Below are 72,089 nucleotides of genomic sequence, written 5' to 3'. Positions count from 1 at the left end.
ACAAAGAATCATTTCCTACTTTGCTGTGTGTCCATCTTGGGTCAGCAGGTGGTTTCTGCTCATTTAAGTCAGTTAGAAACATAATTTAATGGTGCTACAGCATTTTGAATGTTGCCAGGCACTATACTAGAGAAAAAATAAAACGTTCTCATGAAGTATCCATTGTCTCTTAAGACTGCCTACAAATGACTCATCAATGTTGTTCATATTTCATGGGTAAAAGCAAATTACATGACCACATCTGAAATCAAGGGACAGAGAAATGCCATGTTGTCATGTACCCACAATGTGAAAGAACACTGGTAGTTTTATTAACAGTCCCAATACCCTTTTCCATTATACTGTAATAATTCCAAATTCTTTATCTTCCTTTCTTTTTTCAGCCTACTGACAAAAGAAAGATTTGGAAAATTACTAATTCTTATATGGAACATTTTGTGGACACTAAAAATGATGGGAAAGATAATTGAAAGGAATGAAATCGCATTTTTCCTTCCTCAGTTCCACAAATATATCTATATGTTCATTCCTAAAACCAACATTGAGCCTCTAAATGTGTTGGGCATTCACTAGAACACTTGTCATTCTCTTTTTGTAAGTCAGTGAAGATATTATCCATTGTATCACCCAGGTAGAAAAAAAGATGAAAACTGCAATCCAATTCCCAGTGAAACACTGGCAGAAAAACAAACAACAACAACAAAATCCCAAAACATAAAAGCAAAAAGTGGTTATGCTTAGCCAGCCCAAATGATGTGAAATGAAATAAAAAAAAAAAAAAGAAAGAAAAAATCTCTCACTGTTGTCTAAGCTGTTCAACATTTGAAAATGGATACATCCTTGTCAGGCTACCTAACAATAAAACAGAGTTTGTAAGTAGAATCTTACTGAAAACTCTGCAACTAAGAACTAATTAGAGTGTTGGCAAAACTGTCCTCTAAGACTTTTTTTTTCTATCAGTGGAAAATGAATGGCGGTAGATTTTAGAGATATATGAATACAATTTGGTGTCACACATACTCCTATAAATATCCTTTATCTCACACCTTTGAGAAACTAATAAAAGTTGTTGCTTTAATTTGCCACTTATACTTGATAAATGGAGATAAAATGTGCTCATATAAAATAATTCATTCTTTTATTTAAATATATAATATACACCTAGTTACAGCAACTAGTATAAGAATGTACATAAAATATGAAATCTATTCAGACCACACAGGCTGTGCTTGATTACTGTACCTCAAAGGACTTAAATAGAAGATATAAATTCTTGATTGGCAAATGTGTTGAAAATGAGGAAGAGAAGATGAAGCATGAGGGGCTGACAGTTAATAGCAGAGATTTTCTCTTGCTGGCTGAATGTTTTAGGTTCCAGCACACAATCACTAACAAATGCAGAAAGGCCCTGCGGATACAACTAAGACCACTCTCAACTGTCCTTCTAACCACGAGAAATTATTCAGTGATGACAGCTAGCCTTTCACTTTAGATATATTTTTAATCGTTCCAAAAATTCTATGAAATATTAATATCCCAAGTATAAGGGAGAAGAACCTTACTCAGAGAAGTTAAGCAACTTATTCAAGATGTGAAATGAGTAGCAATTTGAATTTGAGTTCTCACATTATGTTACCTTACATGACAAAAAGGATTTTACGCATGTGATTAGGCTAAGGATCTTGAGATGGAAGGTTATTATCCTGGTAGGCATAATGTAGGACACAAGTGTCCTTATAAGAGTAAAGGGAAAAGGTCGGAGAGAAGGGAGGGTGTGGCAATAGAAGCAGAGATTGTAATGATAAGCTTTGAAAATCATGGAAAGGGTCTTGAGATATGAATTGCAGTTGACCCCTGGAAGCTGGAAACAGATTCTCTTCTGAGTTCCCATAGAAGGAACTCAACTTTTCTGACACCTAGATTTTAGCCCTTACTTTGCCCTCCATATATGATAATACCTTGGTTTTGTTTTAAGCCACTAGGCTTGTTGTAATTTATTATATTAATAATAGGAAACAGGTTCGGACCTTCAAGATGGTGGAGGAGTGAGACTTGGAGATCACCTTCCTCCCCACAAATACATCAGAAATACATCTACATGTGGAACAACTCCTACAGAACACCTACTGAACGCTGGCAGAAGACCTCAGACCTCCCAAAAGGCAAGAAACTCCCCACGTACCTGGGTAGGGCAAAAGAAAAAAGAAATAACAGAGACTAAAGAATAGGGACGGGACCTGCACCAGTGGGAGGGAGCTGTGAAGGAGGAAAGGTTTCCACACACTAGGAAGCCCCTTCGCGGGCAGAGACTGCGGTTGGCGGAGGGGGGAAGCTTCGGAGCCGCGGAGGAGAGCGCAGCCACAGGGGTGCGGAGGGCAAAGCGGAGAGACTCCCGCACGGAGGATCGGGGCCGAGCAGCACTCACCAGCCCGAGAGGCTTGTCTGCTCACCCGCTGGGGCGGGCGGGGGACTGTTATTTTTGTTCCTTTGTACAAAATGTGTATTTTTCTCTGGCTATTTTTATGACTTTCTCTTTGTTATTGGCATTTTGATTATTCTGCGCCTTAATGTGCCAGGGTTTATTGAGCTTCTTTAATATGTGATTTATAGTGTTCATCAAATTTGGAAAAATTCAGGCATTCTTCTTCAAATAATTTTCTGACGCACCCACTCTCCTTTATGAAATATAATTACGCATATATTCAGACATTTAAAGTTATCTCAATAATCAGTAATACCTTTTTCATTTTTTCATTCCTTTTTCTCTGTATATTTTATTATAAATAGTTTCTGTTGCTGGGTTTTCAAGTTCACTTTATTTCTTCTGCAATGCCTAACTGCTGTTATGTAAAGTATTTGTCACAAGACAGGTGCTATGTAACTGCTAGGTAATATTATTTCTATCTCAGACACTGTAGTTTTCAACTCTAAAATTTCAACTTGGGTCTCTTTTATACCATCTGTGTCTCCAGGTAGCTTTCTGAACATATGGAATGCAAGTATAATAACTGCTTTAATGCCCTTTTCTGCTAATTTTAATACCTGTGTTTGGGTTTCCATCTACTGATTTATCTCTTCAGTAAGCATTGTATTTTCCTGCTTCTTTTCATGCCTGGAAATGTTGTATATGTTACCAGACTTTGAGAATTTCACCTTGTTGAGTACTGGGTGTTTTTGAAGTCCTACAAACATTTTGAACTTTGTTTTGCAATGCATTTAAATTGTTTAGAAACTTTTGATCCTTCAGGGCTTGCTTTTAATCTTTGTTATACAAAGACAGAGCAGCATTTAGTCTAGGTATAATTTGTCCCACTATTGAGGTAAAACCATTCTGATTATTCTGCATAATGTTCCTTTGTCAATTAAGAAGTTTTCCATTCTGCCTGTTTTAACCAGCCATCTCACATACTGTGAGAATTCAGAAGATTGTTCGCTCTAAACCTTTCCATTGTTTACTCAGGGTTTGGCGTATTTTTCCTCTCACAGATATGCTGACCAGTATACAAAGCTTAAGACATGAGGGATTTTCTCTGCTGTCTCTGAAGTTCTTCTTTCTCTGAAGAGTTCTTTCCTCTCTGGTACTCTACTCTGGAAACGCTAGCTCCTTGTCCTCCCTGAATAACAATTTTCTTCATCTCAGAGAAAGTGTTTAGTTCCCTAGGTCCCCCTCCCTGAGCCACAGACAGGAAACTCTCTCCAGCCAGAAAGCTGGGCACTCATAAAGCTCACCTCATTTGTTTCCCATCTCTTATGGATTACTGTCCTTTGTTGCCTGATAGCTGGTATCTTCAGTGTTTTGTTTTGTTTTGTTTCTTCTTAATATATTCTGTCCAGTTTTTTAGTTAGTTCGGGCATAAAGGTAAATCTGACCCCTATTATTCTATCTCTGCTGAAGCAACAGTTCCATTGGCTATAATTTTATCTTACTGCTCTTCTGGAAATTTCTTATATATATGATTTCCCACTGTATTACATTAGATAAGCAAAAAAATTAAGAGATGCATTGAAATTTCTATCCTCTACCCATAGACCTTGAAAAAATACAAAACCTATTTAATCAGAATTTGACAAGTTAAGAGCAAGTTTAATATTCTTAGAAATCCATCAGTATCTTCAGGCTATACTTTGTGGCTTAGTGGTTGGATCTTAGTGACCAAAGCCTTAAGTAAGGCTAAATAATAACAAGTAGGAATGAATAAAAGTTCTTGCTTATTTTTTGAAATATTTCCTATGTAGTAATGCTCACACAACAAGATACCTGAACTGTGATATCAAAATACATTTTAAAAAATATGAGTACTTTCTTATCAATAGGTTTTGAACATTTTCAAACTCCATGAAAATGGTCAACAAAAAATTCCACACTATACAACATAATAGTTTCTAGCCACATGTGACTACTGAGTACTTGAAAAGAGGCTAGTGGAACTAAGGAACTAGATTTTAAATTTTATTTTATATTTATTTTAATTTTAATTTTAAAACTAAAATATTTTAAAATATCATTGGAATCATTTGAGCTTGTTAATCTAATTGTTCATGTGTAAATTTTATTAACTCTGTATACACATTAATATTTTTGATAAAAATTTAGTCCAAATTGAGATGTACTATAAGGGTTAAATAGACACCATATTTTAAAGACTTTATAGGAAAAAAATACTAAAATTTTTCCTTAATAATTTTTCATATTGATTACAAGCATAAATAATAATCTTTTGAATATATTGGGTTAAGTAAATATATTATTATCATTATTTTTTATTTTTTTTTTTGCTTCTTTTTAATGTAGCTACTGGAAAATATAAAATTACATAGAAGCCTCATATTTCCATTGGATTAGTGCTCATTTAATGATTCTGTTTTGATATGTATATTAAATAATTTATTAAGAAATACTTTGAAAAGTCAGCATGATTCTGTACTTGACAATTACCTAAGAGAATTTAAACTATCACAGACTCTCCAATACAAGAGAAGTCCTACATACTAAAATTTTTACTAGAATTGCAGATCTGAAACCTGTCATTTAATTTGGCTACTTAGGCATGCATTTTTAAATGATGAATTAATCACCATAAATCAAAGAATTGAAAAAATGAGACAATCAGTCTGTCTTTTGGAAAACAGAGAGGAAGAATGGCCAAAGTGTCATCAAGGCTCTAGACATTGCTAACCAGCAGTTTAATGTTCAACTATTTATTCAGACTGTGAGTCCTTAGAGAATTAAACTAGGTGATAAACTCCTTTGTATGTTAATTTCATAAACATGAAAACAAATAAATCAACAAATATATATTGAGTACAACTATGTGAAGAACATATTAAAAATGTATGGTTAGGGAAGTATGATTTAAGCAAAACAGTTTGTGAACAAATGCATTAAATATGATAGAGATTCCTTGAAACATAATGAGATAGCCCTGAATTTGACTTTTGGGAAATGTGTTAAGGTAAAGGCTAAGCTACTTTATTTAACAAAGTAAAAGAATATGCAAGTTTATTTCCCTTTCAAGTACTGCCTGGTCTATTTAGTGGCCTAGGCTAATTCTATATTTCTGTATGATCCCCTAGGGTATTGATTTTGTCTTCATGGTTAAATTTAGATTGCTGCAGTATCCATATGCTGATTTACGGGAAGAAGAGGAAATAAATCCCGGGCAATCAATTTACTTTTAAACAAGTCATATGGAAGGTGTACATATTAGTTCTGCTCATATACCATGAGTGAGAATTTAGTGACATGGCCACACAAGTTACAAGTGAGGCTGGAAAATGTATTCCCAGGTGGACAGTTACATGTCCAGCTAAAATTCTTCTATTGTCCAATAGTGGGAATAATGAGGCCTATTAGAGATAGAGAACCCTGGTTCTGATCGATTATCTAAGAGTATAGACATATATGCTCTAGTGTATGTGCAATGTTGATAACAATATTATGTAAGAATGAAGAATGCCCACTGAGAGTAAATCATTGTCAAATATATGTATGTAACATGGCAACATTTTAATACCAAATGTAGATTTCCTAGTTGTGTAATCTCTGCTTGAATTGCTTAAGAAAGGTACAGTTTGTTGTGGGCAAAGTAATCTGAAGGGAAGGCCAGAATTTTCAAAAATTCTGATCCTATTCAATCTGCTTGCCTTATCATTTTTCATTATACTACAACTATAGAGGTCTTTGGAAAAATGGGAGAATGAGTTTTGAAGAACAATTTGAAAATTTTATTTCTACCTCCATTATTTCATAGTTGTTTGACTTTAAGTGAATTTCTTAGTTTCTCTGAGCCTCACTCTTTACCGTATGTAAAAATGTAAGAATAGAACATATTTCCAATAATTTTCTGAAGATTAAGTGAGAAAATACATATAGAACTACCATATTCTAATGTGGTTAGCATTTCGTATTTGTCAGGCAGATGAATAAATCAAGAAAAGTGAAGATCTCTAGTTGGGTTTATGTAGTGTACTATTACAACCATAGTATATTTTGTGTAAAGAACTTCAATAAGAAGTTTTTGGAAGAGATCATACCGTATGTCTTGCAGGCCATGATAAGGATTTTGGACTTTATCTTTGGAGCAATGAGAAGCCACTGAAGAGTTTAAAGGAGGGCAATGATAGGATTAAATTTTCATATTTTACAAAGATTATTTTACTGCTATGTGTAGAGAAATCAAAAGATATTTTGAGCTAAATTAAAATGAAAATAAAACTTGTTGAAATTTGTGGGATGTAGCAAAAAAAATAGTGCTTAAAGGGAAATTTATAGCAAAAATCATATATATTAGAAAAGATGAAATATCTAAAATCAATAATCTAAATTTCTACTACATGAAACTAGAAAAAGAAAAGCATATTAAATCCAAAAGAAGCAGAAGAAAGGAAATAATAAGTAGAGCAGAAATCAATGAAATTGAAAAAAGGAAACCAATAGAAAAAAAAAAAAAATCAGTGAAACCAAAACCTGGGTCTTTGAAAAGATCAATAGAATCTATAATTCTCTAGCCAAATTAACTAAGAAGAAAAGATAGCGGACAAAGATTACTAACACTGGAAATCAGAGAAAATAACTACAGATCCCATGGAAATTAAAAGGTTAATAAGGACATACTAAGAAAAACTCTATGCCCACGAAATTTGATGACCTAGATGAAATGGACCAATTACTAAAAGACACAATTTGCCAAAACTCACACTGGAAGAAATAGATGATATGAATAGGACTATATCTGTTAAAGGAATTGAATCAATAACTGACAACCTTCCAAAACAGAAAAGACCAAGCCCAGACAGGTTCACTGGTAAAGTCTACAAAACATTTAAAGAAGGAATTATATCAGTTCTCTAGAGTCTCTTATAGAGAAAGAAGGATGTATTTACTACCTTCGTAGGACTTCCTAATTCATTCTGTGAGGCCAGCATTACCTAATACCAAAATCACACACAGGCATTACAAGAAAAGAAACTTTAGACCAATATCTCTTATGAATATGAATATTGATGCAAAAATCCTCAACAAAATAGTAGCAAATCAAATCCAACAATGTATGAAGAGAATTTTACATGATAACAAAGTGGGATTTGTCCCAGGTAAGCAAGACTCATTTAACATTTGAAAATCAATTAATGCAATCCATCATCATCAATAGGCTATAAAGAAAAACTATATTATCAATAGGTGAAGAAAAAGCACCCATTCATAATAAAAACTCTAATAAACTTGGAATAGAGGGGAACTTCCTTAAGTTGATAATGAATATCTACAAAAAACCTATAGCTAACATCATATTTAATGGTGAAAAACTTGAAGCTTTCTCACTAAAATCAAGAACAAGGCAAGGATGTCGCCTCTCACCATTCCTTTTCAACATTTTGCTGGAAATTCTAGCTAATGTAACAAGACATGAAAAAGAAATAAAAGGTATACAGATTGGGAAAGAAGAAGTAAAACTGCCTTTTTAATATAGATGAAATAATCATCTATGCAGGAAATCTGAAAGTATTACCAAAAAAATCTCCTGGGACTAATAAGCGATTGTAGCAAGATTGCAGGATACAAGGTTAACATAGAAAAGCCAAATTGCTTTTCTATATACTAACAATAAACATGTAGAATTTGAAATTTAAAATAAAACAACATTTACATTATCACCCCCCAAAAATGAAATACTGTACTTGGGTAGAAAGCTAACAAAATATGTACAAGGTCTATATGAGGAAAACTACAAAACTCTGATGAATGAAATCAAAGAACTAAATAACTGGAGGAATATTTCATGTTCATGGATAGAAAGACAATATTGTCAAGATGTAATTTCTTCCCAAATTGATTTATTGATTCAATAAAATACTAATAATAATCCTAACAAGTTATTTTGTGAATACAGACAAACTGATTCTAAAATTTATTTGGAGGTGCAAAAGAACCAGAATAGCCAACACAACACAGAAAGAGAAGAACAAAGTTGGAGGACTTACACTACTCAACTTTAAGACTTACTATAAAGCTACAGTAATCAAGACAGTGTGGTACTGAGGAAAAAATAGATCAATGTAACTGAATAGAAAGCTCAGAAATAGACCAATATTCATTTAGTCATCAGATCTTTGACAAAGGAGCAAAGGCAATACAATGGAACAAAGATGAGATTCTCAACAAATTATTCGGGAACAACTGTATATCCACATGCAAAAAAAAAAATGAATCTAGACACAGACCTTACAATCTTCACCAAAAGTACTTCAAAATAGATCATAGACCTAAATGTAAAAGGCACAACTTTAGAACTCCTAGAAAATAACATAAAAGAAAATCTAGATGACCTTGACTGTGGCTATGACTTTTTAGATATAACAGTAAAGGCACAGTCCATGAGAGAACAAACTTGATAAGCTGAACTTCATTAAAATTAAAACCTCTGCTTTACAAAATACAATGTCAAGAGAATAAGAAGACAAGACACAGACTAGAAGAAAATATTGCAAAAGACACATCTGCTAAAGACTGTTATCCAAAAAGTACAAAGAACTTAATTATGAGAAAATCCAGTTAAGAAATAAGCCAAAGATCTTAACAGACATCTCACCAAGGAAGATCTACAGATAGCAAAAATGCATTTGAAAAGATGTTCCACATGATATGTCATCAGGGAAATGCAAATTAAAACAACACTGAGACACGACTGCATACATATTAGAATGGCCAAAATCTGGAACAGTGACATCAACTGCTGGTGAAGATGTGGAGCAATAGGAACCCACTTACATTGTTGGGGGAAATGCAAACTGGTACAGCCACTTTGGAAGACAGTTTCAGATTTCTTACAAAACTAAACACACTCTTACCAAATGATCTAGCAATCACACTCTTTGGTATTTACCCAAAGAAGCTGAAAACTTATGTCTACATGAAAAGCTGCACCTGGATGTTTATAAAATCTTTATTCATAATTGCCTAAACTTGGAACAACGAAGATGTCCTTCAGTACATGAATGAAAAATAAACTGTGTTACATCCAGACAATGGAAAATTATTCAGCACTCAAAAGAAATGAGCTATTAAGCCATGGAAAAACATGAAGAAAACTTAAATCCGTATTACTAAGTGAAAAAGCCAATCTGAAAAGACTACATAATGTATGATTTCAATTACATGATATGCTATAAAAGGCAAAACTGAGGAGACGGTAAAAAGATCTGTAGTTGCCAGGGGTTGGATGTCATTATAAATCTGTCTGTACCCATAGAAAGTACTACATCAAAAGTAAACTGCAAACTATGGACTCCAGGTGATGATGATGTGTTGATATAAGTTCATTAGCTGTAACACATGTACCACTCTGGTGGAGGATGTTGGAGAAGGCTATTCATATGTAAGTTCAGGATGTATATGGGAAATATCTGTACCTTCCTTTCAGTTTTACTATGCATCTAACTATACTCAAAAAAATTGTCTTAAAACACACATACGCACACACACACACACACACACACACACACAAGCCATATGATTGTATTTATATAGGGTTCAAAACTATTCCTTGGCATTACAGAATGATATTGGTTACCTTTAGTGCAGAGAACTGAGGCAGTGGTTGGGAAGGGCCAAGAGATATCTTCTTTAGTACAAGTCACATTGTATTTCTTGACCTTGCTGATAGTCTCCTGAGTTTGTTCATTTTGTGATGATTCATGGGGCTTTACTCCATGATATTTATACTTCAATTAAAAAAAAAAAAAGAAAAAATAAAGAAGTATGTAACCCAGAGTCCCTGTTCCTATTTTACTCTCTCCAAGCAGGAACTATTGTTTAACTCCTATTCTTGATTATAACCTAAAAATGTATGCTTTAAATTTAGAGTATGGCTAAACAGAGTAGAAAGTTGAGAGTGAGAGTTCCATGCTGAAATCAAGGTCACAGGATATGAAAGAATATAAATGAAATAAACGATTGTTATCTTGGGCCAAAATCCAATATATACATAGGAAAATGTACTTATTTTAATTTCCAGGGATTCTGGAAAATGTGGCATCATAGGCAGTTAAAAGTATACAGGATATTACTTATCACGGTTATATTCCCACTACAATAATTTTTATTGGGGAACATGGGTTTATATAATTTCTTTTGGAAAAAGAGTTCAGTAGTCATGAGAGAAAATAATGTTAGTATTCATTTGAATGTGTGAACATTTAATGTTGACCAGAATTTTCAGTGGGGATTTAAAATGTGATATATGAGGGAGTTTAAGTACAATACATTTAATAACATGAACGTTCGCTGTTTTACTAGCAAGAACTAAGTTTTCTTCATCTATACAACACACTTAGCAGTGTTAATGTTCTTTTCCTATGGCTACAAATAATCTTCAGAAAAACTTTGTAAAATTCCTCATCATAGTCAATCTAATGCTGACACTTATGTAGTTAAGTATGACTATGTGCCTTTTAATGACTCATTTCATGGGAAAATAATCATTGTCTTAAACTTCCTGGAGAAAGTACAAAATCTCTTCTGTGGGAGAGAGAAAGAAATCTATGCAAGACTTATTATGTTAAAGGAGGTGAATAAAAGGACCCTTGGCAATTTTCACCTCTGAAGAAGATGTCTGTTTATTGTTTGACATTTTCTTGACAGTCAGTTATTGAGATATAATGTGGAAACTTGGCAAAAGATGCATAGAATTTTTTTTCTAAATTGTTGTTTATTGAACTTCACGCTTTGTGTCAAACAGCTGGAGGCTAGGGGAAGGATATGAAACTTTAAAGAAGACTGGCTCTGATGTGACTTTGCCTTTGCCACTATCAAATAGCAAAACAATGAATTATTACGGGTAATAGAGGACAATAATGGTTATTGAAAGAAGGAAGATTCCTTTTACCCGGTCTACAAGAGCTTAGATTCTGAAAAGCCTTTGCCATGTACAGAAAGAAGTTCTATGGAAATTCAAATCACAGAACCTGATCACATTTGTTAAAATACAGTTCTAAGACATGTCTAAAGGGTCAAGCATAAATGGAGATTCTAAATATTTATTTAAGAATCTCTCATTTTCCCACAATTTCTCCTTGTTTATAATATGTCTAGGATGTTCTTAAAGCTCTCATTAGGGCCACGAGCAGTCAGCCACTATGATCAACTATAGACCATGTATGTATATAACCTGTGTAGCAGGAAATCAAAAGCATTTGTTGTTACTTAAGTCCCCTTTCCAACCTTTGCCATCATTTTAATTTTCTAACTTTATTTACTGTCGTGATTCTAAACTAGTGCATTGTATTTTCGTAGTTGTCTTTTTAAACAATGGGCAAAACTTATGCAAGCTGGATTTTAACTTGTAGGTAAGGAAACTGAAGATCATATGTCACATATTTGGATTATAAGTGATGCAGTTGGAGAAGAAATTATTTGAGTCAAAGTCCATCTGATTCCAGAGCTAATGTTTATCCAGTACTTCACTACTTGACTCCCACGCCATTCTCCTTCAGGAAATTTTTAAAAAGATTAAGAAACCAAAAAAACCTCTTACCGACTGCTAAAACTGCATATCAGTTATGTTCTTTTGTGACCACTGGCATCTAAATGTGACATGGCTAATCTTAGGAGTACCATCCAAGCTGTGGAATGGGTTAAACTAAGTGCTTTGGGTGATCACAAACTCATTATTAAGTTTATACACTAAAAACAAATAGATTGGCTGGACTTTGAGGACAGTGATACAAGATGGCAGCCCCTACCAGTTCGAGAACAGAAGCCCCTCATGTTGGAAGAATTCAAAGAATACCAGAAAGCAGTAGGAGATGGCACAGTTAGCTGGGGTCTAGAAGATGACACACATGACACAAAATGGACAGGGATGCTAATTCGGCCTCCAAGAAAAATTTATGAAAACTGAATATTCAGTATAAAATAGAATGTGGACCTAAATACTCAGAAGCACCTTCCCTTTGTGAGATTTATAACAATAATATGAATGGAGTTAATAGTTCTAATGGAGTGATGAACTCAAGAGCCATATCTGCTAGCAAAATGGCAGAATTCCTATAGCATCAAAGTTGTCCTATAAGAGGTTTGGCACCTAAGAGTCTTGAAAGAACATATGAAACTCCCTCAGCCACACAAGCACCCCTCCCCTTCTATTCTATTTAAACAGTTTTCATTTCACAGCAGTAAATCTTCTAGATATGTCTTGTAGACCTTAAAGTTGTAGAAAGGAAACTCCCATTCAAAGCAATTTATCTTAAGATCCTATAAGTGATACTAATTTTTTGTTCATTTGAAATATATAAATTGTGTTATAACAAGTAATCCTGTCAAGTGTAACCACTATCCATTTAGTTGAACTTTTGGATTAAGAAAATAGATTTAAATTGATTTCCATTACAACCAGTGGGTCATATCTAACTCAACTGAGAAAAGAGACATCACACAATCACTTTGCTGCTGATTATATGGCCTGGGGTCTCTGTGTTTTCTCCCATCACCTCCTCCTGCCTCCCCTGTCTCTTTCCTCTCTTTTCCTCTCCAGGTTGCGTGGTATTTTAGATGTTAAAGTTTCAGGTCACAACCTGTGGGACTATTGTTGGGTGTATGAAGGTTCTTCTCTGTACCCCTGGTTTCTTTTTTTTTTTTTTTTAAGTCTTAAACTATGCCTACCTTCCCAACTACAGTCTTTTCCCCACTGTCCTCCATTACCCTTGGTGGAAGTATATATTGTACTCCCTATGCTGCCCTCTGAAATTGGCCTTTGGTGAGGAATTCAGGAATTTTCCCATATCATCTCTCCCTCACCTTTAATAAGGAGTGCTACTTTTTTTCTTTCCTTCTCCTCAAGTTCCTTTTTGTACTGTCACCACCCAGAACTTTTCTTGATACTTCCTAGCTTTGACCAGAAGCCATCAGGTAAGGTTGGAAAGAGTCTCTGACCTCCCTCATTTAGTTTTGGAACCACATTTAATTACTTTTCATCAGCCCCTGGGAAATGAGTATTAGGTCCTTAGCCCTGCCACTCTCTGCTGCCATCATTAGCTGATACATTTTTTTTTTTTAGCTCAGGCTTTGATATAATGAAAAAAACGCATCACAGTGTTACTCAGATGTGCCAGCTCTTAAAGTCTTTGGTGGTTAAACTTGGATAAACCACATGAAGACACTTGTTAACACAAACAATCCCTCTGAATAAATTTTCTTTTCCTGTAATTGCTTTTGCTTTTGAAAATTGTAGAAATTTTACGTTTTTAAGTTTTAAATTCTTCTTAAATTATGAAGTTTTAAATAACAGGTCTCTCATTTGGTCATCTTTGCAATGCATTTGTATCTAGTTTGGAATCTGACAACCGGAATAAAAAGAACCTTGAATTCAGTGCATGTTCTGTTTGTCATTATTCTCAGCAGGGATTAAGAAAGAACCCAGTATGCATGACAGATTCCTGAAACTGGAGGGCTTGACTTCCTGGTAAATTGCTGCCACTCTCTTAGCCACTCCATGTGTTCACTAACCCAGAAGTCTCTGAACCCTGCCCTTTTGGCTTTTATGGAGCCTTCATTAACTTGGCATGATTGATTAAATCATTGGTATTTTGTTATTAAGTCAATCTCCAGCTCCTTTTCCCTGCGGGTAAGAGGGGCAGTGGGGTTTGAGCTGAAAGTTTCAACCCTCTAATCATATGGTTCCCCTGGCAGCCAGTCCAACATTTAAGGACTTTCCAAAAGTCACTTCTTTAATACAAAGTCAGGTGTGGTTGAAAGGGTCTTGTGAATAACAAAAGACACATTTATTGCTCTTATCACTTAGGAAATTCCAAAGGTTTTAGACGTTCTCAGTCAGGAACTGGGATAAAGATGAAATATAGATTTCTTTATCATAAATCAAAATATCATAACAATACTAGCTTTGTGCCAGGTTTATAATTTCTGTCAATCATTTATGATCAGATTCTTAAAATCAGAAATCCTCTACTTAGTGTTTAGTTTTATGAATACTTGAAAATGATTTTTTCATATAGGTGACTTTTGAACTTCTAGAAAACATACACTAGTTAAATAATTTGAAATGCAGGAATAGTTTGTTTGTTTTTTTTCCTCTCTTTTTGTATTTGGCATTCTAAATATACCAAAATAAAATAATCCAGGAGATATTCAAGATGACGGAGGAGTAGGTGGACGTGGAGTTCATCCCTCTCCACAGATGCATCAGGAATACATCTATAGATGCAACAGTTCTCACAGAACACTGGCTGAAAGCTAGCAGAAGACCTTGGACACCAGAAAGGACTATAAAGATCCCTTCATAACTGGAAGGGAAGCATTTGAGGCTGTCAGAAGAGGGTGAAGCAGCAGATCTGGGGCAGACGGGACAGAGTGAGAAATACACAGACGGTCTTCACCACAGCTCTACATGCCCCGGACTGGTACATGTGTTCACAGGCTACCCCTCCAAAAGCAGAGACAGTGAGTGGACGTGTGTGCACTGGTTCGCACGGGGAAGCAGTAGGGATGGAGCCCAGCACCACCTCCTGGTTCTCCCTCCAGGGAAACCAGGAAAACAAGAACTAGCAAGAGGTTGACAGACGTCTGGCTTTGAATTGGAAACCATTCACCTGCCTATTGCTTCATTTTGGAAATTTCATTGCAACTAAGAAAAAAAAATACCTGAAAGAAAGAAAACAAAGAACAAAATATCCCAGAATTCCTAAAGAACAGGTCCTGGTACTCTGGCCGGGTGTCAGGCCTGAGCCTCTGAGGTGGGAGAGCCAAGTTCAGGACACTGGTCCACCAGAGACCTCCCAGCCCCACGTAATATCAAATGACAAAATGACTCCCAGAGATCTCCATCTCAACGCTAAGACCCAGGTCCACTCAACGACCAGCAAGCTACAGTGCAGGACACCCTATGCCAAACAACTAGAAAGACAGGAACACAATCTCACCCATTAGCAGAGATCCTGCCTAAAATCATAATAAGTTCACAGACACGCCAAAACACACTACTGGATGTGGTCCTGCCCACCAGAAAGACAAGATCCAGCCTCATCCACCAGAACACAGACACTAGTCCCCTCCACCAGGAAGCCTACACAACCCACTGAACCAAGTTACCCACTGGGGGCAGACACCAAAAACAACGGGAACTATGAACCTGTAGCCTGCGAAACAGAGACCCAAAACACAGTAAGTTAAGCAAAATGAAAAGACAGAGAAATATACAGCAGATAAAGGAGCAAGGTAAAAACCCACCAGACTAAACAAATAAAGAGGAAATAGGCAGTCTACCTGAAAAAGAATTCAGAATAATGATAGTAAAGATGATCCAAAATCTTGGAAATAGAATAGAGAAAATAAAAGAAACGTTTAACAGGGACCTAGAAGAACTAAAGGACAAAGAGACAATGATGAACAACACAATAAATGAAATAAAAAATTCTCTAGAAGGAATCAGTAGCAGAATAACTGAGGCAGAAGAACGGATAAATGACCTGGAAGATAAATAGTGGAAATAAATACTACTATATTCGAATTATAGGGGTCCCAGAAGAGGAAGAGAAAAAAAGGGGACTGAGAAAATATTTGAAGACATTATAGTTGAAAACTTCCCTAATATGGGTAAAGAAATAGTCAAGTCCAGGAAGTTCAGAGAGTCCCATACAGGAAAAATCCAAGGAGAAACACACCAAGACACATATTAATCAAACTATCAAAAATTAAAATACACAGAAAAAATATTAAAAGGAGCAAGGGAAGAGCAACAAATAACATACAACGAAATCTCCATAAGGTTAACAGCTGATGTTTCAGCAGAAACTTGGTAAGCCAGAAAGAAGTGGCAGGGCATATTGAAAGTGATGAAAGGGAAAAACCTACAACGAAGATTACTCTATCCAGCAAGGATCTCATTCAGATTTGATGGAGAAATTAAAACCTTTACAGACAAGCAAAAGTTAAGAGAATTCAGCACCACCAAACCAGCTTTACACCAAATGTGAAAGGAACTTCTCTAGGCAGGAAACACAAGAGAAGGAAAAGACCTACAATAACAAACCCAAAACAATTAAGAAAATGGTATAGGAACATACATACTGATAACTACCTTAAGTGTAAATGGATTAAATGTTCCAACCAAATGACATAGACTGGCTGAATGGATACAAAAATAAGACCCATACATATGCTGTCTACAAGAGACCCACTTCAGACCTAGGGACACATACAGACTGAAAGTGAGGGGATGAAAAAAGATATTCCATGCAAATGGAAATCAAAAGAAAGCTGGAGTAGCAATTCTCATATCAGATAAAGTAGACTTTAAAATAAAGAATGTTACAAGAGACAAGGAAGGACACTACATAATGATCAAGGGATCAATCCAAGAAGAAGATATAAAAATTGTAAATATTTATGCACCCAACATAGGAGCACCTCAATACATAAGGCAAATGCTAACAGCCATAAAAGGGGAAATCGACAGTAACACAATCATAGTAGGGGTCTTTAACACCCCACTTTCACCAATGGACAGATCAACGAAAATGAAAATAAATAAGGAAACACAAGCTTTAAATGAGACATTAAACAAGATGGACTTACTCGATATTTATAGGACATTCCATCCCAAAACAGCAGATTACACTTTCTTCTCAAGTGCTCACGGAACATTCTCCAGGATAAATGATGTCTTGGGTCACAAATCAAGCCTTGGTAAATTTAAGAAAATGGAAATCATATCAAGTATCTTTTCTGACCACAATGCTATGAGACTAGATATCAATTACAGGAAAAAAATCTGTAAAAAGTACAAACACATGGAGGCTAAAACAATACACTACTAAATAACCAAGAGATCACTGAGGAAATCAAAGAGGAAATCAAAAAATACCTAGAAACAAATGACAATGAAAACACGATGACCCAAAACCTATGGGATTCAGCGAAAGCAGTTCTAAGAAGGAAGTTTATAGAAATACAACCCTACCTCAAGAAACAAGAAACATCTCAAATAAACAACCTAACCTTACACCTAAAGCAATTAGAGAAAGAAGAACCAAAAATCCCCAAAGTTAGCAGGAGGAAAGAAATCATAAAGATCAGATCAGAAATAAATGAAAAATAAATGAAGCAAATGATAGCAAAGATCCATAAAACTAAAAGCTGTTTCTCTGAGAAGATAAACAAACTTGGTAAATCATTAGCCAGACTCATCAAGAAAAAAAGGGAGAAGGCTCAACGCAATAGAATTGAAATGAAAAAGGAGAAGTAACAACTGACACTGCGGAAATAGAAAGGATCATGAGAGATTACTGCAAGCAACTAAATGCCAATAAAATGGAAAACCTGGAAGAAATGGACACATTCTTAGAAAAGCACAACCTTCTGAGACTGAGCCAGGAGGAAATAGAAAATATAAACAGACAAATGACAAGCACTGAAATTGAAACTGTGATTAAAAATCCTCCAACAAACAAAAGCCCAGAACCAGACGGCTTCACAGACAAATTCTATCAAACACTTAGAGAAGAGCTAACACCTATCCTTCTCAAACTCTTCCAAAATAGAGCAGAGGGAGGAACACTCCCAAACTCATCCTATGAGGCCACTCATCACCCTGATACCAAAACCAGACAAAGATGCCACAAAAAAAGGAAACTACAGGCCAATATCACTGATGAACATAGATGCAAAAATCCTCAACAAAATACTAGCAAACAGAATCCAACAGTGCATTAAAAGGATCATACACCATGATCCAGTGGGTTTTATCCCAGGAATGCAAGGATTCTTCAGTATACTCAAATCTGTCAATGTGATAAACCATATTAAGAAATTGAAGGAGAAAAACCATATGATCATCTCAATAGATGCAGAAAAAGCTTTTGACAAAATTCAACAAAATTCAATTTTTATCTTTATGATAAAAACCCTCCAGAAAGTAGGTATAGAGGGAACTTGCCTCAACATAGTAAAGGCCATATATGACAAACCCACAGCCCACATCATTCTCAATGGTGAAAAATTGAAACCCATTCCTCTAAGATCAGGAACAAGACAAGGTTGTCTGCTCTCACCGCTTTTATTCAACATAGTTTTGGAAGTTTTAGCCACAGCAATCAGTGAAGAAAAAGAAATAAAAGGAATCCAAATCAGAAAAGAAGTAAACCTGTCACTGTTTGCAGATGACATAATACTATACATAGAGAATCCTAAAGATGCTACCAGAAAACTACTAGAGCTAATCAATGAATTTGGTAATGTTGCAGGATACAAATTTAATGCACAGAAGTCTCTTGCATTTGTATACACTAATGATGAAAAATCTGAAAGAGAAATCAAGGAAACACTCTCATTTACCATTGCAACAAAAAGAAAAAAATACCTAGGGATAAACCTACCTAAGGAGACAAAAGACCTCTATACAGAAAACTGTAAGACACTGATGAATAAAATTAAAAAGGATACAAACAGATGGAGAGATATACCATGTTCTTGGATTGGAATAATCAAATTGTGAAAATGACTATACTACTACTCAAAGCAATCTACGAATTCAGTGCAATCCCTGTCAAACTACCAATGGCATTTTTCACAGAACTATAACAAAAAAGTTCATGATCTGTATGGAAACACAAAAGACCCTGAATAACCAAAGCAATCTTGAGAAAGAAAGACGGATCTGGAGGAATCAAGCTCCCAGACTTCAGACTATACTACAAAGCTATAGAAATCGAGACAGTATGGTACTGGCACAAAAGCAGAAATATAGATCAATGGAACAGGATAGAAAGCCCAGAGATAAACCCACACACATATGGTCACCTTATCTTTGATAAAAGAAGCAAGAATATACAATGGAGAAAAAACAGCCCCTTGAATAAGTGGTGCTGGGAAAACTGGACAGCTTTATGTAAAAGAATGAAATTAGAACACTTGCTAACACCCTACACAAACGTAAAGTCAAAATGGATTAAAGACCTAAATGAAAGGCCAGACACTATCAAACTCTTAGAGGAAAACATAGGCAGAACACTCCATGACATAAATCACAGCAAGATCCTTTTTGACCCACCTCCTAGAGAAATGGAAATAAAGACAAAAGTAAACCAATGGGACCTAATGAAACTTAAAAGCTTCTTCACAGCAAAGGAAACCATAAACAAGACGAAGACACAACCCTCAGAATAGGTGAAAATATTTGCAAATGAAGCAAGTGACAAAGGATTAATCTCCAAAATATACAAGCAGCTCGTGCAGCTCCATATCAAAATAACAAACAACCCAATCCAAAAATGGGCAGAAGACCTAAATAGACGTTTCTCCAAAGAAGATATACAGATTGCCAACAAACACATGAAAGGATGCTCAATATCACTAATCATTAGAGAAATGCAAATCAAAACTACAATGAGGTCTCACCTCACACCAGTCAGAATGACCATCATCAAAAAAATCTACAAACAATAAATGCTGGAAAAGGTGTGGACAAAAGGGAACCCTCTTGTGTTGTTGGTGGGAACGTAAATTGATACAGCCACTATGGAGAACAGTATGGAGGTTCCTCAAAAAACTAAAAATAGAACTATCATACTACCCAGCAATCCCAGTACTGAGCACACACCCTGAGAAAACCATAATACAAAAAGCGTCACGTACCACAATGTTCATTCCATCTCAATTTACAATAGGCAGGATATGGAAGTAACCTAAGTGTCCATCGACAGATGAATGGAATAAGAAGGTGTGGTACATATATACAATGGAATATTACTCAGCCATAAAAAGAAACGAAATTGAGTTATTTGTAGTGAGGTGGATGGACCTAGAGTCTGTCATACAGAGTGAAGTAAGTCAGAAAGAGAAAAACAAATGCAGTATGCTAACGCATATATATGGTATCAAAAACAAAGAAAAATATTTCTGAAGAACCTAGGGGCAGGACAGGAATAAAGATGCAGATGTAGAGAATGGACTTGAGGATGCGGGATGGGGGAGGTGTAAGCTGGGACGGAGTGAGAGAGTGGCAGGGACATATATACACTACCAAATGTAAAATAGACAGCTAGTGGGAAGCAGCCGCATAGCACAGGGAGATCAGCTCGGTGCTTTGTGACTACCTAGAGGGGTGGGATAGGGAGGGTGGGAGGGAGACGCAAGAGGGAGGAGACATGGGAGTGTATGTATATGTATAGCTGATTCACTTTGTTATACAGCAGAAACTAACACACCATTGTAAAGCTTTATACTCCAATAAAGATGTTAAAAACATAATAATCCATACATTTTACGCTAAATGATTTTTTCAAATGACAGAAATAATACAATTTAGTAATAATGTCCTTTATTCAAGGGAAAAGAATTCATGGGTTTGGGGAGTACAGCACCTCACAAGCAGTGGGTCACTTCCCAAGGAATTTGGGGCAAGAGTCAGTTTACAAATCTTTAGAAGAGGCAACTTGGAAATAGGGCCTGCTTGGCTAGGAGGTCTGGGAGTTCCTTATGAGGCTGGTAGGTCCTATTCTCTAGGGTAACATGAGCTAGCTAAAGTCAGCTTGGAGGACTGTGATTGGTTGTATGTAGTTTCCTTGCCAGTGCGGCACTCCTCGTAAGTGCAGGCAGACTTATTGTAGAGTTGTGACATGGACTGGGCCGCTGGGGCAGCCTCCTTTTTGCGGGTTCTGATACACAAATTACTTTCGTCAGTATTGCACTGTTGTAACAGGCCTCATGGAACCTCCAACACACCAGTGTATGCTGAAAGTGCTCAAATATGTGGTGGTTCCACATTGCCAGTTCTACTGCACGGTGGTCTTCAGAATGCCTAATGTGAATGGCAGGCCAAAATTTTCCAAGAGAGACTATAAGAGAAATAGAACGATTCTGGGGTTATTTCTAGAAAAGTTTTCTACTATCTTTCAACTGAGTTCCTGAGTAACTATATAACCAAAGAAGCTGTATGCTTATTTTACTTGCAGAGAGAAAGGCAGATCAGTGGTTTAGACAGGCTCATGTCAGATAATTCAGTATTTTTATTTTGTGGGTGTTGTAGAAAGGAAATAAACTAAGGCACAGATATGGTCAAGAACATTTTGAGGGTCCACATGGATAAAATGGTCTGTATTATGTATAAAATGTAGGGAAGAATAAAGTAGAAAGAAATATTAAGGGGTCCCCTTTGTTAGCTGACAAAAGCATAGAAATAAATTATGCAAAATATACTTTTGACCATGTCATAGATAAGTAGCTACAGCAAGGATAATCAAAATATATTATTAATATTAATTTATATTTGCATAAGCTTTTACTTATAGAGACTAAAATACTATGTTTAGCAATGAGACCTTTGATCATTTTAATAAAAAATAAGAACTTATAGCATAAGCAATCCAGCTTGTGAAAATAATGAATTACAGTATCTTCAAATATATCAACAAATATTCAACTGATTGTCCGAACCCAATATTTAATATTTCTGGAATTTCTACGGAAATTCTTGATACTTTAAACGAAAACAAAATTTAAGTCTTGAGCACAACTGAGATGCAAGAAAATTGCAATTTGGTGGTAGCGTTTCAAAAGATTCCTGAAGTTGTGGAAAACAGAAACAAAATGAGTTCTGGGAATATGCCCCAACTAGCTATAAATAAGTAATTGCATTTTTCACATTTTGATCTACAGAAGTTTTGTCGTCCTTCTTCTCAGCCAGAGCACACTTTATAGCTTCTTGTATTTTATACTGACTCTGAGTAGTTTATTCTGGTGAATTTACACTTAAAAAAATACATATGCTTTACTACTGGTTTCTCCAGACCAATTAATCAACAAAATTCAAGTCAGAGAGGGACTATTGGTCATCTAAATAAGGAGATACATTTTTAAACTTTGAAAAAAATTGTGCGTGCCTGAAGGTATTCTCCTTCAGAACATCTATCATTTCACAAATCTATTCAGATAGGAGACATTTAACGACACTGACAATCAGTCCTCCTCGAAGCCGACTATAGGGCTCTACTTTCTTGTCAGAACCAATCAACGGACTTTAGAACAAAAACTCAGCAGTAGTGAAACTGAGAAAAAGGAAAAGCGGCATTTTGTGGTCCAGGATGCATTTCAACAAGCTTAAACTCTAAGTGACAGATGAGGAATTTAAGCTGCTCCGTATAATTCTACAAATGAGGTGTGTGAGAGAAGTTTTCATTAAAATGAGTCTCACTTTACACAGGCTTATGAGTGTTCCTGATGGTGTTCTCTGACTCTCGTTAAAGGACCTGCAAAGTGTAAAGCTTCTCCAGCACAGTTTTTCACACTCACTCTCTATATGTTTATGTATATGTGATATATGAATTTCACCAGGAAAACATCTTGAAAGAGTATTTGAACTGAAAATTATATCCATAACATGAATTAAACAAGAGTTCTGTTTGATCTTTCCTTGAGAGACATGCATTTACATTTTCAAAGGTGATCATTTATTAAAGTGCCATAGTTTGTGTCAGACATGGCAGAAAAGATCATGCTTTCTAGCTGGGGTGCAGGCTTTGGCTACAGGTGAATGGATTTACAAATGAGTCTTGGGGTACATTTTTGTTATTCAGCGATTCTTTTAATTCCTTGTAAATGTTATAATTATTAGAATCATGCTTTTGATGAATATCTCTAGGGCTTATAATGAAATAAATGCAAATCAGTATTTAGAAAGTCTAGATTAATACTATCATCATGTTGCTTTAATTATTTTAAATGGGATAACCATAATCAAATTCCTCATTGTGGCTTTTTTTATTCTTACTATTTTCAACACATTTGTATTACTCTTTGTCAATAAGCACATATGTGTGCCTAAGCTATTTTTACAACAGGAAAATACATGTAATGTCTGGGTATTTAAATTTCATGAAAGATAAGAAGACTTATTAAGAGAAAACCTAAACCTAAAAGACTTAATAGTATCATTAGAAAATTGTTTTTTATTATGATAAATTAATAAAGTTTGTTGTTTCATCTTTACATTTGAAATAATTACTCTTGTATAGCTATTTTTATATAAATGAACTCTACATGCCTTTTTAAAATTCAATTTATATAACAGAAAACTAAATGACACTGAGATTGCCATGACTTACTTGGTGACTTCTACAAGCTGAAAGTTTTAGTCATATGATCTATGTTTAATAATTTAACACATTAATAATATTTTAGATGTGGATTGTTGAACATAAGCATGCAGATTATTTAAATGAATATTTAATTTTTATTCACCTTGCCAGAAGACAGAACATGCATTTAATTGCCTGATATGAAAAATGTAAGAAAGATCAGTAAAATAGTAATATAAAAAAAAGTTTAAAATAAAATATGTACATCTCTTACTTTTTTTTTTTTTTTTTTTTTCATCTCTTACTTTTTGGGCCACAAATAATAATAATTGGCTTGTCATTTGATATTATATAATAAAACATATTGGAAAATTTCACCTTATTTTTCAGTTGGAAAAGGTTGAGTCTATATGAGCCACATATTCAAAATGTACATTTTAATATGGATCTATTTTTTAATTCTGAATATGTTAAATAACATTATGAATATTTTACATAATGAGATAGGCACTGTGCCTAGAATGAACACCTAATGAATAAATACCTTTTTTGTGTTTTTCTTCTGTGTTGATTGCCAAATAAAACATTAGAGAAAACTACTGTTAAGGCAGGTTGGGACACTGACCCTACCAATAGGCAGTCAGGATGTGGCTGTGAGTAACACTCTGAATATTGCAGAAAAGAATATTTTAATATTAATATGTGAAGAAGGGTGAAATTTATGGTGGGGCTAGTCTAAAATACACAATCCAGATTTCCATATACTGGGTGTTCATGTTCTCTCACCCTATTTGGAGTAAATCAGCAACTTAGGGAACCGTGTATTACACTCACACTCACACACACACACACATACACACAGCTTTGCTCTAACTATATTCTAGAGACTCACTCAGGGTGAGTTATAATGATTTACTTTTGCAAACTAATATTCTTTGATTATGGTTCACATGCTGAATTCTGCTCTATAGCAAATACTGTTTAAGGACCCTCTGGTGTATTTAGAGCACTTAATGCAGCAGGCAGTGATTGGTGAGCGTTGATGCTAGCACAGCTACACCCGAGAATTTGCAAATCAAGCTGTAGCATTTCCCTTAATGTCTATTTTCAGTGCCCATTTTCACCCGCCTTCTCCTTTTTTTTTCCTTCATGCTTTTTTTCCACTCTCATCTTTTTAGCTTTAAGCACCCGAATTGTGGGTGAGGGCATAATCAAGACTAAAGAGTATTGCTGCCATTTGGACAATTTCCTTTCCCTGCCTGTCCCACACCTCACCACACCTAACTTGTCCTGTCCCACTTCCAACATCTTATGTACCTATGCCTTGATTTAATTTGTCCCAATTTTGAAGACACACTATAAATAAAGAAAACTCTGTCCTTCCACAGTAGGCTGTAATTTAAAGGAAGAGAGGAATACGCAATATAAAACCTTTATTGTATGTGTGGAAGTGGGGATAAATTCCTTCACATTACTGGGCTGAAATTATCCCTGTAACTTCATCTGCAATTTTCTCTGATTGGGGAGAATTATTTCTATCTTGTTCAGTTCAGCTACAGGCAAACAGGCAAATTTAATTTCAGGAACTGAAATTTGAGCACATTGGAACGTTTCAGGTACTAACCTCTACATTTTACTGTCTTGTGAATCAACAGTATATTTAAGTAAGTGAATAGAACCGATGACACTCATTAAAAAAAAAGGGAGTAAATGGCTATCTTTACATAGTTTAATTAACTCATACTAGGCATCCAGTTTTTTTTTTTTTTTCCCTAAAAATACACAATTTATTGCCCTTTCTTTTAAGAGTAAAAGCCCTGATTTCTTTTCTCTCTCAATAGTACACACATTTTTATGGAAGAAAACATAAAGAAAAACTCCACATAAAAGGTCTATAACCAGATGGACTGTTACAGAGTTTTTTCCCAAGTCCAATCCAAGTCTCACACACCCTTGAAGCTCTCACAACAATATGTCAGGTAACATTTGAGATAGCTCTTTGAGATACTTACTGCCTGGAAACTTCTCCACTTAGGATTTACACACAAGTACACCAGAGTAGTTCTCATTTTTAGGAACCTCATGAAAAATAAGAAACAGAAGTGTTTTTTGGTTAATATATATTTGTTTTAATTAAAGAGAGAAATCAGATGTCATGATGAGAGGTACTGTTGAGTGTTACAGTCAGATCGGTGGGTGATATTTTTATTTTAAACAAATACGCAAACTCTGAGTCAGAGAGCCAGAAGCTTCTGAGTTCTGATCCCAGAGCTGTCATTAGTTTCCTCTGCTATAATGGATATGTCATCTGAGCCCTGTCTGCCTCCGTCTTCTTATCAGTAATACCAGAATAAGACTGTAGTACTGACCTCAGAGGGATAAAATAACAAGTATTTTAGCTTAAGAAATATACATTTTAAGTGTCTGGGAAAATTGCCTGTATTTTAAATATATATACTAGAGAAATAGGTTGGGTATATTCATCATTTTTAAAGAAAGTTTTATTGTACTTACTGCAAAAGAAAAGGTATGCATTTTGTGAGCTAAAACAGAAGTTAAACATTTTATTTCTTTGAGTTTCTTGGCTTCCAACACAAAGACTTTGGAATGCAACCTGACTTCTACACTATTAGATGATTTCTGATATTTGTGAGGTTTTCATTCCGTAAAATAAATTGCTGCTATCCTTCTCAAAGGACTCCTTAAAATAGTAAGATTTTGTGCCTGAATTGAAGTGGGGGAGTGATAGTGTTAAAACATCTATTTAAATGCAGAACAAGTAAGTAATTTTGACAAAGTTAATATAACCAATAAGAAAGAAAACAGTAGACAACACTTCAAACTGTTAATGGCATAAGGGACCTCAAACTTCATTAGGCTATCCCACTTTCTCTTGTTAAATGGTATTGGTCCTTTAGAAATTTATCTTATCCGATATCTGCTACAATAACTCCTCTTAGGGATTATGAGAATTCAAGCCGTTTCTCCTGTGGCATTCACTCCTTTATAGCTTAGAACCAAAGTGAATTAATACTTCCCACACAAAGAAAATATCAAATTTCAAACAACACAAATTTAGTGTTTATATAGTCATATAAAACACTCTTTGAGTTAAAAGATATTTTCTGTGTTTAAATAATCTCTTGCTTAGATCAAACATTTAACCCTTAAACTGCCTTGTCTGAAACCTTAGGTCTATATTTGGTAAAGGAATATTTTAATACTTTTTTTCTTCATATAATTCGTGGAACTATGGATGAATCAAACACCTTTGCAATTTGAATTTGGTCTCTTAACTGCAGTGAACTAAGACTTGAAAGCTCCTTTATATATAAAGGAGAATAAACATAGCATATTGATTGAGTTGAATAAGGTTTTAAGGATTATCTGAATTTTCGTGGTTGTATAAATTCACTATTTTTGCGAGATGATATTAAATATACACACAAAATGTACATATTAGTATTTATGCATTTTAACATAAAGTGTGAGTTAACAACAGAAATTGTTAAAGGTAGGGAGATTGGCTTGTTGACTCATTTTAGTCTTAGCACCAGATATTTTATGGCATTATTAATTATCTATAATACTTTTGTTGAATGAATGATTAATTTTGGATTATGTGTATCAGTTAATACTGGAAGGTTTAAACTACATATGAATACAATATGTGTTCCATAAAACAGAAGACGAGCCACATTGATAATTCAAAAGCCTAAGATATATAAAAAAATTTATGTTCAGGAATAATTTCAACCTCCAAAAAATTAAACTTCTTCCATAGGGGAATGTAGTTGCTTTATTTATTTATTTCATTTATTTATTTATTTATTTTTTTAAACCTCTTTATTGGAGTATAATTGTTTTACAATGGTGTGTTAGTTTCTGCTCTATAAAAAAGTGAATCACCTATACATACACATATATCCCCATATCTCCTCCCTCTTGCGTCTCCCTCCCACCCTCCCTATCCCACCCCTCTAGGTGGTCACAAAGCACCGAGCTGATCTCCCTGTGCTATGTGACTGCTTCCCACTAGCTATCTAGTTTACATTTGGTAGTGTATATATGTCCATGCCACTCTCTCACTTTGTCCCAGCTTACCCTTCCCCCTCCCCATGTCCTCAAGTCCAATCTCTACATTTGCATCTTGATTCCTGTCCTGCCCCTAGGTTCTTCATAACTTTTTTTTTTTTTTTTTTTAGTTTCCATATATATGTGTTAGCATACGGTATTTGTTTTTCTTTTTCTGACTTACTTCACTCTGTATGACAGACTCTAGGTCCATCCACCTCATTACAAATAACTCAGTTTCATTCTTTTTTATGGCTGAGTAATATTCCATTGTATATATGTGCCAGAATTTTATCCATTCATCTGTCGATGGACACTTAGGTTGCTTCCATGTCCTGACTATTGTAAATGGAGCTGCAATGAACATTGTGGTACATGACTATTTTTGAGTTATGGTTTTCTCCGGGTATATGCCCAGTAGTGGGATCGCTGGGTCATATGGTAGTTCTATTTTTAGTGTTTTAAGGAACCTCCATACTGTTCTCCATAGTGGCTGTATCAATTTACATTCCCACCAACAATGCAAGAGGGTTCCCTTTTCTCCATACCCTCTCCAGCATTTATTGTTTGTAGATTTTTTGATGATGACCATCCTGACTGGTGTGAGGTGATACCTCATTGTAGTTTTGATTTACATTTCTCTAATGATTAGTGATGTTGAGCATCCTTTCATGTGTTTGTTGGCTATCTGTATATCTTCTTTGGAGAAATGTCTATTTAAGTCTTCTGCCCATTTTTGGATTGGGTTGTTTGTTTTTTTGATATTGAGCTGCCTGAGCTGCTTGTAAATTTTGGAGCTTAATCCTTTGTCAGTTGCTTCATTTGCAAATATTTTCTCCGATTCTGAGGGTTGTCTTTTCATAAGTGGTGCTGGGAAAACTGGACAGCTACATGTAAAAGAATCAAATTAGAACCCTCCCTAACACCATACACAAAAATAAACTCAAAATGGATTAAAGACCTAAATGTAAGGCCAGACACTATAAAACTCTTAGAAGAAAACACAGACATTACACTCTATGACATACATCACAGCAAGATACTTTTTGACCCACCTCTTAGAGAAATGGAAATAAAAACAAAAATAAACAAATGGGACCTAATGAAACTTAAAAGCTTTTGCACAGCAAAGGAAAGATATTGGCTGTTTAACAGAGCAAAGCAAAGTGCAAAATATGTAGGGTCAGAAACCTTTAAATCTTAATCTCTACTTTGTTACTTACTTCTACTTACTGTGTGGCCTCAGGCAAGGCACTAAACCTTTCATTTTTTTCAGTTTTGGGATAATATTACTTACTTTATATAGCTATTGTTTGTATTCAGTAAACAATGATTGCAAAGCTCTTTGAAGACTATAAGATATACTATAAATACTGAGCTAAATTCTTTCATTCAGTATCTTCCATTGGGTTATAGACACAGAGAATTCCATACATATGGTGAAAACTGCGTAAAGAATAACTGATAATGAGACTTTGGGAGAATTTTTGGTGGGCAGAATGTTATTATGCAGTTAAGAAGGTATTGTTTGGCCTGTTTATCAGAGGTAATTCTTCTCAATTGCTGAGGCAAGTCATGGGACTTCTGAAAATCAACAAATGGGTACAAAATCCAGTTTAAATATTGTATTTTATAATAAAGAACTATATTCCATATATATTGTAGAATGAATTGAAAATATATTTAACAATTATATTCATCAGATGGCTGATAAATTAGGATTAGATTCAGTTGTGAGTTACTGATAAACCCAAATTCGAGTATCTTAAATAAAATAAATTACCTAATGATTACCTGTAGGTTATGAGTCCCGGGCTGGTATGGACCACCGTAGTGTCAAATGCAGTTCTTCTCTTTTATTGTTTGCCCATCTTCAACATGTGGCTTCCAGAGCATAGTCAGAAATGATTTTTCCAGTTCCAATCACCATCTTCCCTTTCCAGAGAGGAAGAAAAAGAAAAGGATAGCGAAGAACAAAGGACATATACCAGCATAATCTTTCAGAAATCTTACAGACACTACTGTATGACTCCCATTGAACAGTGCTTGGTCACATAACTGTACTTAGCTACACAGGAAGCTGGAAATATATTTTTTCTAAATGCCACGTGTCAAACTACAAATTCTATTGTTCTGAAAGGAGAAAATAGATATTGTGGTACAACAAACAACCCTGTGGTACAGCCTTTATTAACAGACAGTTTCAGATTGTTGAAACACATAGCCATATCTCAAGATGTAAATAGCCACAGAATATCTATAAAAGGAAAGAAATTACAGAGAGAGATTTTTTAGTATAGGGCTAAATGTGTCTCACCTGTTCTATCAAATACACACACTATTAATTAATTAATTATATGTAATTAAATAATGAAACTGGTTTGTTGAGTCTTACTGAGTCACTTGCCCAAAAGAGAACTATGTATGTTCATAGAGACATGAAGATAGGAGTCTAGGTCAGATAATTACTAAAAGAGGAATCATAATTTAAATCCACTGGAATGATTATAATTGGATAGTTTAGTTGAGCAGGATTTGAGGTTCCTGAGGATAAAGTATATGTGTAATTCTTACATCAGGAAACTAGCTGAGATAGGTTGCATGGATCTGGATCACACTCTAGACTTTAGCATCTTGCCTTGGAAATACGCTGTTTAGTGTGTTAAGGAGATTAATTGATTAGAGACAGTTCATGGGACAATGAAAAGTTTATTGCCTCCTCTGGGAAAAGAGCCCAAAAAAGAGCTCTTACTGAAGTTAAGAAAATCTAGGACTAGAGAAAAAGAGTAATATGTTGTTTAACTACTACATTTCATACGTGCTGGGCACCTCTTCATGTGTTGCTCATTTATTCATGACAACACATTGTGAGACAGCATAATATTTTTCAGCTAAATATTTGGAAATACAGAAAGTTTAAATTATTTGATTAAAATCTGACAACATGTCAAATCACAAGCCCAGCATTAAAAGCCAGATACACTGGACTCTCAAGTAAGTGTTCCTTCTATTACCATGAAACATCCCCAAAGAGATCCAGTAGTGTCATTTTTTATTTGAAGACACCTTGTAGATGTCAATAAATAGAATACATATTTTACAGATTGAAATAAAAATATTCCAAGTTCATGCTTATAATTAATTACCCATATATCACTAGTTAACATAGTGGTTCAAGACTAATCCATTTCTTTTGCCAAAAGGATATGATTATTTTAGTGTTTGATTTAGGCCTAATAGAATAGTTCACTAAAGGTGAAATAAAAATAGTAACAAGCACTGGTTAAAATATTTACACTACATCATACAATGATCAATGACATATACATTTTTATTTTTAAAATTATAAAATATTGATTTGAAAAAGTATTTATATTCAGGTTTGGGGAAAGTGCCTCAGAAAGGCACTAAAAATGCCATTAGTGGGAGGCCAAATTGATACTCTTTTAGAAAAGAACATTAGCAATGTAGAAAGAGTGTTAAAAATTTCCCTACCCTTTGATCATGCTCTTTGAATTGTCTTCTAGGAACCTACCATGTAACATATAATTGGAGATTAGGGCACAGATTTCTGTGCAAGAATGTTCATTGCAGAAGTACTCAAATTAGTAAATTGGTTCACAGTTAAATATTCCAAAAAGGGAAAGTACTGCCTAAACCGTAGCATAGTTATATTTCAGGATATGGTATTATTGAAATTATGCTTTAATATTATTAGATAACATGGTGAAATGTAGCACAGTGAACTGAGAGCAGGGCCAGGTCTTCTAAAAAATTTGGGGGCTCTTTTTACAAAGCCAACAATTCACAAGGATTTTATACCAGAAGATGGGTTTTCTAGGTCATATTGCTATACTTTAACCAAAGGAAGAATGATTAAGAAACAAATCTTTTTCTCCCCTTCAGAAAATCTGGATGTATCAGATTAGAAGGCTTTAAAATAACCTAGTGATTTTTTTTCACCTGAAAACAGTTTGGCTACTGTAGTATTTATTCTGTGTACACTTGTTACTATTATAAGGATTGTGTCAAGAGTTTGGAATTTAGAAAAATATAGCTTCTACATTTTGTAGTTGATATCTTTTTACAAGAACTTGACCGCTTAAATGCATCTTTCCCTGTGCCTCGGTTTCCAAGTTACAAGACAAAGACATCAATGATAAACTACCTCTCAGGGATGTTTCTGAGCATGAGTTAATGTTTGTAAAGCCTCCACAGAGAGCAGAGGATGAATAATGAAATAGACTCTCAAAGTAGTATTAGCGCTCTCATCTTTCTCATTAGTTTCTAAGAGGCTTCATGCCAACTGTTAGCATTTCAGCTGCCAGAACGAGGGGTTCCTATTTTAATTTTGTCTGGAAGAGTGAGCGTTCCTTGAACATCTGGGGTTCACCTCGGCTTAATTCCAGTAATGTTTCTATGGAATCAGGTATGCGAAGTGTGATGGCCAGTATCACAAAGGAATTCATATCTAATGTTAGGCCTGCTGTTTCAATTTCTAATTTAGCTTACATTTTAAACCTATTAGGAAAAGCAGTATCTAAGTAACATATCTGAGATTTATTTGAAGTTTTTATGTGAGAAAATTTTGCTTTAAATTAAATTGCATTAAAACCATGTCTATGGGGAGTGGGCAAACAGAATGGGATTAGGATGATTTTGGCCAGTTCCTTTCACCTTATTTTTTAATCTTATGTCTTGTCATGGCCAAGACATGAAAAAATAAACATAAATAAAAATAAATAATTCATTCTTTCACTTTTAAAAATATATATATTGGAGGTGCTTCTTGGGTGTCAAATGGTGCTAGAAATACAGCAGAATTCAAAGCCAGTGAAAAGCCTGCCTCCATGGAGGATACATTTTGTAGCACCTATAAGACCCAGGATGACTGGACCATATTTTTAAAGCTTCCCTATGCCTGTCACACTGCCTATCAGTAGTAGGCACTTGGCGCGAGTTTGATGAAAGAAAAAGTGAATGAGTGACTCAGGCACATCACGGTTGTGTAGACACAGCCAAGAATTTCATTTGCATTAACTAATTTCTGGGGAGTTATTGGCACTGGATGATATGGGCTAATCAGAATTAAATAAATATTTAATCAACTTTACAAGGTAGCTGTTGTTGTTTTTAAGATTACTGTACCAATGGAATAAATGTTAGACACATACATATAGATTGATGTGCATAGCTGAAGTTTTCTCAGGATTCAGGAAATTAATTTTCATGAGTCATAACTAAGGAAGATGAGAGGGAATAAAATGGAATCAAATCACATTATAGTCTTTCAAATAATATAGACAATGGTCAGAATTTCTATGACTCACATTGTTCTTCAGTGCAGAGCAGTAGAAATGGTATCTGATTCCTAGGGTAAAGTCAAGAACAGTGCTGTCCAAGAGAACTTTCTGCAATGATGGTAACGTTATATAGCTCTGCTGGACAATATGGGAGCCACAGGCCACATACAGCTATTGAACACTTGAAGTGTAGCTAGTGCAAATGAAAAACTAAATTTTTAATTTTAATTAATTTAAATTTAAATAGCCATATGTGGTTAGTGGCTACCATATTGGGCAGTGCAGCTCTAGAAGAAAAAATAATGAGTAACGACTCAAAGAATTGTTTTACTAAAATTCTTACACGACAGCTGGAGAACATGTGTCGGATTATGGTGGCAACAACTTTGGAAGTGATGAATCATAACCTGGCAGCTGGGAGCTGGGAAGGTGGAGAGCAGGGAGCAGTAGAGCCACAGTCTATGGTTAAAGCTCCAACTAAGGAAAGAGACAGACCTGGGTTTAAATGCTGATTTCAAAACTTCTAGAAGTGAGACTTTGGGCAAATGAACATAGCCACGTTCAACTGTGAGGCAAGGATAATACTACTCACACCCGTATCATAAGGTTATCATGAGAATTAAGCATGATAAAGCAGGGATAGCACCTGGTATTCTGTCAGTGTGTAATATGTGATTGCAATTATTATGAGTATACTATTATTAACCAATCTGAAGTGTTCTCAGGTGATATGAATACAAAGGGAATAACATGATGAAATGACCTGTAACTTGCTCTGATATTCATTCTGGCTGGATAATCATTGCCCTCTGCTACTTCTCCCAGTAAAAATGTATTTCATCAAGTCTTGACTAAAATAACTTACACTGAAAGTTTACTTGAAAACAGTAGAGAAAATGCAATCCCTCTTTATGCTTGGAGGTGGGGAGAGTCATGTCCATGTGCTACTTTGTGGTGCTTTGCTCATATTCTTACCGTGCCCTTCAGGATATATTATTTAGGATATTTGGATGGTTAACTTCTGTATCATTTTTCCTCCTATTTTGTAAACAAGGAAATCCAAGCTCAGAGAGTTTTTCATTCCAGAACTATTACTACTTTGGCTGGATCATTAGCCCCTTGAGGACAGAATATAATCCAGAGATTTGATATTCTGGTTCTTGAAGATGGAATGCTCTAGTTTGTCCTAGGGTTGGTGATGCTGTAGTCACTCTATAACTTCCAAGATGAGTGGTTTAGGCAATGCCAGGTCTGCATGCTTACCAGGTAGCCAGTGGGGCCAGTAGATGACATTGGCCAGTGTGCCCCATATAGTCTATATTCTATGAGTGAGCTACCTTAGAGCCAAGGGTTGTGAAATAAATTCAGTTGTTTGTGACCAACATTTTACAAATGAAATATGATACAATAAATAGGAGACCCCATCACACAAATATTTATCACAAGCCTTTTATTTTCATTAATAAGCATATATATGTGCATGTATGTGAGTCTGTACTAAGCCATGATGTATAAAGTAATTTTTATTTGGGTCACAATCAAAAAAGTTTGAAGGCTTACTCTTGATGAAGCTATATTCCAAAATGTATTTTTAGGAGATATGTGGCCAAAGAGAGAACGCAGTCTCAGATAATTATGCGGAAGGTAATATAAAACGGTAGATGGTATTTAAGGGCAGTACAATATTGTATGCTGCACGGAGGTTCAGAGATTAAAATGATAACTTAAGAATGAGAAAAGAAAATTAGAAATAAATCATGATGGATAAAAGGAAAGAGGAAAGGAAGACATAAAGTCATTCGGTCAGTCTAGTAACAAAGAGAAGGTTTCCAGTAACGTTTGCAAATCTTTGCAGCATACTAACTGGACTGAAATTTTTAATGAGAAAAATCTGAGTTTCTTCAGAAGTAGATGTATTATTTTGCCTCCTAGTACCAGGAGTTCTTTTCCCACCTCCCCAGCTTTACCTCTCCCCTCCTACCCCACATCTTCTGGGAACTGTTCCACATCCTGTACAGATACCTCACTCCCAAGGAAGCTGCCGTTATCCTCTGTGACCTCCCCCAAACCCCTCGACTGATCCAGAGTTGGGCATATGACTAAACCTAGTGGAATTTTTTAATTGAAACTGAGAAACGGTTACTCTTCGGTGATGGATTTCCCAAGATGTAAAAACAATGTTTTCTGACATATTTGGGCAGCTGTTCTGTAGAAAGAGAATGAATCTGACACCCAGAGAGAAGCAAATGTGAGAATTAGAGATGGAGCCCTGGTGGATTTAGTTCATGGCCTCCACTTGTTCCTGAGGCCCAGCTGTATCTCTACCTTTCTCGAGAGTTCGGTGTCTAATCCTTCAGTGTTCTGAGATCCAGTAAAACCCTTTTCAAATCTAAAGTGAGAGGAGGTACTATTACTTGACTAATACAATTGTTATAAGAAGTCCCTCTAAGAAGTTCAGAAGAGAGAAGACATTGTAAGACACTTGAAGACAGTGGCAAAAATCAGCAGAGTAAGACACACAGAGAAAAGAAGGAAGTACAGAAGCAACAGGACTAGACTAAGTCATCAATACTTGAATGGGAATAATTGGTGATTAAAATGAGAAACAAATCTGAGGAGGCATTTTATTTACTTTGCTTTAAATATGTGGAAAAATAGTTATGTGTGTGTGACACATACATCTAAGTTAAGTATTCAATAAGCCCATTGTTCATAATGCTGTGGCTGAGAATACTGTGTGTTTACCAAATTCTGTTTCCTTTTCCTGCCTATCTCGGTCCTTCTTGCATTTTGGAGTTGCCGTACCACTGAGTTCTGACCTACGGAATAGGTTCAATGAGGTGATGTGCGCAACTTAGAATCCTGGCCCTTAGAAATCTCCCTCAAGTGATTCTCACTCTTTCTTTCCACCCATTAACTGAACATAGATAATAATGAATATGGACTATGATGATGGAGAGGAGGGGAGAGCCACAATATAAAAAGAACCACATGGAAGGCTGCCCAGGCAGGAACAACTGCTCGGACTAGGGCATGGACTAAGGTACACCTAGTGTCAACTTACTGACTTAGGAGAGGAGGGGTTTCTGTCCCAGAAATCAGTGGTAGTTTAAAGAATACAATGTTGTTCCATTATTTTAAAATTATTCATTTGTACATGATGTTAAAAGATTAAACATTAGGAAATGGTTAGGTTAGCAATAGCTGAATGACTAGATCTTACCCGTTAGCAAGAGGCTGACAATGGATAACATACGTGAATTTGAAACTGTGTTTACATCACTGCCTCTGTTTGCTCAACCTCAGCCGACTAAAAAGAATAGCTTTATTCTCAAATGGTTGCAGAAAAAACTTGTCTAATATTTTTCCATGTCTGCAAGGAATTTCTGAATATACTGAACACTTGTAACATGATTCCATTGATTCTAGTACATCATGTTATTGGCAAACAGAGGTACCTAAGGAATAGATACAGTTTGATAGTCCAACCATCAATGACTATGTGAGAGCTGCTGAGAATTTCAAGGTTATTCTTAAACAGATATGAGCATGTCCTGAGAGCTTTGTGTTTCTTAGTGAAATTATCTGCAGAGGTGATCTTTGAAGAATATAAGAATTTTAATTTCTAAATGCATCTGTAAAGTGTTCTTTGATTTCTCCTTGTTGGGAAAAAAAAAAAAAAAGGCAGTCTCTCTACTACTCTCAAATTTATTTTATTCATTATAGTGGCTGAACTTTAAGACAATCTGCTAAAGAAAATGAGTAATTTAGGAAGTGTATTTGGGCACCCATATATTTTATTGTAGAAATAAAATGTTGTAGAGGTTTAATAGAGATGGGAAAGCCATAATTTGCCTCATACTTAGACCACTGATGCTTGCATGAGGATTGATGTCAACTGACAGAATAGAACTATTTGCTTTGTTTTGTGTGTCTTAGACAGAAGCAGGCTTTTCTATAAATCCAGCTAATTTTCTCAATTTTCCTATTTTCTTTAAGTTCAGTAACCAGTCTTTGTCTCTTTATTGTCCTTTGCCAACCCTCAACCCTATATTATATCAAATGCCAAACAGTGGATTTCATTCATGTTATCTCTGGAATTGTATCTTCCTTAACTGTTAGGTCTACTAAATTACATTAAGCTGGATCTCTATGGTCTGCACATTTCTCTCTGTTTTATCAGTAATTGGTAATACCAAATCATCTTCTCACAATACAAATCAGTGTTTTAACAATTTGAATTTTGTACATATTAATTACTTTACTTGGGAGGCTGGTATTGCATAGCAGTATTGCAAAGTGTAGCTATAAAGTCAGATTGGCTGGTTTCAAATCAACTATGTCCGACTTGGACAAGCTACTTAGCCTCTTTGGGCCTCAGTTCCTTCATCTGTAAAATGGTAATACTAATAGTGCTACCTCATAAAGGTATTGTGAGGATAATATGAGCAAATGCAAACTATGTGCTTAGAAGAGTACCTGAATAGACCCTGACGCTTGGTGGTGTTTTTGTGGTTATTTCTGTTGATGTAACTAGGTATGATATATCATATTGGGTGGTGTAGGTGGGAAAAAGGGATAAGATAAATTCCTGTCCTTAACTACTTTGAATTGCAGTAGAGAAATGTATGTTTACAAAGATGATTATTATATAATATAATACAGGTTTATATAAAGTGTTTTAAGAGTTTAGAAATGGAAGTAACTTACTATTTGGGGATGTCAGAAATTTTACAGGGAGTTGCATTTGGTTTGGGCTTAAAGAATAAGAAGCATGCTAGATAAAGATAGGAAAGTATTGCAATCATAGAAAACAATGGGCAAAGCACAGAACAGTAAAGCATCGTTCATGTTCAGGAAATAAAAAGGAATTATTTAATTCAAAAGTAGTTCAGCAGTTAACTGAGGTTAGAGCAGTGGTTCTGGATGAGTAGCAATTTTGTTTCTCCCCAAGGAACATATGGCAATGTCTGGAGACATGTTTTATTTTCATCACAGAGAGCTGCTACTGGTATTTAGCTGTGTAAAGCCAGGTGTGCTACTAACATCCCCATGCACAGGACAAGTCCCCACAACAAAGAATTATCTGGCCCAGAACATCAGTAGAGCTGGAAGTGAGAAGAACTGGGCTAGAGAATCAGGCAGGTGGGGAGACGGGTGGACTCTACAGATAGGATTTTGGGCTGGGATCCACTTCCAAAAAGCCTGATATGTAATTATAAAGATGCTACATTATTATGATGGCTATCTGGCCTCTGGTCCATCAGCTCCCTGAGGTTCCAGAACAGTTATCTTTTTGATAATTGATATATTAAAAATCAATGATCAACTTTATTTAGAATGTTTTCACTCTTAGGAAAACTCCACACTTCCTTCAGAGATCTGCTTTCCTTAATCATTGAAACCAGCCTTATCATCATTTCAGATAAAAATTCTGTCTTCAGAAGTGCCAATTCATGTCCCCCTCAGGCCTTAGAATATATTTGAAAAGCACGCTCTCTATTAAACATTTCCCTCCCTCATAATCATTTCCATCTGTGTTTGTAGTGGGCTCCTTCCCTACCCACCTTCCACCAGCAGATGCTCCCTAGACTCTGTGGTATTCGATTTCCTTGATTCCTGTTAGCCTTGGAAAAACAAAAGACGTAGAGTCTTTTTCATACACTTTTGTTTGTCTTTTTAGGTAATCAAGGCACAAAGAGAAAAACAGAGAGGAAGGAAGAGATGTGTAAGGATCAGAGTAAACAATCCCTTTGAAGGCTTTAGCTTTTTAGTAAAAATGTTTCTCTAACAGCACACTGCTGGATGACTAAAGGAATTCAGGAACGTTTAGATAACAGGAACAACAAAACAACATTGCTGCTTTTCCAGAAGAAAATCAAAGTGTTGCTGAGGGTCTTCTACTTCCTGCTGATTTTGTTTTTTAAAAATATGTATTGATTTCTTCTACCTCAGAGATTCATAAATATTATTAAAAATGAATGGCAGGTCTGATTTAAATTAAATGTCAGGTGGTTAATAGGTTTCATAATACTTTTTAAAAATTTTAATGACATTCTTACTTGATTTTGTATTAGAGCCATGCAAAGCATCGCATACCAAAATCTACAATAGTATGTGCTAAATGAATGTATGAATAATGAAGCTCTTGCTTTCTGAAAATAAAAAGGAACAGTATATCTGTATTTGTTATGGCTTTTTCCCAAGCCACGCAGGCTAAATAACACCAAGTTTCTACTCATTAGATAAGACAGAAACCTCACCTTTGACTTATTTGCTCCTATTTTTGTATTTTAAGCACGATACTCACGTGAGCAATATCAAATTCCTTGCTGATTTGGAAAACACTGCCTGATATCAGGAAGTAAAAAGTGGGGTGAGGGGTGGCATTTTATTATAGTCTATTATTATATAATCTCTTTGGAGTGAATGTCAACCTTTCAAAATGCCACACTGTATAAGACTGAAAAATCCCTTTTATTGGCCCCAAATGGCTTGTCATATGTTTTAAAGATCTAGTAGAGGGGCTTCCCTGGTGGCGCAGTGGTTGAGAATCTGCCTGCCAATGCAGGGGACACGAGTTCAAGCCCTGGTCTGGGAGGATCCCACATGCCGCGGAGCAACTAGGCCCGTGAGCCACAACTACTGAGCCTGCGCGTCTGGAGCCTGTGTGCTCCACAACAAGAGAGGCCGTGATAGTTAGAGGCCCGCGCACCGTGATGAAGAGTGGCCCCCGCTCACCACAACTAGAGAAAGCCCTCGCACAGAAACGAAGACCCAGCACAGCCATAAATAAATAAATAAATTAAAAAAAAAAAAAAAAAAAAGATCTAGTAGAGTAAAAGATGTTTTTTATGTATGTAAAGATAGTTTCTTTTCTACTCTTTTCTTTTGCCCAAGTGACTGTTCACTGGCCACAACCACTTAGACATTATACATTTCCAAATGTTTTATCCTCAAACACTTGATTACTCTAAATACAACCTCTGCACTGAATCACCCCCACTTGAAAGGCATTCAATTGACCAGAAGGAAGAAGGGAGGATGTTCTGAAACCACTACTCCAGAAACTTGACTAGTTTATCACAGGTAGACAATTTGTGTTATTTTCTCTCTTTGTGGAGTTCACCCCATGCTGCTCCTTACAATCCAAAGTAGCACTTTCATTTTTTCTGATAGCGTTCCCTGTGGATGCTGAAACACTCTGCCACCTCCGCTTTACTGATGTGTGGATTTCGCCCCCTTGTGAATTACCTCTGTTGGATTGTCTTTTGCCTTTTTTTTTTTTCAGGCTCCTGCTGACAAAACTTGCAGACAGCAATGTACATCCTTAACAGACAGAGCACCATGGTCCCAGCAGGGCAACCCAGGCATTCACAGCCCACACACATTGTTGATCAGGTGTTCCATGGATAAAGCTGTCTGTGAGCCAGAGGCAGAGGGTGAAAAATCTTTGAGGGTTCTCAGAGGACCCAACACCTCACCTCTACCTATTTTTTTTTTTTTTTTCAAAGTAGGAAAGAGAGCATAAAGTCCAAGATTTTGTATGTAAAGACCTTTTCAGATTCCGTGCTTTCCTAGTCTGAAATAATTTATGTTGTAGGAACAAGCATTAAGTATTGAAAGAAATAAAATTTACACTTAGTAGAGTGTAAATTTGAGCTCATACTTGATTGCAGCCCCATTCTATCATTCATTCACTTAACAAGTACTTTTGTATCCCTGCCATCTCTCAGGAGCTGTCCTACACCTAATCTATATTTAAAATTTGTCCTGTTACTTCTATTTTTAAACACGTTGATTTTTTTCCCCTGTTACTATAAACACCTCTAGAAAAAAAAATGTAATTATCACATGTCATATTTGTTGTGTCATGGCATCTATCAGGTAACATTGAGCTCTGACTTTTTCAGTAGGAATTTTCAAATCACAAGTTCTACATAAGATTGTAGTGTAGAATAGACTCACTGTAAATATCCATCACCCATTGTGTCTTATTTTAATATCACATCAACACAAAAGTCTATATAAATAGTTCAGATATTATCTGATGGACCTTACAGAAACAGAACTAACTCATTGTATTGTGTCCAAATATTGTTTGTATGGATTTATTTGAAGATACTTGCATTTTTAAGCAAAGAATAATACACTTACGTTGGCAAAAATTATGATTGCAATTTATTATCTTCTACTTGCTTTTTAAAGCTTAGTTCAAAAGCTGGGATTGATTTTCATTACAGAATGTTTTATATGACCTATGTTTATTATAATAGGCCAATTATTAAGCCTATTAATAAGCCAATTATTATTATTATTAACTGGGGAAAAGAAAAACAGATAAAACAAATCTTTGCTATGATATTTCTTTAAAAAGAGCTATTTAAACCTTTTTTTTTTAAATTTCAAACGGGAATCTGGAAAATCTACTAATAATACGGTGAAAGAAGCAGATTACAACACAATAAGTCAACGAAGAATAGTCTTCTGATATTGCAGAAAGAACTCAGACAGACTTTGACTTTGAAATCACATAGAATTGTTAGAGTACAAATCCCATTTCTAGAAATTATTAAATCCATTGCTTTACTCTTTCAGAATACCTTTCCTTGTTTTTCATGTACATTTAACATGTCTCCTGCCAGGTTGTATGAGGTTTAAACAAGATATCAGAGATGAAATGAACAAATCACAGGTTCAGCCATACTATAGGAGCTAGAAAACATTACTTTTCATGACCTTATTTAAGAAATTAAAGTATCATCTTTACACACTTTTTTGTACTTTATTTGTTTAATTGCTCCTCTTTCCTAATCAACTCTAAATTTTGTGATGATCTTTCTCAGAAGTCTTTTATAGGAGGGACAGAAGGTATTGTTCTTATTTTCATAGATGAAGAAAAACAAAGGCGAAGAAAGTGACTTCTTCAAGACTATGTAGCCACAATTGACGCTCAAATTCTAGTTACTTAACAGCTATTTCTCCACCATTTTCTGAATTCAATTTTGTGAAATTGAAATTATCTGAATCATTTGTACCTTTAATCAACCTCCAAATTTTGCCACTTTTAAATATTGGATCATTGATTCAAGGATGACTGAACACATGTCTAACTGCTTAATTTACTTATATCACCTTAACGAATGTGTATTACAACACAGTCAATTTAGTCTTTGTGATTGACACTGATGATACAATTGTATCTCAAACAAAATAAGTTAGTTCTTTTCCATTTGTTAGGAAGAATTACAGCCTTTGTGGGAAAGAACATATCCTTCAACAATGGAGGAAAACAAAGAGTTTGACTCTTTATGGATCCGATCAGAGATGGCGAAAATGTTTCATCTGTATTAACTCTAATCTTTATCTGTGGTTTTGTTACCAGCTGGAAAGCAATCATGCCAGATATTATGCTAGGTACTGGGAGACAGTAGTAGTAAAATGGCCCTATCAATCATTCTATTTAGTAAACACAGGAATAATCATGATTGTAAATTGTGTTATTCATTCCCTCAAATGACTGAAAGATCATGACATGGCATACATGATAGCTAAAATATGACTTAGGCTAAACTCAGTACAAAAAAAAAGTGTTTACTTTTAAAGTAAATTTATGAATTCAATACAACTCCATTTTATTAAGATACATTCTGTTAATGTGTTATATCACACTGATTAATTTGAGGATATTGGAAAATACTTGCATCTCTGGGATAAAGCCCACTTGATCATGGTGTATGATCCTTTTAATGTATTTTTGGATTCGGTTTGCTAGTATTTTGTTGAGGATTTTTGTATCTATGCTCATCAGTGATATTGGCCTGTAACTTTCTTTCTTTGTGGTATATTTGTCTGGTTTTGGTATCAGGGTGATGGTGGCCTCATAGAATGAGTTTGGAAATGTTCTTTCTTCTGCAAATTTTTGGAATAATTTCAGAAGGATAGGTGTTAAATCTTCTATAAATGTTTGATAGAATTCACCTGTGAAGCCGTCGTGTCCTGGACTTTGGTTCGCTGAGAGTTCTTAATCACAGATTCAATTTCAGTACTTGTAACTGGTGTGTTCATATTTTCTAATTCTTCCTGGTTCAGTCTTGGGAGATTGTACCATTCTAAGAATTTGCCAATTTCTTCTAGGTTGCCATTTTATTGGCATACAGTTGTTTTTATTAATATTTCTGTGGTGTCTGTTGTAACTTCTCCTTTTTCATTTCTAATTTTATTGATTTGGGCCTTCTCCCTTTTTTTTTTTTTTTTTTTTTTTGATGAATCAGGCTAAAGCTTTATCAATTTTGTTTATCTTTTCAAAAACTAGATTTTAGTTTCATTGATCTTTTCTATTGTTTTCTTAGTCCCTACTCAGAATGGCCATCATTAAAAAGTCTACAAATAATAAATGCCAGAGAGGGTGTGGAGAAAAAGGAACCCTTCTACACTGTTGGTGGGAATGTAAATTGGTGCAGCCACTATGGAGAACAGTATGGAGGTTTCTTAAAAAACTAAAAAATAGAGCTACCATATGATCCTGCAATCCCACTCCTGGGCATATATCTGGAGAAAACCATAATTCAAAAACATATATGCAACTCCATGTTCATTGTAGCACTATTTACAATAGTCAAGACATGGAAGCAACCTAAATGTCCATCAACAGATGAGTGGATAAAGAAGATGTGGTGTATATATACAATGGAATATTACTCAGCCATAAAAAAGAATGAGATTATACCATTTGCAGCAACATGAATGGACCTAGAGATTATAATACTAAGTGAAGTAAACCAGGCAGAGGAAGACAAATAGCATATGATATCACTTATATGTGGAATCTAAAAAAAAAAAATACAAATGAACTCATATACAAAACAGAAATAGACCCACAGACATAGAAAACATACTTATGGTTACAAAAGGGGAAGGGGGGGATAAATTAAGAGTTTGGGATTAACATATACACACTACTATATATAAAATAGATAACCAACAAGGATCTACTATATAGTACAGGGAACTATACTCAATATTTTTAATAACCTATAAAAGAAAAGAATCTGAAAAAGAATATATATACATATACATATATATGTATGTATAACTGAATCACTTTGCTGTACACTTGAAACTAATACAATATTGTAAATCAATTATACTTCAATTAAAAAATAAAATTAAATAAAAAATTAAAAAAACTAAAACACTCAAACAGAAGATACCTTCTTCAGCTATACTCATTGCAAAATAAGAAAACATCCCTTTAAACTACTTAAAAAGAGAAATTGTCTTGCAAGTCATTTGCATTCAAGGGGACCTTTAAGTCCTATACAGAAGCATTGAAGAATATTTCAAACAGGTAGCAATATTTAGCCAAGATATTTGACCTACAGATGGTTCTTTCTTGAATGATTAATTAATAGATTGAACAATAAAGAGCTTAACACTAAAGCAATATAGAAAAACATAAAACTAGGACGAATTCTCAGATGTGAGACTGCTGTGGTTAACTACCTTTAACATCAACCTGGAATTACTTTAAAGAGATGTCATTATTGTCCATTGCTTTGGCACTAAGGATGGGAGTTGGGTAGTCTGAATCACAATAATATCGAAATGGAAAGTAGGACTATTATTACATTAACACTTCTTGAATTGTATGTGGTTTGTATCCTTCACATTGAGAGGAATCATGTCAAATTAGAAGAATTCAGAGAGATTGTGAATGTATGTGACGTAATTGAGGGAATCAGAGATTATTTAGCACTGAGTTAAAAAAAAAACAACTTTGGTTAGAGATGACAGTTTAATTCAAACATTTAAAGGGCTATCATGAGAAAGGAGCAAATGTTCTGAGTACTTCCAAAAGACAATGAGTAAACATCTAAACAAGGTAGATTTGAGGTCAAAATAAGGCCCAAATTTTAGATTAGATAAATGTATCCAGTCATGGATATGGGATTCTATGTACGATATTTTCACAAACAGAAGTATAGATTCATGGTGAAACTAATGAAGCTTATGCTTCACTCATCTTCACCAGTTTATTCAAAGGACCTGAAGTTAATTTTGTACTTCTAATTTTATATTATTTTTCTGAATATGGAATCTTCAAATATTAACATTTCAGACTCAACAAAAACTTGAATATTTCTCTACTCGGATGGCAATAAGATCTTCATACTTTGTAACATTTTTTCCAACTATAAGACTCTTAAGATTTTTAAAATTATGCTACTCATGTTTTTTCATTGACTAGCTTTATTCTCAATAATGTATTGATCAGACACCCTCTGTTATACATGGATTTGTGAGAATTAGAACTATATGTGTAATTTGCCTCTCATAAATTGTAGAGCATGCATATTGACAGAGAATATTAGAGAAAGAAGCCAAAAAGGAATGTAACAGTAAAATTTGATAGCTTCCCCCCCCCATTCAAATGCTGTCTCCCCAGGTATACATGAATAATTATGAGTACCACAATTAATTTATATATCTGGCTTAATCAAGAATTTTATATAACTATAAAAACAGTGAAGACTAAAACATTGGATGGTCTGATGCTTGAGTATAATCACACATGTATTTCCATAGTTTGCATGAAAGCGTGAAAGAACAAAATGATGTTCTGTATGGTTTCATTACATTTACTGTATTTCACAGCTTTCTTTTGTGTGTGTATATTTGGTTATAAGTTTAGAAGGAAATATTGACAAATATTGCAAACACAAATGTTATTCTTTTCTAAATATCAAGTCTTCCTAATGTTAACAAAGAGGTACACAAATCTACACATACTTTTAGAAATTAAGGGGTAAAAGTGGCCTCTTAAATATGTTGAAGGGCTTATGACTAATTCATTAGATTCAGAAATAATTTAGAGATGGATAAAGCGGTAGGTTGAAATCGTCTTAACATAGCATAAGGAATCAATACAGAAAAGTAATAAAGTGGAACTTTTAAGAAAGAAAAAAATGGTATTGAGGAAAAGAGTGGTAAAAGTCAAGGAAGTATTACTGTGAAGAATACTATTTGTATAGTGCTTTAGTACAAAACACTTTCATAGACATTAGGTAATCACAAATGTATTATGTTAACTCTAACTAGAGGGGATTTGATATGTGAACCCCAATTTTAAAATCTTTCTTATTTTAAACCTCCACATAATAGACTGAAACTGCATATTTAGACAATGTGGACATGTGAAGTCTCTAACCAAAAATGAATATAATTCTGTGCCAAATGGATTGGTTTTAGGTCAATGAAATAATTATATCAACACCAAGAAGAAAATAGATGGCTAATCCATATGGAAAAAAACTTTATATTTCATCTATGCATGATTGGAAGCTATGAATAAACATGGTCCTGCCAAGCAATGTTTTGAACAAATGGTGGAATATCCATGAAAAACATTTCTAGTGAGATAAAACTATGGTGTAATTGATTCAGGAGTATAACTGAATAGCATAACAGAATTAAAAGAATTAACAATGTCCCACTCCTAAAAAAAAAAAAGTTTTAAAATTTTTTGAAAAAAACAAGATCACTAAATCCATTAATGAGGGAAGAATGCTTTTTGTAATGGATACTTAGTATCTATGAAATAGGGAGTAAAGGGTCATTGAAGGGCAAACATTTCCCATGGAAACTGCCAAGATCTAAACATTTAAAGATTTTTTTTTTAAGCAATTCTTGTAAGTTAAATAAATAATAAAAGTTTTCAAGACAGCTGACCCTAACTTTGAATGCATTTCAGAAGTACTTAGAAAATTAACTGTACTGATTATTGCCAGAAAGATTTACCATGAATAGAAGCATCCTTTATTTTATCCTAAGTAATGAATTTCTCTTAAAAAGGCTACTTATGATGCAGTTTTCATATCAGGTGATCAGTTTCACAGATTTCAAAATGTTTTCAGAAAGCTACCTTCTATTTGATTTTACAGATTTCTCTTGGTGACCTGTGTAGTGAAGGACCTAAAATTATGGCTTAACTGCAAGTTCTCTTCCCCACTCTGTTCCCATGGATAAGGTCCTGTAGCTAAAAAGCACTTTAATCAGGGGGACCAGGCACAGTTCCTGCTTTTCCCTGAGTAGTGGGCTGTAGTTCCTTGCCAGCCCACTGAGTTGTTGAATCAAGTCAATCACATCTTCTTGCAGGAAACAGGGAGTCACATGACCTTCTTGAAACCTGAAGGTCTGGCTCCAACAGCCCCTGGTTGTTCACTGTGTTTCAAGTACAACCTCTGGGAGTCCCTTCATGGCTTTCAGCATCCTCCTTCCTGGGCTGTGAGTATCTGTGACTCATAAATTGCTATCAATTGCCTCTTTCCAGTGTCATGTGTCATGTGTTTGGCCATGTCCATAGTCCTAGCGTGAAAGTTTCTCCTCACTAATGGGGTGAAAAGGAAGCTATAAAAACAAACAAATGAAAAGTTTTATTTTTATATTAATTTTATTTTCAGGTACAGATCCTGAATTAATAACTATATATATATAGAAAATATGATTTTAGCTTATTTTGTAATTTGTGATCACTATTTAGAAACTATTATATTAGATTCTAAATCATAAGTTGCATTTTATAAATGAATGTACGGAGGAAAGGTTAATATATGAGACCAAGTCTCTTACAGAGTGAATTATGGAAAAGGACATAGATCACAGGTCTTCTCACTTCAAAGGGTGTTTTCCTTCTATCATACTGAATAGCCAGAGTATTATAGAGACCTGAATTTAAGGATCCATTTTTGATAATAATTGATACCAAAAATATTTCTCCTATTTTTCATTAAAATTCTTTTGACAAAACCTTCTCAAAATTATGCATGGCAAAGTCAACTGGAGTTTTGTTTTAGTCAAGTATGCCTGCTCCATAGGATTTTCTCTTAGACAAAGTCAGGTGGAATCTTGGGATGACAATTCTTTTCCTTCCACCATCTCTCCATTATGACTCCACAGCTATATCATTGATTTCTTCTAGTAGTCAACCAAGATATAAATAGAACAGTAACTGTCAAGGGCATACAGTTCCTAACCCTAAATCTGTTCCTATGTTCATCAAAATCTGAGCTCTTTCAGTATTTCAGATATCAGTTATTTGAAGGGTAGGAAAATTAGAAACGTAGCCTCTATTCATGACAAAAAAAAACATGTAGTGTGGCAAACTTGTCATAATTTACCTCATCTCTAAACAAAAGGTTTGAAATATCCTGTTTCCTTTCAAAGGGAGTGTTTGGTTTTTGCTTTCCTTGATATTGATGTTTATAAACTGCCATGAAAGTTAGGGTAGAATAAAAGAGCCATTAAAAAAAAAAAAAAAAAACAGGCAGCAATTAAGTAAAATGCAACTATTTTTGACCTGTCCCTAACAAAATCTGTGTATTTATGATTAGACATTATGGATTATTTTGAATGTATATCTTTCTGAAATAATATATTTTCTTAGGGATTCCAATAACTGATTTGACTATGACATTTTAGAAATGGGTACTTGTTCTACTAAAAAATTATTTAAAATTTGTTATTAGGCTAAAGTTAACATATTCATTGACATATGGTATTCCATATTTATTTCTAATAATCCTAGATATCAGGGCAAAAGTAATTACCTACAGTTTATACATCCAGTTCCTATTATGGAGTTCACCACATAGTTTGGTTGTAAAAATAAGTTATATTAGTGCCTTTTTTAAGGTTGTGATGGAAAACTCATTATATCTGCTTTAAATATTTCTAGACTAAAATTACTAAAGCTATTTCTAAGGTAGTAGATCTTTGGCTGTGAACTACTCATTTGCCAGTGTGTTGGGCTGGACCCAGAGCAGTTAACTGAGGCAGGTATGTACCTGCTCCTATATATGCTCTGCACCAGCTTCTGCAGATGTTGGATGGTTTTCCATTCAAGCACCCATTACAAATAGTGTTCTTTGCAACCAAAAGGTAAGATCTCACCTAATCTTCAAAGCAGACACATCATTTTTTGGTAACAGTGAAATTGTAGACTCTATGTACTCAATAGATGATAATACTATCTTGACTTCTCTACTCTTTTTATTGTTGTTGATGATGATGTTTTTCAAAAATTTCATTGTGAGAAATAACATTCTTGGAGTTTTTCCTGTCATACACGGTTTATCCACTCTTTTATATCATAACATTTACCCTAAAATCATGTCAATTCATCAGAGATTTTGCGTATTTAGAAAAATTATTTTGAATTTTTAAGAAATGTTCTTTACTGAACTTCACTGTGTAATACTATGGTTATGATATGTTGATGAAATGTAATTATTTATATAATGGGGTACTCCTCATGGGATCAAATTTTTTTAACTTGATTTTCTCGTACATGAGATTTTTAAAGCATTGCACATGTTTGTGTAAGTTCTGTCCTCTTAATTATGCACCCATAGAATGCAGTTCTATGCCTGCTCTCCTGACCCAATTGACTGGGTCCTGCAGCCCCATTTAGGTATATCATTTTCCTCTCTTATCAGGTCTAATACGTCCCTGTGTTGGTCATGTTGTTGTGACTTAATTTTAGTCACTGGCTTAGTGCTCAGCAGGGGAGGTAAGGACAAATTCTGAGGAAAGGTGTCTCTTAGGATTGTTTCAGCAATTGCATTGTTACCTCATGCCTGGAGCTATCTATTACCCTGGCCACCAGGGATGGGGTAATTGTTACCAGCCAGCTGGCAGACGATCCAGGTCCCAAATCCTATTCCATCATCTCCATTCTCAGACCATGCCCGGCACCCACTGTTACGCGTTGGGTTCACCTGAAGCAGCTGGAGACCAGGAAGCAGGAAGTGTATTAGCGAGTACTCCGAGGACAAACATTTATGAAAGGGGAGGCAAGTAAATAGGACTGGGGAAGAGTCCTGATGCAGTTTTTACTGAGGCCTTAACCCACCTGACTGGGGAATCTGAAGCTGGCTTAACGCTTCACAGTTGTCCTGAGTTGGAGCAAAGAATCCAGGCCTCTATGCCCCTGCATTGGAAAGTCATTGGTTTCTGAATGTAAGCTTGGATGACGCTGTTCTCTTCGGCTGATGTGCTCTCAGTTTCCTTAAAGGAAGCTGACAGCTGAGGGATTCCCAAAGGTAGCTTTTCCTGCAGTTATGGTAATGAATGTCTTCATCCTTGAAGGGCGCCTGGGCAGTGCCTCACGGCATCCTCCACATGGATTAATAAAAATTTCCCCATATAATACGTTCTACTGAAATCTAGAAGACATCTATACTTCATCAAGTTTATAAACCTTTTTATGCTTATTGGTTATTCAAGTTTTATTTTCTGTGAATTTTAGTTGGGATTTTTTGCACATTTTAAACTGGACTCTTTTGTTTTTATGCTGAATTTTAGGAACATACACTACCTATATATAGTCTTTGTGGTTTTTACACATTATGTATAAATTCTGAGTCTGTGCCTAGTCTTTCACTTTGACTATGATTCAGTTTGGTGCACGATAGGTTTTCACCTTAATATACGTGAATTCGTAAAATTTCCTCTTTGGTTTTCAATTAAATGGCTATTCCAATTTTTCTATTGTTTTGCAAATATTATAAATGTTTAGTGTGCAATAGAAATCTCTTATAAAATTTCCTGACGGATTTTGCACTATGTATGGGGTAGATGTATTGCTATTGATTCTTCTGATATAATTTTGTTAATTGTTACAGGTCAATTGAAATTTTTCTTTTTTTTTTCCCTTGAGTCAATTTTAAATAACTGTGTTTATATATGTGTGTTTGGGTGTGAGGTTTTGGGGGTGGGGAGCAAATTGATGCTTCTAATTTTAAAATGTATTTACCTGAAATTGTCTGTGTGAGTCTTTCATCATTTAAAAATCCTCAATTGTATCTGTATTATGACTTCTTTTTACTTTCTAAAATTGTTTATTTGATCATTCTGTATGTTTTCTTGATCAATCCTCAAAAAATTTTTCTATTTTTCTAGTTCTCACAAATCACTAAATTTAGGCCTTGTTGATCCTCTCTATTTTGTGTTCACTGTCGTTATTTTCTGTTATCTCTATATTTTTCCCTTTATACATTATTTAGTTTTATTCTGTTTTTTTCTCACATCTTAAATTGGATACTAGGCATATTAATATTCAAACTTTCTCCTTTGCTATAAACATTTAATGCTAATTTCTTTCCGTGTATTCTCTGGTAAAACTATTTTTGTTGAGTTTCAATCTTTATTAATATATAGTGACTGTTCTTAACCCTAAAAATACCATTTACCTTAAATAAAGCAACACCAGCATTTTCTTGCTTTGTATTTGCCTGATATATCATTTTTCTTCGTTTCCATCATTTTACTTGCTAACTTTCTTCTTTTCCATATATTAGATTGCTTACTAACAGCATATCACTGGATTTTGTTTTGTTTTTTAATCTATTCTGATAATATGTTATTGAAAGAAAAACTTCATTTCATTTATATTTACATTTCATTTAAAATCCAAAGTCCCTACAGTTAGATTTTGTTTCCTATATTGTGTTTCCTTCTTACCCTTCCTTTTTAGTATCTCCTATTTCTTTTTCTTTTTAATTTTCTTCCTTTGTTTTAGATTGGCAGTTTCATCTTTAATTCTTCATTTCTCCTGCTACTTGATTTTTTTAAAAAATTTTTAGTTGTTACCTACAGAATTTTTGTATTCCATTTGATCTAATTATATCTATCTAAAGATAATTTCTGTACTCCTTCCCCAAATACACAGGACTTGAGGACAATACTTCTCAAACTATCAGTGGTGAAGAATTTTTTTTCTCAAAATTTCCAATTCTTCATGGACTGATAAGTCTGTAAAATAAAACAGGCATATATTACTAGAAAGGTGAAATGATAAAATACACACTAAATGCAAGCCTACCTTTTTGATTACTAGATTTAACAGATACAAAATTACTCTTTCAAAATGCTTTTAAAGCTTCTAAACACTTATTCTCAATTTCTATAAATTTCTTGTCACAAATCAGTAAAAGACAGTTTGTGGACTAGTACTGATTGTGTTATATAGTTTGAATGGCTTAGAATACTTTAATAGTAACCAGTTCCTTCCTCACATAGAATTGTTGTCAGCTGTTTTAGTCCATCTTGTTTTTTAACCCCAAAATATTATTTGAACTATTTCATACAGTTAACATTTGTTTATACTTATTCATTTATTTTTCAATTTTATTGCATACTTCTTTTTTAATTTTAATCTTGGACCTACCTTTTGTGACATAGTCCTTCTTTCTGATATAATCCTTTAAGATTTCCTTTAGTGAGAGTAAGTTAGTGGAAAATTCTTTCAGTTTCCTTGTTTCTCAAATGTCTTTATTTCTCCAAACTCTTTAGTGACAGTTTAGTTTGGTATCTAATTCTGAACTGACAGCTTTCTCCCCGCAACCCTTTCTCAGAACTTTGAGGATATGATTCTACTGGCTGTTTACATTCATTGTAGTGTTGTGAATTCTCTTAAGTAATCTTTCTTTTCTCTTTGGATAGTTTTAAGTTTTTCTCTCTGCACTTGATATTCTTAATTATGATTATCATGTGTCTTGGGGTGGATTTCCTTTGTGTATTCTGCTCGGAAGTATATGTATTTTCTGAATGTAAATATTCTTATTTTTCATCAATTCTGTAAAATTCTCATCCATTATATTTGCCAATATTGCCTCTCTCATATTCTCTATTATCGTCTCCTGCAAATCAGATTAGATGACGTTAGACATTTCTATTCTATCTTTCATGTCTCTTAGTCTTCTGTGTTTTCTATCTTTTGAATTTCTGTGATGTATTCTAAGCAATATTTTTCAAATATTTCTTCTAGTTTAACAATCCCCTCCACAATTTGTTTATTTTTCTATTCACCCATCTATCATTTTGTTTCAATGACTACGTAATTTTAATTTATAGACTACTTATTTTTCATATTTTTCAGGTATTTTATATTATCTTTAATTTTGTAGATATTTGATTATTGTATTTCTTTAAACACTTTAAGGATCGTTTTTTATTCTACATCTATTAATTCAAATATCTAAAACCTTAGGCATGTAATTATCTTGCTCTGATTCTGCTGAATAGCACTTACAGTGCCATTTTTATTAAACTATTTTATAGGTTTGGACTGTGAGTTTAGGTTTGGTTATCTTTTTCTGTGAGAATCATATGAGGCCATATTTGGGCTGTATTTTGAAAGATAATATTTTAAAATATAGATGCTCTGGAAGTGTCCTTAACTTATGAATATTTTATGTTAATTTACCTGTATGTTTCTCTACAAGGTACACAGTGTAAATGTGATCATTAAAACCCTGTTGTAAGAGCAGGCTTGTATTTATGAATTCTTGCAAACTTGTTTCCACCACAGCATAGGCCGAGCCAGGTAAGCAGACTTTTCATGTTTATTTATTGGCTTATTTTCTTTTACAAACTTTCTCAGGATATATAGCTCTTTCCTGGTCTGGGAAATGGTGTTGTATAGACGTCTTAGTTCTACCATCTTTTCTTCCCCCTTGTATTCCAATTACATGGGCCAAAGTTCATTGCCTATATTTCCCATGAAAATTTGATTTCTGACATTGGTAGAGATATATCTTTTCGGTCACCATTCTAGTTTTCACTGTTCTCTTTGATTTGGTTCCTTAGGTGGTTTTCTTATTTGGGGTGGTGTTGAGCTTAACTATACATTTTAAATAATGTGTATTACATTTTGTCCAGAATTTCTCACTGTATTATAGAGAGATCTTTTTCAGGATATTGATATTGCTGTAGTGCCCGAAATGTAAGTGTGCAGTCCAATTTATGTTCTCTCTTCTTTCTATGTTCTAGTCACACTTTACATCTTTCAATAACTACAAAATCCTTAGTTAAACTCACACTGTTTTGGTTAGGGTAAGATTAACCATATTACAGCTGTCAAAATAAACTCCAAGTTTTAGTGGCTTAAAAAGAATAGATGCTACAGAACAGAAATGGACTCACAGACATAGAAAACAAACGTATGGTTACCAAAGGAGAAAAGGGGGAAGCGGGGGAGGGGAGATAAACTAGGAGTTTGGTATTAACATATACACACTACTATATATATATATAAAATACGTAAACAACAAGGACCTACTGTATAGTACAGGGAACTATATTCAATATCATGTAATAACCTATAATGGAAAAAAAAAGAATAGATGTTTTTTGTGTACTCATCTAACAGTCTGATCTTGGCGTTTCTTACAGCCTAGTGACTTTCCTTGATGCAGTATTTCAGGTGTCCAGGCTTCTTCCATCCTAGAGTCTCATCAGGGAGAAGAAATGACACACACCACTTTCATTCAAATTCCTTGGGTGGGAATTAGTCGCAAAGCCACCTGTGCATGCAAGAAGAAGGTAAGAAACAACACCTCTCCAGTGAAGGCTACTTCTAGTGAAGATGGTGCATTACAATGAAGGAAACATTCATTGTTGATGTAGATACTCATTTCTGTCACAGGCTCTTTTGTTTATGACCTTCCCGGCACCTGGACATTTTTCCTCAGTTTAACCTCTCTAACTCATACTGCTTTGAGATTTTGTGCCCAATCACAACCTAGAAAATCCTTCCCAGATCAGTGAGGGCCTGATGCCATTAAGAATTACCTAATAAATTCTTTATTCCTTCTTAGCATGTATAAAATTGTAATTGATTTAATATCTTTGCAACTGTTTTCTCAGTCTCTAAATCTCCCACTGAAATATGTGCTCTGTAAAGGAAGAGCTCATCTCTCTCTCCTTTTTTTTGCTATGATATTCCTTGTTTCCTAGTGTTTGGCAAAGTGTGAGCACTCATTAAATATTTTTTTGGATGAATAAGAAAAAAAGAGGTTTGCGTAAAATAATCAACAGATCTATATTGGGAACCATAACATTCAGTATCCTCAAACCGTTAAATGCTTAGCTTGTATAAGTAAGTAAATCAATCCACAAGGTATTTATGAAGATTCCCTCAACTGAGCAGGTTCTGTGATAAAGCCAAATACCTGTTCTCTGTTATTAGGCATCTCATATCCACTTGGGGGAGGTGAGGCAACCCCAAGCTGGAGCATTAAAACTCTCCTATAAAACATTTAAAATTAATAAATTATAGGTTATGTTTATGCCAAGATATGCAAGACATGCCAGTCTTGGTGTTGCCACAAATCTTATTTTAGGTTTCTTATTTGAAACTTTGCGTATAAGCTTCATGAGGGTAGAGACTCTATCCCCCAAAGACTGTTTATTCAACAAATGACTCAACAGTTTGCTGAATAACCACACACTGTCAGGATGCACTTTTACTTATACTTTAGGAGAGAAGGGACTTGTCCAGTGTTAAAGAATTAAGACTAGCTGTAGCAATATCTGTTCCCACTAATTCCTTCACAGGTTCATCTCTGAGGTCAGTGTCGATAAAGCCACATACTAGAGATCCACAGGTGAAAAATCAACTTGGCATCAGTGGGCCACAATAACTAATGCTTAAAACTTTGCTACTAGCAATATCAATAGCACAAATAAGATGGTAGCTGTCGTAATAGTGGTTACAGTTGTATACCACCAACAGCTGGTTAAGAACAGAAAGTTAACTTTGGCAGATTTGGTGAGTAGAGGACTGAGGTGGTGCTGGTTGGAAAGGAAAGATAGGTGTCCTTCCTGGTTTTTATTTCCTCTACTATGCTTTTATTACACCATCTAACAGGAGTAGCCATTTTACAGGAATTAGTTTTCAAAAGAAATCAGGCACTCTTAGGTGAGTTTTCTTGAGGACATTTCAGAGAAAGACTGACACCACTACCCTTATGAAAAATCAATGTAAAGTACTAATTTGATACAAGCTAAATTCAGGCAAGGTTCAGTCATTGGACATATATGGTCTCTGCACCTCTTTACTCTGGCAACCACAGTGCTTGCCTTACAGAAAGAATAAAACTCGTTTCATTTCGAGATCTCACAAAAGGAATATCATACAATTAAATATGCACTTGCTCCCACAGTCATTATCTAAAATATTCCAGTTGAGGATTTTTATGTGCTCATTCATTCCATCTAATTTCAAGTATTAAGATACAGGCTATTTCTTTTTCCTCTAAAAATGAAATCATACATTTTCTAAAGGAAATAAAATGAATGCCAAGGTATATTGTTTTATTAAAAATAGTAATGTGCCAAACATGTGTTAGTATTTTTTCTTCAAATATATTTAAAACACTCATATCTATCATATTCTTATCACCTTTTATTTCTTACTTCCTTGCTTAAGTTTTTCTTTTTCTCTTTTTTTAAAGAGGTTTCCTGGCTTCTCTAAGGGGCTCCTTGTTTTCAAGCTGCTAGAATCCTCCAGACCAGGTAAAAAGAACACAGTATACTAATGTGAATTCTGTGGTAGAAACTTAGTGCCATTTGTTAGTTGAAATATATGCACACATTTTATCTAGACTCTTTAACATACATACATTACTATTCACCAAGGTTGTTTCCATCTTAAGCTAATCCTTGGTAAATTGCTGCTCAGTGCTGCTTCTTTTTTGCACCTTTGTGATTTTGCTTTGAATGTATGTTATGCTTTATTTCTTTTCTTTCTTTCTTGTTTTTTTTTTTTGTTGTTATTATTGTTTCATTTCGTTTTATGTTTTTTTGCTTTAACCATTCAGATTGGCCTTGAATTATATCAGGAGAGTAGCCTTTTAGTAATCAAGGTCAATAAGGAATCTCTAGTTCTAATAAGTCATATAAAGCTATTGCTGGGTACCATTCCACAGGGCAGAGTAGAAGCTGTTTTATTGACCAGACTTTCCTAAGGGCGCCTTGTAGCATTTGCAATTTTTGCCCTAGGGGGCCAGTAGAGGAGACCTCTATTGCTCTTTTAATCAGTACCAGAATCAGCAATTAACCTATAACTGTAGCTGGTGTCCTAGAAATGAGGCAATGTAATCTTTTCTCATTATTTCTTATGGGAAAATTGCCTTTGACATATGTGCTTTAAGGTTGCTCACATTTTTCAAGAAATATCCTTTTAGCCTACATCAATCAGTACACATATTACCTCTTCCATAAATGGCCACATTTTGTCCTACCTGACCTAGACTTTTCTGCATTACATTTCTTCTTTATGCTTTCAAGGGTGCCCTGTGCATATTTCCATCATAATACTTATCACAATGTATTATAATCATCATTTTACTCCCTTGACTGTAAGTGTTTTGAGATTAGAGGGTGTTTATCTTGATAAACTCACTTCCTAGTGGAGTGACTGGTTCTCCGTTAATAATGGCATTTCAGATCAACTTTAGGAACTAAGATAGTCTCTCTGCACAATGAAGAGTGCCTAGCACATAGTAATTTCTCAATAAATATTTCTTGAATTGGTTTCTGAATAATAACCCCTAACATACAACACTTCTTATGTGATCAGCATAGTTCTGACCTTACATATATTAATTCATGTAACCCTTTACATATATTAATTCAAGATCTCCCAATAGATAGGCCAGTATTTTTCCCATTTTACAGATGAGTAACTGATGCAGGAGAGAGTGAATGAATTTCCAAAGGGCACACAGACAGGAAGTGGCAGTACCATGAGTCAAATCTAGTCCATCTGGCTCCCAAGTCCATTCTTCCAACATTGCTGTAGGAAAAAGTCAGCCTCAGCAGAAAGAAAAGCCTCTCTAATGAAACATTTTCACATACAAGAGGAAGAAATATTCGTATTTATACAAAAGACTAAGTAGAAATGTATGTTTTTATGGCTTAAATGAGAGGTAAAGGCAAATTTATTATTTGTATTCATGCATATTTTTCAGGTAACAAAACTATCATTTTTTAGAGAAGTTTGTGAATAAAATGTAGTCTCTCTGTTTTACATCTGGAATTAAAAGACCCAGTGTATAACTAGCAGTTTTGAAAAGACTCTTAATTCTTAATGTTGGACTGTTACAAGTATTTGGTAGTGTCTAGATTAATATTACCAAGATAATAAAATACTACAAGAGAATAAAGATATGCATCATCAAAATTTTCTCATTAATGAATAGTGTTTTAAGCTCTCATACTAATGAAATGGAACCTAGAATAAAAACACATCAGGCAATATTCAGTCAGTATACTCTTGGTAATAAAATTAAAGAGCTATGTAATAGCAGACTGTGGTGCATTTTATACTTCATCTTAAAACTTTTTATTGTCATAAGGCCTTGAACTACTTGATTCAATTGCATCAGAGAACATTCACAAAACTTAGTTTAAGATATATTACCTTAAATTTATAATTAGCCCTAAAAACATTTTAACAGAAAAAGGAACAACGTTTATAGATCAACCTAAAAATTGGGTTTGAGATACAGTGGGGTAATCTGACACGTGCATGCTCCAGTTAAATGTATTCTGGTTGAAAACTTGACTGAATAAATACATTCTCTGCATAGAATTCTAAGGAAAAAATATCAATCTTTAAAATTTTGGTTTTAGGAGTTATTACAAGAAAATTCATCTTGAAGTTAAAATAAATACTTCGTTCTCTTGCTGAAGTTTGAATTTTTGCATGCAGTAATCTGAGTTTCCTAAATTTAAAGATAAAAGTGCTTGAAGTTGAAGCTAATCCTTCATTTCGCACATGGTGCTTGGTTTATTTGAAATTGGCTACTTATATTACTTTACATAACCTTATTTTATTTCATTATAGATAAAGATAAAGACACACAGATAGATGCAAAATTAAGATGATCCTTCCATTTAGATGTGAGTCTGTATCCTTCAGTCTTCCTCTTACGCTGCCTAGCTTCCAATGATTCTCTCTCTCTTTCTCTTTCTCTCTCTCTCTCACTAGCCAGTGAAGAAGACTAGAGGTTTTTGATTTGACAGTTATGGGGTAACCGTGATCCTATTTGGTAATGTGAGGGTAAGTTACAATCTCCTTTACTCTATGATCTTCTCCTCCTAATTCAAATGTTCTTATTTCCGTTAAACATAGTATACCTGTCTTTGTTACTTCCTGAAAACTCAGTTTCTACTGTGATGACATCCTTAGAACTTCCCCTTGTAGACTCTCTTATGGTTTTGAAGGATACCATTATTATTGGACCATGAGAATTATGACTCTTATGTTTGTAGAAATTGTGTGGATTAAGCATAAGTGCCAAAAGTTCACCAACTTAATTCAGTAGACATTCTCTGCAAAGAAAATAAGACTACAAAGAAAATAATTATGGTATGGCTTGGGCACAGGTCATTATGCTCCACAGATAAAACCATGAGTAATTCAGAAATCCATGCATCTAAACACTAGTAGAACCTAATCAAGATGCTCTCTCAGTGGTAGTAAAGTGATGCCTTTCCATGTAATCTGAATGTGTTATTAACTTCAGGTAAATTCAGTACACTGTATAATAGTTTTTGTTCTAATCTACTTAAAAATGCAGAGGGTAAAAAGACAAGGTGAAAGCGTATGTGTGTGTGTTCTTTTAATTCTTCTGTAGCTTTGAGAATATCAAATAAAAATTTAACTAGTACCGTACCTTATAGATTAATATAACCATTATAATTAATATAATGGGTAAAATTTACATAGCATAGAATTTAAGGATATGAAGTTAAGTACCCCATAACTACTTAGTAACTGTTTGACTTTCAGCCAAATACATAGATTTCTAGGCCTTGCTTTGCCTATCTGTTAAATAAAAATAATAATAGTATCTACTTCATAGGAATTTTCTAAAATTCAAATAGGACAGTTGTGAATACTAAATGAAATAATGCATAAAAATCACCAGCAGAGTAGCTAACATTTGGTAAGGGCTCAATAATTATTTGTGGTTATCATGATGATTTACATATATATTTATAATTTTTCAGTTGTATATACCTCACATCATTGAATTCTCTTAACAATGAGGTAGGACAAATATTTTATTTCTTTGACAATGTAGGAAATTGAGGCTGAAAAAATTAAGTCAATTGTACAACATCACATAATTAGTAGATAGAATTATGATGTGAGCCCATTGTTTATGACTCTAGGAACCATACTGGGGACAGATTAATTAAATAAATCATTCATTTAAAATTATTTTCTACAAAATATCTATATCACAAAATAATCTTGTAATATAAAAATATCAATTTAACTTCTCTTGAGTGTTTATTTAATTCAGAATCATACATAAGCATTATAAATTATTTTAGATAATGATGTCCAATTTATTCAAGTTGTATTCTGTTGCCTTGACAAGTTTCTGAGAGTCTTCTGTTGGTAGGTTTCAGCTCCTCATAGACCTCGTTTTGAATCACCAGTTACAAGCCATATGTGCTGGGAATAGTGAGAATAAGGCAAAGCAGAGTTGCTGTTTTCACGTAACTTCAGAGTGTCTGGCACAGGGTAAGAGAGTAGAAGCTATAATTACTGCTATCAGAATATTTCAGTTGTTGAAGAACAGAATTCATCAATTTCTATCTAGGTTTCTAATATCAAAGTGAATGTCATGTTGAATGACTACATATTTAATATAGTAAACATAATTTGGGAAGTATACTCATTTCAAATTGCATTTTTCTAGTAATATAAGTAACACAAATGGGTGAGATCATCTAACTCAGCTTCTAGCACTTTAAAATTTTTACTTCGTAAAACTTGGAAATATTCCAGCGACTCAGAGCTAACTCATTGGCTCCCCATTCTAATCAATGCTGTCCTCTGCTTAGGACCAAATGGGTACCCTCATGACTTTCCTAGATTATTCATGCAAAACATTTCTGGTCTTTTTTTAACTTTCTATTTCCCAAGGTAAGTGTCCTTGTTATCTTCGGTTATTTTTCATGTAACCTGTTCTGAGAACTGCCCCATGCTGCTTACTCTTTTTCTAAAAGTGTTTCGGTGTGTCTATAAGAGTTCCTCTCCTAAATACCAGCCACAGAGCGAAAGGGAAGCTGTGACATTAGAAGTAGGTTCCTAACATTTTCTGATTTCTAAGTAGCAGTAGCAACTTTCTGACCTCAGGATAGTGGCGTGACTTAAATGTTAGTGGCAGAGTCCCTGACTTTTCCTTTTCTGGCCTGATCATTGCTTCAATAAGCCCTTAAATTCTTGAAATGTCTCATTGTGGTTTTTTTTTTTTTTTTTTTTCACTGAACCCTGAATTCTCGAGTTGTAAAATATGTATAGTGTCCAAACCACAGTGCTTAGAACTTAGTACATTAAGTGTGAGTACTTTAATATTTAATTTCACTTAATTTCCTTTGACAAGCATCCCTGTTACAAATCATTGAAAAATTAGTGAGTATATTTTTCATATGCTTGATCAGAGAAAATAAGTTCAAGAATAACACCTTCTCATGTGTAAATTCATTTACTAAATATTTATTGGAGGCTATTATGTTCTGAAAATTGTGAACATGATGGCTAGCAAAATTAGACACAGTTCATGTCTTCATATATTCCATTTCAATGAAAAATGCACTCTACAGAAATAGAAAGAAATGAATTAGGGAGAGATATTTCCTTTTAGATCAGGGTTACGTTTCTCATAAGCTGGAAAATCTAGTGAACCTTGGTTTACTTTAACAAGAATATCCAAGTGAGCCTTTTTGTGTCTGTTCAGTCACTGAATTCAGTGACAGCTCTCTTTCCTTTTCTAGATGTTGCCAACACTATCATACAGGCATGTGTGGGCTTTGCAGAAAACACTTCCTTTTGGACAGCTGAGCATCTACAACTTCATATTTCACAAATACAAAGATTTTTTTTTTTTATGTTTTAATGATCTTTCCTTGTCTTCCCTTGTTATACATATCACTTAGCACTACTGATGATGTGCCTTCAGATTTCTTAATCAAGTTTTCATGAATTTCCTATTCTAAGGTTTCTTTGGGAGCCAAAGAAACTTGTATCCATTTTCTGTTCCTATCTCCTGTCCTACTGGAACAAAACCACTTTTTGTCTTGTAAGTTGCACAGCAGCTAGAGCTTCTTTTCACTTTGCCTTCAACTAAGTGGACAATTCCACTCAACTTTTAGTTAACATCAGTGCTCTGGTTTAGAGTCAGAGAGAATCTGGATTCCTAGATACTTGGGACTCATGATTCATCTGCAGACAAGATGGAATATTTACAGTTCAGGCCCACTTTGACATATTTCAGATGTTAAAAGTTAAATCAGATTTTATAGCCTGGCTTCAAAGTGAAAACATTTTGGCCTTTAGTCTTATGTGGAAGTGCGTTTTGAGTTTTAAACAGCAAACACACAAAAAATCCACACACCCCCCCCCCACAAAAACCCCAAAAAAACTGTTAGTGAAAATTTTTGGATTTGACTAATTTTTAAATTGGATATTGTAAGTTTGCCTAAAATAATAATTATCTGAGTTTTACAGAGTTAAGTGGTGGGCCTATTTATGTAGTCTATGGTCCCAAGTAAAACTATTTCAAATTATGCTAACACTGAGATAAATGGGGATAGAGTTATGATATAGATATATCTACGGAGAAACTATACTGGAACATTGAATGGAAAGCAATAGTAACCAAGGATTTGATTATTATCCCACACATACCTAGCTTGAGATTATTGAATCTGGTATATTTAGTATTGCTTCAGAGAAGTTTTTCTTCCCCGCCCCCCCCAAATCTACTATCTGAATAGTTTAATTCCCCCTTTCTTCCTCAGGAATCATTTTTGTACTTTTCCTGCTTATGCTGAGCCCAAGATTTGTGTATAAACCTGACTGCATAGGGAGTTGAATATCAGTATTTGAGGGCAGAATTGGGCCCATAATGGATACTGAAATAAAAAGAATAATGAATTAAAAACCTATGTACTTAAATGTGTGTTTTCCATTTCTTACTGAAAATGCTGCTCAAATGAAAGCCAATTTTCTTTTTATGAACTGAACTCATAATTAGGAACTTGAATTATAATAGTCATAGAAATAGTAGTTATAATGTAGACATATTACATTTGATTAGATTTTGCACGAGGGAAATTTTTCTTTGTATTAACTGGGCATTTAATTCCAGCTCCACAGAAGGTAACTTTGAAATTGCAGGCTGTGGACTGTGCCCTGCTCGACTGCTCTGGCTCAGTTACGGCAGCCCGCGGAGCATCAGGGCCAGTTGCTAAGGACTGCTTGACGCAAAAATTGTCATTTCAGTTTTTCTGGGTTTCATTTTATATTATTTTTTAATAGTGCGGCTGCATTGTCCATGGTATAAATCTGGGAGCAGGATTTGCATTTAGAATGCTGTAAAATACACTGCTCCTTCGGGTATGCTAAGGAGGGTACCCTATACCAATTCACATAAATCAAGATAAGAATACTAAAAGCAAAGCAATTTGATTAGGTCCTAAGTTCAAAACATTACAAGATTGTGGTCTAACAGTAACAAGCATCGTAAGTCATCCTGCATCTATAGCATTGTCTAGTGTGGAAAATTAAAATGACAGTTTTAAGAGATAAAGGCAATCTTGTTCCTATTGAGCTTCAGGGTTCCTGCCAGTTTATCTCGGTTATGAGGTGTAATGTAATATTATATACACATCTACTACAAACACTGAGACTTTTATAGATATGTCAAAAGGGTACCACTTGATGTAAAATAAAATGAATTACAAACTTGTAAAAAGTTCCATGGTTTACTCTAACCGGGGTATACTCTTTCTCAACCCTTTCTGCCATCTTTAATCCCCTGGAGAAACTGAAGAGAAACAACTGTAAATTTTACTTTAAGAGTTATCAGAGCAATAATGTATACTTTTCCAATGTCGGGGATTAAAATCTACCTTTACTTTTATTATGAAATAATATCATCAAAGTTTACACCTTACAAGTGAATAAATTTTCTGAAGATTTTCAGGCTTATATTTATGTAATGCATCTATGTAATTTTCTTTTCAGAAATCTTGCAAAAATCTTACATATATATGTATATTTTATTTCAAGTGGTATCATAAAACTATAATTTCCTTGCATTTCTAAAACAGATATGAAAAAATACATCTAGAATATAGATTAGGAGCCTTCATGTTTTTCAACGTGTCCTCTTTAAAGCTAACATAATTTTTTTCTCATCTTAGAGTCTGTCAATGACACTGCTGTGGGCCTGATTTTCTTTTTTCTTTTTAATGTGTAGGAGATGTTTGTCAAGTAATAACATTCCTTTCCTATCAAGTTTTACAGCTTTTATATGGCCAGTACAACCCATTTAAACTCATATTCATTCTATACGTACTCGCTTTTAGTGATATTTCTTCTTTGTATGCCCTCTTATAATTAGGAAGAAGGCCCTGAAAGGCTCAATTAGTCAACACGTGAATGTAATTATAACTCTTGACTTTTTTCCTCTTTTCTCCTTGTATGTATGTCTGTGCAGTATATAGTATAACCTACTCAGGAGAAAATTCCAACCAGCAATAAATTACATATTGAGCTTTTAGCTAATTTATGGCAAACATTCAGCATGGTTGCCTAAGAGACACTGTTTCCTTTCACCTATATTAAAGACAGTAGAAAGAGTAAAACTGCCTTATGTAGCAAGCTTTCTCTTGCACTTGCAAGTTGAACTAACAACCAAACTTCTAGTCAATTCTATGCCGTGTGTCAAACAGCGTACAAGTCCAAGCTTGCCACCAGAGGGATTCTTAAGAGGCCTGAAGTTCAAGTGATGAATTAAAGACATATCAACAGCATTGTTTTAAAGACTACAATTTACAGCTATCAATAGTTAATGTCTGAGTGCAAGAATCAAGATTTTACTCTTTCTATGACATTAATTCTAAGCACCAAGTTTCCCAATGGTGTTCATCCTAGTATGAATTCTACAAGGGCCATCCCAGGTACTAACAGACACCACTCTGAGAAGGCATTATTTCTCATATTTAAGAGTGTCTTTCTTCTCTTGGGGCATTTACAGTTGTTCTCAACACATGGTAAATTTCCAGAGACCATATATCTCATTATGAAATAATGCATTTTCAACATATTTTGGATTAGAAGGAATTTTTGGTCTCAGTTCATACTGAACATGCAAATGGATGACCAAATAAATGTTTTGTGTAAGTAAGTGCCTTTGTTTCTAATTACCTAGATGGATAAATTATGTTAATATTAGCATCTTGTACCAGGACCACTAGGTATAACTATGCAAAGTGTTTACTATATCAATCCATTAGGTGCCTTTCACATTAACTCTGATGTGAACAATTTTCTCTAGAGGTCTGAAATACAGTAATTTAGGCTTCTACTCTGAGAGTTTCTTACATTCTCTTGTTTTTATTCCCAATTAGAATCAACGATCCTAATCTGTCACTGTCTAAACCTACTTGTTCACATTTTATTCTTATCTTGTCTGGCCGAGATTATAATGATAAAAGCTAAGAAGAAGTAACATTACTTAACTGCATTATCACATTTAATCCTCATAATAACTCTCTAAACCAGATTTTATTACTACCCTCATTTTACAGATGAGAAAACAAAAGCTTTCAAAGATACAGCTCTTCAATTGTGGAGTAGGGATTTTTAACTCAGGTCTAAAGACCTCAGATCTGGAGACCTTCATTATCATAGGCAAATTACTATTACCTTCTACACAACTGCTATGCATAAATAGGGTCTTTCCTCTGCCGTATTATTTCCCTGGGCCTTTGTCACCTGCTCGGCTCCTTTGTTGCCTGCTTTGAACTTCTTCCTACTATCTGTTACCACTCAAATTTCCCATCCACCTGTCTTTCTTACTCTACAAACCCTTAGTTGGGTACCTCTTAGGAAATGTGGCTCAATATTAATGAATTAAATCTAAAACAGAGTCACCCATATCTGGAAAGGTTTAGTTTATTTTGCTTAACCTAAGAGTATTGGGCTGCATTATCCTTTGTCTCTTTGCCACTCTGTCTGAGTAATGCAGCTCCTAGACATCTGCAGATTCAACAATGGAGCTCTTACACATATTGAAGGATGTTGACCTATGGGTGGAGGTTTATCTTGAGCACTACAGCTGGAGGTCTTTCAGAAGAGGTGTATCACGTGAAAGGAGGATGTGGAAAAATCACAGAGCACTCAATCAAAGTCAAAAAATATAACAATTGGAAAGAACAGAGAAAATATGAGAGTAGTGGGAGTAGTGGTTCTAAAAAAGAAAAAAAAAAATTGACCAGTTTGTGTAAAAATATCTTCACATACAACTTTATGTACTTGATGTTAAATTCATTTAAACCAGTATTTACCAGGCAATGGAGGAATACCAAGATTATGAAATTATCTGAAAATGTCAAAAGGTAAAAAGATGTATATGCAGGAAATATTTATAAATTAAACTTCCTAATGGACAGTAAATACTATGAAAGATCATAGAAGAGAAAAATTAATATGGAACAAAATAAGGCCCACAGTATCATTTTATTTACTCTAAAATTATGTTTTCTCTTAAGTAGGAAAATGTCAATGTAATTTTGTGGCCTGCTAGGTACTATTTTTTATGACATATGATAGCATAGTGTTCCACTATTAATTTGATTTTCTCTTTGATGCTTTGGGAATACCTACATATTATCTCAATTCTAGAACAAGATAAATTGCTAACTATCGTCACATAACTTGAACACTTGCCCAGGTCTGAAAGTAAAATAGGAGCAGACACACTCAAATAGGTTTTCTAACATGGAAGGAGAGTACACAATCATAAACTACCAATAGAAATACTGTAGACTATAACCCAAGAAAATTAAAAAAATGAATCTAAAATAAAGAGCACATGATAAAAATAAATATTAGTGTACAGAGGGCAACAAAATTTATAGTTAAATCCAACACTTATTGGCACATAATATTAAAACACTGAAACAACATGAAAGTGAAATACCAGGGAATATCTAGATGGAAGTACTAGAACAAGACAAAAAAAGAGAAAGTTGGAAGCTGTTTCCAAACGTATATATGTAGTGTTATGAAAAACTCTAAACAGTGATAACAATATTAAAGGATGTTCATTAGAAGAAATTATATGAATATCATATCTATACACAATGAACATACACATATTTCAAATCCCTGAAATAAAATATAAATAAATACTAAGAAAACTAGAAGGAATAATTCCTAATTAATTGTATCATCAATGTCCAAAAATGTGAAGAGGAAAACACTACTTAAAATGACTGAGACTCCAGAAATGTATGTTGCTATGGGGAAGGCGGATTATCCATAGCAAACACAATCAAAGATCAAATCCAGTTTTATGCTACTTATAAGAGACACTTAAAGATACACAAAATATTGTATTCAAAGAGATGGAAAAAGTATATCACAGACAAATAACAAATAGAAGCAAAGAATTATTGCTAACAGGCAAAATAGAAAACACAGTGAAATTCTGAATATGTCTTCAATTCCACAGGCATTATTCATTATTTTCCTTCTGCCTAAAGAAGGACCTTTTATTTTTCTTCTATTGGAGGTGAGTTAGTGGCACATTTTTCTCAGTTTTCATTGATCTGAAAGCTTTTATTTTGCCTTCATCTTAAAGGGTGCTTTTGTTAGCTATATTAGTCTCGGCAATTATTTTCTTTATATATTCATAGAGCCTATTCCATTATTTCCTGACTTTGTTTTTGTTGAGAAGTCTTCTGATAATCATACTGTTTCTCCTTTGAAGGTAATGTGTGATTTTTCCTTACTTTGGCTGCTTTTAATGTTCTCCTTCTTCTTTTTTTGTTTTTTTGTGGGGTTTTTTGCAGTTTTTAGCAGGTTTTTAAAAAAATTTTTATTGGAGTATAGTTGCTTTACAATGTTGTGTTAGTTTCTACTGTACAGCAAAGTGAATCAGCTATACTTATACATACATCCCCTCTTTTTTGGATTTCCTTCCCATTTAGGTCACCGCAGAGCACTGAGTAGAGTTCCCTGTGCTATACAGTAGGTTCTCATTAGTTATCTAATTTATACATAGTATCAATAGTGTATATATGTCAATCCCCATCTCTCAATTCATCCCACCCCTCCTTCCCCCTTGGTATCCATACTTTGCAGTTTTGTTATTATAAGTCTAGGTGTTGTTTTCTTTTGTATTTATACTTTTTGGGGTTTATAGTGCTTCTACAAACTAAATTTATTGCCTTTCACTGGTTTTTGAAACTTATGGGCATTATTTCTTCAAATATTATTTCAGCCTGATTAACAAATGGATTCTAAGTGTCTACTGGTTAGACTTTTGGAAAATGTCTCACTTGTCACTTTTACTATTTAAAAATTCTTCTCTTTTAAAATTTATCTTTATCCTCTTTACTTCAGTTTGTATAGTCTTTATTGATATATTTCTCGGCTTACCAATCTTGTGTTCTGCTATGCCCAATATGCTGTTAAACATTTTCCTTTTTATTGAGTTATTTATTATGCTTCTTAAGTCTAAAATTCCCAGTTTATTTTTTCTAAGTACTATTCTCTCATTAAATTTTCATATTTTTCACTATTTTCATAGACACACACATCATCCTATCTCCTGGCTCTTGTAGTAATATTTAAAATTAAATATTGGATATTATAAATAAAAGCTACAGAGGATCCAGAGTATATCATTTTCCTCTAGAGTTTCTACCCTTTCTACTGTTAGGCAGATTGCAGGTTGATCATCTGAATCCATCTGGAGACTAAGCTGAGGTGAGGGCTGGGTTTTGGTTTTGTTTTTGGTTTGGTTTTGGTTTCAATGAGGCTCCATCTAGCTCCAGTTAACATTCACTCCTAGGTCATACTCATTCAAAACATTTAACTGAGAACCTTGTGTGTTTGCTGGAGCTCCTCACCTGCCTGTTCCTAAATTCTAATCTCAGTCTCCCTAGAAAGGAAAGAGATTTTTCTGATTATCTTCCTGGCCTGTTGTAGCTCAAGTTTTAGACTTTGCAGATGTCTTGGGAGAAAGATGCCTGTGTGGCGAGCTGTTTTCTGCCCATCATTCTCTCTGGCATCTTGGCCAATTTTGTATTTTTGACCCCCAAAGATCACCATAAACTGCTGTTTTTTTCTGTCTCCCATCAGTGACCATTTGCCCAGGCAAAGTTTGTATTCTCAGATTTATTCTCTGCACTCAGATATGGCAATTCCCCAGAGGAAAATGCAGCTACAGGAACTCAACTCAATTCTTCCAGTTCTCCTCTCTGCAGGATCTTGGCCCTGTAATCCTTATTGTTTCCAGCAGCAATACTTTGTGTTCTACCTGGCTTATTTTTAGTTGCTTCAGTTGGCATGTGTGTCCACCACAAGCTCCTTTAACCTTGCTGTAGGTAGACGTTCTTGAACCAGTTTTCTTTAAAAAAAGAAAAAAACAAAATACAAAATATATATATATATATATATATATATATATATATATATATATACACATATATATATATATATACTTAAAGGAGTATTTGTTGAATGTCTACTGAATCATATACAATTTTATTTGTTCCTCTCAGTAAATTTTGAAAGTTTATGTAATCTCCATTTTTAATAAATGAATTAAAATTACTCTTCAATCTACATTGTCTCTAAGAAGCAGATTCTGAAATCATCTCAGTTTTTTATGAAGGAGAATTCTGTGCTTTTCCTTCTATATTCTATTTCCTGATGCTGAAAGTGAAGGAAAGGTAGATCACCTTCAGAAGCCTTAAGTCAGAGAAATGTGATGCTCTAAGAAGTTCGCACTTGCCCCATGGACTAATTCTGTGGTGCCATTCTTTGTAATCTCTATTTAGGTAAGTGTACTGCAGTAGTTGTGGCCAAGGGGGAAAAAAAATAGTAGGAAATAAATTACCATAATTGTATTATACATAACATGTATTGAGGATTATTTATGTGCCAAGCTCTCTACATGTGTTAACATGTTTAAAGCTCCCAGCAACCCTATGGTCTAGATCCCCTTTTTATTCTTATTTTACTGAGGTTGAAACTAAGCCTCAGAGAAGGTAGTAACTTAGCCAAGCCTCATAAAATAGTAGGGTGAATAGTTTGTCTTCAAAGCCCAAACATTATCCATTATCTCACTGCCTCAAAAGTGAGAAACCATTCTCTTGTTCTTGTTTGGGAAAATAAAACACCCGAACTTAGAGAGGAGAACCAAGGAGACAATTTTTGGGGGGAAACTTGGAGTGATTAAATCTAATTTTTTTTTTTAACCTCTTTATTGGAGTATAATTGCTTTACAATGGTGTGTTAGTTTCCGCTCTACAACAAAGTGAATCAGCTATATGCATACTTATATCCCCATATCCCCTCGCTCTTGTGTCTCCCTCCCATCCTCCTTATCCCACCTCTCTAGGTGGTCACAAAGCACTGAGCTGATCTCCCTGTGCTATGCAGCTGCTTCCCACTAGCTATCTATTTTACATTTGGTAGTGTATATAAGTCAATGTTACTCTCTCACTTCGTCCCAGCTTACCCTTTCCCCTCCCTGTGTCCTCAGGTCCATGCTCTATGTCTGTTTCTTTATTCCTGCCCTGCCCCTAGGTTTCTCAGAACCATTTTTTTTTTTTTAGATTGAATATATGTGTTAGCATATGGTATTTGTTTTTCTCTTTCTGACTTACTTCACTCTGTATGACAGACTCTAGGTCCAACCACCTCACTACAAATAACTCAATTTTGTTTCTTTTTATGGCTGAGTAATATTCCACTGTATATATGTGCCACATCTTCTTTATCCATTCATCTATTGATGGATACTTAGGTTGCTTCCATGTCCTGGCTATTGTAAATAGTGCTGCAATGAACACTGTGATACATGACTCTTTTTGAATTATGGTTTTCTCAGGGTATATGCCTAGTAGTGGGATTCCTGGGTCATATGGTAGTTCTATTTTTAGTTTTTTAAGGAACCTCCATACTGTTCTCCATAGTGGCTGTATCAATTTACATTCTCACCAACAGTGCAAGAGGGTTTCCTTTTCTCCACACCCTCTCCAGCATTTATTTTTTGTAGATTTTTTGATGATGGCCATTCTGAATGGTGTGAGGTGATACCTGTTTGTAGTTTTGATTTGCATTTCTCTAATAATTAGTGATGTTGAGCATCCTTTCATGTGTTTGTTGGCAATCTGTATATCTTCTTTGGAGAAATGTCTATTTAGGTCTTCTGCCCATTTTTGGATTGGGTTGTTTGTCTTTTTGATATTGAGCTGCATGAGCTGCTTGTATATTTTGGAGCTTAATCCTTTGTCAGTTGCTTCATTTGCAAATATTTTCTCCCATTCTGAGGGTTGTCTTTTCGTCTTTTTTATGCATTGGGAAATTGCAAATATTTTATTCCTTTTTATGTTTTACATCATTAATAGTCTCTTTCAAAAATACAACTCAAGTGCATTTGAATATGAAAATATTGTTGGACACTATATGTAAAGATGCCAATATCAATTTTTGAATGAGCAACAAACTAATATATTCTTTACTGTAGAATACAACTCTAAAGTGATGGAAAAGGACCGATTTATGGGATGATATAGTTCCATTTCCTATGATTTTTATTATTACAAGTTGGTTACAATGGATTCATGGTCTTTTTTTGTTTGTTTGGTTCTTATTTATTAGGATGAAAAAGTATCAGATATTTGTCTGTAAACATCATCCATCTAATGAGATCATCTAAATCATCCTAGTTTTAATTTCATACATGAGAAAATGGAGACAAAATAATTTCCCTAAAATCACTGTCACTTCTTTTTTTTTTTAATACAACAGGTTTTTATTAGTTATCCATTTTATACATATTAGTGTATATATGTCAATCCCAATCTCCCAAGTTATCCCACCACCACCACCACCACCACCACCACCACCCCTGCTTTCCCCACTTGGTGTCTACACGTTTGTTCTCTACATTTGTGTCTCCATTTCTGTCTTGCAAACCAGTTCATCTGTACCATTTTTCTAGATTCCACATATATAAGTTAATATATGATATTTGTTTTTCTCTTTCTGACTTTCTTCACTCTGTATGACAGTCTCTAGGTCCATCCTCATCTCTACAAATGACCCAATTTTGTTCCTTTTTATGGCTGAGTAATATTCCTTTGTATATATGTACCACATCTTCTTTATCCATTCATCTCTTGATGGGCATTTAGGTTGCTTCCATGACCTGGTTATTGTAAATAGTGCTTCAG

This window comes from Eschrichtius robustus, chromosome 3 (assembly GCF_028021215.1).
Source record: "Eschrichtius robustus isolate mEscRob2 chromosome 3, mEscRob2.pri, whole genome shotgun sequence".
Classification (NCBI taxonomy): domain Eukaryota; kingdom Metazoa; phylum Chordata; class Mammalia; order Artiodactyla; family Eschrichtiidae; genus Eschrichtius; species Eschrichtius robustus.
This window is presented reverse-complemented; position numbering follows the sequence as displayed.